Source organism: Miscanthus floridulus, chromosome 18 (assembly GCF_019320115.1).
Source record: "Miscanthus floridulus cultivar M001 chromosome 18, ASM1932011v1, whole genome shotgun sequence".
Lineage (NCBI taxonomy): Eukaryota > Viridiplantae > Streptophyta > Magnoliopsida > Poales > Poaceae > Miscanthus > Miscanthus floridulus.
Genome location: NC_089597.1, coordinates 34,933,060 through 34,996,055, shown reverse-complemented (window position 1 = coordinate 34,996,055; position 62,996 = coordinate 34,933,060). Strand labels below are relative to the sequence as shown.

The window sequence follows — 62,996 nt, the reverse complement described above, 5'->3', positions numbered from 1 at the left end:
CCTCGGGGGGAGGGGAGTCGACAAAGAACAAGAAGTTAGCTAGGTGCTTTCTATCTTAATGCCTTGCAAATCTGGTACACAAGATGAGATTAAGGGCCTGTTTGGCAGGGCTCCGGCTCTGACTCCTCTGGAGAAGTGGCTTCTTTGGTGGAGTTGAAGCACTTTGGAAAATGTTTGGCAAAACAGCTCCTGTATTTTCAGGAGTGAATAGAATATATATATCTAATGTCCATGTTGCCCCTAGCTATTACTCTTTATATGAACTTGATTTTCTCTATTTTTTCAGTTGCTTTTTTACTGTATAATTCATAAGAAAAAGGCATTATTATATTACTGTAAATTCTCGACTTCGTTTGAACTTGTGCGTGGTGGCCGGAGGTCCAAGTATGTATACATGTATTGTTCCGTATTTCTTCTTTTATTTTTCTAAGGGAAAGGTGTGGTCATGACATCACCTGATCCTCACGCCATGCTCTGCATCCACCGATGTGGGATACTACGAGCAAGCGCCAGTCGAGGTCACACAGCCAAGACCATGCTCGTGCCTGTCACGGCCAAGCCTTGCAAGACCATCCCATCATAGCTTCCAATGTGGCGGCACTAGGTCCATCCATCGCCTCCTGGCTGGCCAACCTCCACCTAGTCGTTGGCCTCTACAAGGTTCTACTCGGGGTGCATGCGTGAGCAACAGGAGTCCACCAGAGAGGAGAGGTTCACGCGCGACAGAGGAGGGCACAGGAATCCTTTGCTTGTGCGACCCTCGACAGAGCGAAGTGAAGCCACAATTTTGGGCTCCATCCGTCCTTCACAAAAAAAAACGGCTCTGCCTTCACCCTGCTTCGCCCGTGAAGCACTTTTGCAAGAGACCGCTTGGTAGAGTTTCAACTTTGAACAGGAGCTAGAGTAGAAGCCCTTTATGGTGCGCTCCCATAGGGGCTCTAAACTTTAATGGACATTGTATTAGAACGTCAATTTAGGGGGACAAAGAAAAGTAATAGTAAATGCAGTTAATAGAGGGCATGGATTTTGCACCACATGGGATTTCGAACACTGTATTCAGGTGGATTTTTGTGTTATTTTGGTATAGATATTCTATTTGATTGGTAATGCTTGCTTCTATCACAGATACTGCTAGTTGCCTGAAAGTGTAGGAAGCATAGAGCAAACCAAAACTATATAACTAGATCACTTATCCCATAAATAAAATAGGGAATCAATTGGCATTGATCTCATTCTCCACCACAGCTAGCCCCACATCAAACAAAGAGAACAAAAAGAGACAACAACAAAGACAACACACACAACAAAGAGAGAGAAATCACAGCCATGTGGCTTATCTCAACATTATGGAGGATGGAACTCCCTGCATAGCAAGTTGGTAACTCAGATAATAAGTGGTGGACACCAAAAGGCGAGCTGCGAAAATGGGGAGACAGCGGGTCTATTGTGAACCCATTAGGAAAACAAACTAGATGGTTGACTACCATACAGTAGAGGCCATGCCATAATTGCCCATGGAATAGAAGACATGTCAAGAAAACAAACTAGATGGTTGACTGCGGTACAGAAGACACACCATAATTGTCAATGGAATGGAAGACATGTCAACCATAATATAGTTTGCCTTGTCTTTTCAATGCTGCAAAGTCCAACCAAGTACCAACCTTCCAAAATCAAATGCCTAAGCCAAGATTGTCCATCAGGGAAAACCAAGGCAACATACAAGCACAAAGTCCATTTTTTTATTAAAAAATCACAAAGGTTTGATGTCTTAATGATTCCCCCGCACAAGTAGAACCTCCAAATGGCTAAACATGATTGATGCATTTGTGATACCCAATATGCAAAAATCTCAACAACTTGAATATAGTTGTGTTGTGCACATGTAACACGTATACAACATACTAGATATGCATACTTGACTAGTTCTTTCAAACACTGCAACCAGATCCAACAGCAGTACCTCTTCAGGTATCTACATCTACATTTAAAACAGGCCTTTTTGCCAAATTGTAAACTACAAGGCAGGTTTTTAACAAAAAAAATGTGTGATTCAACTCTTACAGGAGTACTAAAACAACAATGCTACCAATGACCTTGACCTAAACCACAAGATGCACAAAGCGGACAATAAACATTTAGCATCAATAATAGATTTTTGGCTTGAAATGTTCATGCTTGATTGGGAAAAATACACAAATGAGTTCACACACTTTGGCTTGAAATTAATTATGCCACTTATGCCAATTTAGCTCATGGAATTCTTCGTTATTCATGCTGATTGGATGCTAACTTGTTGAAAATCCAATTATAAATTCAATATTCTGCTTATCCATATAGATTACCTAGGCATCCACCTGCTAGACACCACCCAATCACCTAACTAGCGCCTAGCAATTTTTTAAAAACTGATTATGCTAGAAGTATCACCTTTCATTGCACAGGCGAGGGTAAGGCTTGCCACTGACACCCTTCCCCAGACCCCACACAGAGCAGGAGCTCTCTGCACTAGGTATGCCCTTTTTTTATTATGCTAGAAGTATCACCTTTATTAGTAAACAGAATAATGTATCATGTTAAAAACATTGGTTTAAGAGTCATCAATCCAATACCTAACCTGTCCTACCAAGACCATGCCAAAATAGTAATTAGTGAATTTTTCTGGATAAGAATGGTGGTTTTGCCATCAAGGGTAGAACTGGAAGGGAAATAAAGCAAACTCAAAGATAATTCTACATGTCAAGTAGAATAATCACAACAAGCATGCTATCATTTCAAAAAAAGAAACACAAAATTATGCAATATGCTAATATGCAACGAAACACTTTAAATGTAGCATCTAATTCAAACATCTAAGCTGCCACATAAAAGCTGTGAAAATGCACTAATCCTGTGGGGCACACAGAAATAAAACAGCTAGTTTACAGTAGATGGTAGAACTGGGATGACAAAGAAACCAAACTAAAAACACAATTCCACTCGACGAGTGTAAACCAGACAGGCATGTAATCGCTTGATGTTTGAATCAATAAAAAAATATGAGGGAGCATGCCAACCAGCTAAATTTAAGCATAACTTTGTGACTTATTCAATGATAAACTCATGATGAATAAAAAAATGCAACCCAATTATCATGGCAAGCTGAACTCTAGAAGATTGACACATATTCTACACACTAGTATTGTGATACAGAAACTTGAGCTCAATAGGTCCAGAAACAAACACCTGCCATATGTATATGGCCTATTTTACTATGAAAGCTAGAGCTGTGGATTCTGAAAGGAAGAAAGACAACCAAACAGTTCCACTTTGTAAACAAAAGAAGACTAGATAATCCTTGCAAAGAAAAAAGACAAGATAAGAAAGGTGTAACTATGAAAATGAAAATTTAGCCAATAGCCCGAAGACTCAAAAGAAAGAAAAATTCCAGAAGAAACCCGTTAATTTTCCTTCAAACAAATATCATGCTACAAACATTGCATGGTAAATGTAAAAAAAAAACGAATGACATTGCCTAACTTCTTAAAAGTATGCCAAATTTCATAATTCTGTGTGCTTTGAAACGAAAATTGGCTACTATACCATTGAGGCTAGAGGAAGGGAAAGAGACTAAATTGTCAACACAATCAAACCTCATGACTTGAGTAAATCAAACAAGCATGGTGATTTTGGATAACTAAATCCCACAATTAAATAGTCAACCGAGCATGCCAATTTCCAATGTAAGCTTAACAGCATTGGCACCTTAATCCAATTGTAGACTGATGATAAGCAAAAAACCAGCCTAATTAGTCCAAGCAATTGAAACAACAGAAGTAAATCGATCTCTCTCACAGATCACAGAGAATGGTAAAATCTGTACCCAAGCTAAGGCCCTAGGCCTTTGATGGCATCGATGAGCAGGCCATAGACCTCCTTTTCCAGATCATGCCGGTGCATCTGCATGCGCATATCTGCCTCAAGCTGTCGCCTCCACTTGACCTCGGCCACACTAGCCTCCTGTGGCCCAAGCATCGCCAACCCCTTCTCCAGCGACACACCTGACATGGTCTGCCCGTTGAGCCTCCAGTACTCTCCAAGCACCTCCTTGACCATAGGAAGCTTCACGGCCCCCTCCCTATCCCCGCCAACGAATCCCTCGTCGGCCTCCTCAGCCACCGCGATGGCGTTCTCTTCAGGGCGCGCGAGCTCGGCGCCCCAGAGGGCCGCGCCCAGGTCGCGCAGCCGGTGCTCGTGCGCGGTGCTGGATTCGCCCGGCACGGAGTGCTGGAACTTGCTCTTGAGGCGCTTGAGCTTGTAGTACACCTTGGCCTGGTCGAGGTGCGGCGCGAGGGAGTCCCTAATGGACTCGAACAGTTCGCCCATGTCCGGGAGGCGCGGCGCGATGCCGGTGCGGTCCTTGAAGGCGACGGCGCCCGTGAGCAGCGCGACCTCGTCGGACTCGGTCCAGAGCTTCTGGACGGCGCCCGCACTGCCACGGCCCCCGCCGGCCGCCGGGGCCGCGGAGGCGGCGGCGGCAGCGGCGGCGACCGAGGCCATGGCCGTGGCGAGCGTGGCGGAGTCCGGGAAGGAGCGCGGCTTGGGCTTGCGGTCGCTCTTGCGGGAGGGCGCGGCGGCGGAGCCGCCGTGGTCCGCGGCGCGCTCGCGGCGGGAGCTAGGGTTAGGGTTTGGGGAGCGGCGGCGGTCCCGGGAGCGGCCGCGGGACTTGGAGCGGGAGGTGCGCTTCTTGGAGCGCGGGGTGGAGGGGCGGAGGCGCGCGGCGGCTGCGGCGGCTGCGGAGGCGGCTTCGTCCATGGCGTGCGGAGACGGCCGCTTCGAGGGCATCGGCGGCGTGCGGGCGAGGGCTCGGGACGCGGGCGATTCGAATTTCGGGGGCTCGGGAAATCGGAAGGAGATGGGGGAGCCGAGGCGGAAGAGGGGAAGGGGAGTTCAGTGGGCAGCGGGCAGCGGCGCAGGCTGCACTCCGGAGTCGGCAAGGGAGCGGAACGCGGCGTGGCGCGCGTGTCGAGTTGCGGACTGCGAGTCGGACAAGGGTACGGTTTCTTCGTGCGTTTCGCGACTCCGTCGGCATGCCCCCCGTGTCGCCCGCGCTGCCGCGCTCGCCTTCCAGTTCCGGAGGCCTGCGCTCCGACTCCGAGCGTGACATCACTCGCACGGCACGGCGCACCCTGCCGCTGGTGCCGGCCGTTGTTTGATTGAACGCAGTTTGGAATTTTGGATGACGCACCTCTGTTCAACAGCCTGCAATTTTAACGGCATCTGCAATTTTTCCCCAAAACTGTACTACTACTAGTTGGATAACACCGGCAGCAGGCCAGGCCTGCTCTGAACTGAAGTCCACGATGATGACCTGATGTTGCCATGGCTCGCTACACGGTCCTTGGTGCCTGCGCTGGAGTTGCGTGACCGTGGGAATGGAGCCGTGCATTGCCCGCGCGAAAATATCCTACCGTGGTTGCCGTCGCCTTTGGGCTGGAAAAAAATATCCCAAAAGTCCTCAAATACTTGCATCCGCCTCCAGCCACCACCCAGCCCAGCACGACTGAGATCGATTGCAGATGGATGATTGATCCCGATTATCTTATCCAGATTATGTGCTATATTTCTATATATTTATGGTTTTAGTTTTTTTTATGGACTGTTGTTATTTAATGGGCTATTTTGTCATTTTAGTTAATGGGTTGTACTGTTTTAGTATTTATGGTTTTAGTTTTTTTTATGGGCTGCTGTTGTTTAATGGGCTATTTTGTCATTTTAGTTAATGGGTTGTACTGTTTTACTTTTTTGTTGCATAAAAATTACAATAGATTTTTTTTTCTGTGTTTACATTCTTTAAAAATCCATTCTTTTAGAGACAGCCAACAACCGTGTACTAGCTTATTTTAAAGCATAGTTTCTTCTCTGTTGGAAATCATGTGTACTGTAATCATATGCTAGTTTGTTTTTCCTCTATTACCAATCGTGTTTTACGGTCAGCTAAGAACCGGTAGCTTTCGCTGAAACACACGGTTGTACCATACACGGATTCGAAAAAAATATATCCCAAAGTCGTGAGATACTTGCATCCGCCTCCAGCCACCACCTAGCCCAGCACGATTGAGATCGATTGCAGATGGATGATTGATCCCGATTATCTTATCTCGCCCGTCGCGCGCAGAGCCCCACCAAATAGACCATCGATGTCTGCCACCGAACCGGCAGCCAGTGTGGCCTCCGACGGCTTCGACCGGCGGCGCGAGCTGCAAGCGTTCGACGACACCAAGGCAGGCGTGAAGGGGCTCGTCGACGCCGGCGTAACAGCCATCCCGGCCATCTTCCGCCACGCCCCGGAGTCCCTGGAGGCGACCTCGTCCCCACCGCCCACCGACGTCGTGGCCGCCGGCATCATCATCCCGGTCATCGACCTCGCGGCCGCACCGCGAGGAGAGGTGGCCAGCCAGATGAAGCGCGCGGCCGAGACCGTGGGGTTCTTCCAGGTGACCAACCATGGCTTGCCGCGGGAGCTCATGGCCGGCGTGCTCGCCGGGGTGAGGCGGTTCAACGAGCAGCCAGCGGAGGTGAAACGCCGCTTCTACACCAGGGACACTGCGCGCAAGGTGAGGTTCAGCTCCAATTACGACCTCTTCCAGTCGAAGGCCGCCAACTGGCGCGACACCCTCTTCTGCGAGCTGGCGCCGGACCCGCCGCGGCCTGAGGAGCTCCCCGAGGCTGTCAGGTATGAACACACACGCGCACACTAATCCCCGGAGTATGCACTGTTGAATCTCTTATCCATGCCCAATACTTCATGATCGATCGGTGCTTCAAAACGAGCGAACGAAAAGGGACGTGATGCTGGAGTACGGCGACGCGGCGACGAAGCTGGCGCTGTGGGTGTTGGAGCTGCTGTCGGAGTCCCTCGGGCTGGCCAGCGACCACCTGCGCCAGATGGGCTGCGCGCAGAGCCTGAACGTGGCGAGCCACTACTACCCGCCGTGCCCGGAGCCGCACCTCACCCTCGGCACCAGCAGGCACGCCGACGCCACCTTCGTCACCGTCCTCCTGCAGGACATGGGCGGCCTGCAGGTGCTCCTCGACCGCAGGGGCTGGGTGGACGTCCCTCCCCTGCCCGGCGCTCTGATCGTCAACATCGGCGACTTTCTTCAGGCATCCACTCGATCTCCACACCACACCGTCTGGATCTCCATTTCACTGGAAATTGTTACCTGTAATGTGACCCGACGCTGACTGTGGTTGCGCCTGCCTTGCCCCCATGATTTGTGCAGCTTGTCAGCAACGGCCGGTTCAGGAGCGTGGAGCACCGGGTCCTGGCGAACAAGAGCAGGGACACGCCCAGGGTATCGGTGGCGTGCTTCTTCAACGCGGACACGAAGAGATCTACGAGGCTTTATGGACCCATCACGGATGGCAGCCATCCCCCGCTCTACAAGAGCGTCACAGCTAGAGAGTTCGTCGCGTACTCGTACAGCAAAGGTCTCGACGGTCGCCCGCTTGAGCACTTCCGGTTGGGGGCAGAAGAGCATTACTCCTAGACCAGCTGCGTAGTTAGTGATGCAAGTTATAATTACTTTGTATGGTTGTTAGTTGGGTCAATCCAAAAAATTGTTTAAATGAACTAGAATGGTATTCAATGTAATTTGAGCTAGGTAAGATTTAAACTTAAATGGTATTTGATCGTGATTAGTTAGTTGACCCAAAAAGAACCACCATTAAGTACTCACCTGCATCGTTACATGTAGTCCGTTGTACTACCGGTACGAGGATTAGGACATCCTTCCGCTGAGCATCTCCAGATGTCTTTGATTTGGGGACTATTTGAGATGGGGCGGTTGCATCTCTCTTTTTAAAGTGAAGTCATTTCACATGAATGTTTGGTTAATATAAGATGAGAATGGCTCACTTCCTTTGTTATTGAGTCTGTCTACTACATAACCATGTATTTTATGTAGTTTCAACACATGAATTTTTTTACACCATAGGATTAAGATTCAACAGCCTCCATCCTTCTTCTACCTCCGGCCTTCACAGATCACAGATCATATATCATAATTTTTTTTCTATGGAAGAACAAATCACAGATTCGCCGCCGCCGCCGCTGCCGCCACTATCATGGCCAGCGCGGGCGAGCTCGCCGGTCGCCGTCGTCGGCGCCGATGGTCACCGGTGAGAAAGAGAGAGGGAGATAGATATAAAAAAATACATGTGTTCTTTTTGCTAAAACACATGTGTCTTGTATAACATTTCTGTTATTTTTAGGAGGGATAATAGGCTATTGGCTCCTTGCTCAGAACTGTTTTGTGGTGTTTGTTTGGTACCCAAGGCCAGCCCAAGCGGCGCGACCACAGGGGGCTCTAAAAAATAAAACCCCCTAATCAATAATTGGTCATTATATTAAGCATAATTATTTTAAAGCCCAACTAGTCTAAGCAGAGTTTTTTTTAGTTTCTTGACGCGGCTCACAAGGATTACCATGCAAGTGTTCACCGATCGCTTATGTGACTCCATTGCAATGCTCTAACTCTCAAGTCCAATAATCTACCATAGCTACTCGCTTTCACGCGATAAATTCCATTCATTTTGCATTGGCGTCGACCATAGCTACAAACACCACAAGTGGCACCATGACGGCCAACAAGACGATGCGGCACTCCCTAGCTGACACCAATCGGCCAACAAGTCCTCCATGCTGCTTGTTAATTTTCACTTTTTCTTCTCTACCAACATGCCTTTTCAGTTTTCATTCTTGTCTTACTTCTTGATTAGGGTAATAGCGTGCATTCTTGCCTATTGGTTCGGTGAATATTTGAGAGGGTTATTAAATATCTATTGTAGTTATTATTGTTGAAAATTATATGTCGTTATATAATGGAACCTAATTTAGTTATTTTATTTATCAACATATAGGGGCCTTATTTTGGGTTTCACTGAAGAGCCACAAAAACAAAATCCTATACGGGCCTGCTAAATTCGAAGCGAGAGCTCTTTCGAGAGCTTTGGCACTAAGTAAAGTTTGAAAAAAAAATCATAACTTCCACTCTCAATCGTAAACTTTTTTTATCAAATCGATCATATAGATCTAGACTATAACGGTAGATCGGTTAAAAGATATAAGAAAAAAATGATCAAATGCAGATGGAACAAGTATGCTAGTAGATAATAGTGTACAATTCAAATTTGTGCTACTACTATATCTCACAATAATAATAAGGACATGTTCGGTAAAAAATTGTACAACAGTTTTAGGAGCAATTCTGCATAGTTTTTTTTCACCAAACGTGTAAAAAGGAAACAACTTCTCAAGTGGACCTGTGGAAAATCGGTCTCACGAGGCTTGGACAGCGGATGGAGCAGAAAAAACAAACTTAAACCGGTTCCTCCCTTTTCTAGGGCTATGGTTCAAGGTACGTATTACCCTTGCAATATTACAAGATGATGCCACCCAATTTCCACTTCTACTGTAGGCAGCACTTGTGAGGGGTGACCCATGAGTTGAAGGCCCACCGGTGGGAGAATTGTGTGCCCTCATCACCGGTGTTGCAGGCGGTGCATGGCATCGCGCGGCGGCTCGTGCCTAGACAGTGGTGCGAGCGAGACTTTCAGGTCCTGGCGATCACAGTCCGACACCCTCCCCTTGGGGAATGGTTTGCTTGCCAATAATTTGTATTTTTTTATTTTTTTTATTTCATATACGCTCAAATATAAAGAACATATGCAAACATTCAATTCAATTATTACAATAAGTCAGATAGTTAGGGGCATATTGAACATCTGTCCACTCTTACCCATTCTTGTCAATATAGAAGAAGTTATCCAGGCAAACGTTTTACCAAAATAGTTTTAGCTCCACCACTGAAGCTAAAAAAAGCAAAAAAAAAAAAAAAACTTCTCCTCCAATGAAGCAGAGTTATACCAAATGTGTCACGACCCGACTTTGCACTAGTGTTTAGCATCAACATCATGGGCATAATTATCATCAAAGTTCCTATTTATCTTAATCAACAAAATCAAATTTTATATAGTATGTAGAGATTATAAACATTCAAATTTCATTAAATGGATGTCTCATGGTAATTATGGAGTATATAACAATAGCCTAAGAGCAACTTCTTATCTCAACTTACAATCTTTCCGCACTTGGTAAAATCAATCCAAATGCACGGAAAGATATGCTCGTGTATCCAACCGGGCAATCCGGTTGAGGAAGGACACAAAGAAGAATAAAAAGAAAGGACAGGGTTCTTGATACAAACATACATGAGAAAAACAAGTATAAAAGTGTCTGGAATGATTTGGAAATGGTCCGAATTTTCTGATGCTGAATTACCTTCTAGCTTTTAGGAGCAAGATAGTGATAGTTCTTTCTGATATGACATAATTATATCGATCGTGGATCAGATATGACAACTTTATGAGTGACCTAGGGAAGAAAAAGTTCCAATAGATGAGATTATGACAAAGTATGAAAAACATATTGATTTTCATATCTTATTACGTGCGACTACTGGTTCATTGATTCCACAATGCACGTATACATGAGAATTTGTGGAGCAAGCTATACTTTGTACTTATACTAGACATGTTGTGTGCGCTAGTGCGTGTGAATGCAGCGACCATTCTTTAAATAAAAAGTGGAATTCAGTGAGAAAAGGATATGAATAACAAACTTAGCACGCGAATTGAATTGGAACAATAATAAAGTAATTGACATACTTTGCGAATGTTCATAACTGTCTTTTTAAATAAAGAAAATAAATTCATCTTTATCTCTCGTAACAAAAAAAAACAGACTACTTATATCACAGAATAAATACTAACAAAATTAATTTAAAATATATTGTAATTATAACAGACCATCCAAATGAAGAAAAAAAATGCAATGCTGCCGTCTCGAGCAATTTGCTATGTAACTGGTTGCTTAGAGCATCTCCAAGAGTCTCTCTACAATCTACTCTCTAAATCATCATTTAAAGAGTCATTTGACTAAAAATTGTTTTCTATATTTTTGTAAGCATTTCTATATAGTCTAGAGAGCCATTCTCGCTCTTCATCTTTGACTACCGAGAAATCCGGAACAGAGGATGTCTATATTTAGATATCCAATTGAAGAGGCTGTTGAAGAATATTTTTTATCAAAATCTCTATTCGTGCAAACCAGAAAAAATATAAAAGAGTCTCTTAGAGATGCTCGCTGTTTCCAACTGATCAAGTTACTGCGGATTACACCAGTCACGCAGTCAAACAAGATCTCTGTATACTTTACCGGTGCTAGAAAGGCTCCGGAGCTGGACATTCTCCTCGTTTGGAAATTTGCGGAAAAGGACGATCCTTAGTTCCTAACTCGCCGAAAGGCAATGCAATTGCAACTGCTAGTCCGCAACCGCCGAGCTCGAATCTCCTATTCCGCAAGCGTAGCACATATCCTCGTATATAAAGTGGCGGGAGGGCGATGAACATCAAGACGAGCACAGCAACAGGGCACTGGCCAGTGGCCACACATGGACGCGCTCTTCGAGCAGCTCTCCGTGCTCGCCGACATGGCCCTGGACGACCGGGGCTTCGACCCGGCGAGACTGGACGGCATCCTGGCGGTCTTCGAGAGCGAGGCGCGCGCGTCGTGGGCGGCGGCTGAGGCAGAGCACGAGGCCGTGGCCCGCGCCACCGAGACGGCCGCGGAGGTCGCGGAGGGCCACCTCGACGCCGTGATGATGGGCGCGGCCGTGGGCTGGTCCGGGGAGGCCGACGCGCTGTCCGCGGCCACCACCGCGATGGAAATGGCCTTCAACGCGACGTCAAAGGTTGTAGATCCATGAAAAACAGATTGATCTCGTGGCGATGTGACGAATACAACTAAATTTAGCGCTACAATATTCCATGTGTGTACTATCAGTATATCACGGGGTATCACCCCTCATCATATCAGTGTGCCTGTGCCTGGACATCCTGTGTACTCGTGTACACCTCGGATGCGTTTGTTAGCTGACTAATTATATCTATTATTTAAAAATAATAACAACTAATTAGACACTAATAAATGTACACTAATACTATTTTTGTCATGATAATCACTAATTAAAATAAAATATGTTAATTAGCACCACTAATATTCTAATTAGCACACGAAACATGCACTAATCAATATATTATCACTTATCAGAACTAATTCTACCATCATAATTATTAAGTAATAATATAACATACTAATAATCTTTAAATTATTTACTAATGATAAAGATTAGAAGACATGGATAAGCTGGTTCATCAGATTTTTTCGGACCACGAAATCCAGTATCTGGGGGAAATATTCTCTATCCATGGATTTCCTTATCCTAGTGACCAAACACGCCTCATCCATAGATGGTCCCGTCCCATCCATACAGATCCAAGAAACAAAACACACCCCTTTTGAATCCGCCGATCGAGTAATTTAAGTGTATATTCATTTAAACGTAGATCTATTGATGTTACATATGCCACAATAGTCAAAAGTAATTTTATCATCTGACATCTAACAAATCAATTTGCTCACAATAATGAGGTGGTGTGGCATTAGAATTCACTGAACTAGAAGAATACCTCGTGCGTTGCTGCAGAAATTGTGGATTAGTGTATTGCCTTGTTGCATAGCTTGCATGTTGAGATAAATAGTTAGTGGGATTTTGCTTAGTGGATTTTAATTGTATATGACAGTGCATTGCTTAGTTGGACAACTTACATGTTGAAATAAACAGCTAGTAGGATTTTATTTTATAAGAGTATAAGATAAGATTTAGAGCATAATAAGCATTTATAGCTTAGTTATTTGATATTCAAAGGCATAATTCAAAACTTTCAATAATTCCCTAAACATGTACTAAGAGAAAGTTTTTGCAGGGGGAAATTGTCAAAATTAACCATATCCAACTGTAGTTCTATTTTGAAATATCTTCCAAACACGTTGTTGTGATCGCTTTTAAGTCTTGATCGACAACTTCCAAGCACTCGTAAGATAGTAGTCTTCAAATGCTGCTCTTGCTTGTGTCATTGTGGGAATTTAGTCATATGTACTCGCGAATGAGTTTGTAGCTGAGTTAATCAGCCGGCTATAGTAGCACTCCTAAGGGCGACTCCCTCGTGGGAGTGATTAGGCTAATGTTAAATAAATTCCTCTCTTCTCTTACGCTAAGCGCACGTCTAAGATCTGAACTACTTTATTTTTAGTCGAATGTACTCACTCGCAAAACGAACATAATGGCTAAATCAATTACTAAAAGACTCAACATTGGAATAATCTTTAATTCTTCGTTCATACAAAACATCACTAAACTTCAATACACTACCAACGAATGATTTTACAAGGGGGTTTTATTTTTGATGATGAATGTTGGATCTCACGGTATGTCCAATGTTTAAGGGTTGTCATTGGATTCACCATAAGAGCTGCACGTTGGCTTCGGTATTCAAGAAGGCTTCGTTCTGAATTGAGGAAAGGTACTAGTGAAGAAGACAATGGAAAAAATCTAAATAAAATATTGTATTTTTTATTAATTTCCCCAACTCTTCCAAAAAGAGGTGAAGACACTCATTTTGAGCGTCTTTGTTAAAAAAGAAGATTTTTTTTTGAGAAATCCGGCCTAAAAGAATAGATCTCTTTTCAACCAGAGGATTGGACAAGTCTATCATCAAACGGGCTGGAGCCCAAATCAATTTACTAGAAAGCCCCAAACTGTCATTCGCAGCCCAAGCCCCAAGATGATCATAAGTCCATCACAATTCAGCCCAAGCAATTTCCTAAAAAAAAATAAATTCAGCCCAAGCAAACCGGTCAGCTGGCGCCTGGCTCCCACCGGCTCCCATGAAGAAGGAGATCCGGGTCCACCCGCCAACCCACCCACATCACGTCACGTGAAAGCGCGGTGGCAACCGTTTCCTCTTCAGCGGGTGTACGTGTTGCCCGGGCGCCTGGTGGGCCCACGCATGACCCCCAATACACAACGCGTCGTGTCTCTTCTCCTTTTTTGCGATATTATAACTGACTCGTGGACCCGTGGACACGTAGAGACGTGAGGGACCACCACGTATCAGTCATGCATTGTGCAACACGGCCCGTGACTAAAGATGGCAACAGGCCCGATACCTAATACCTGACGGGTATTTGATCTATTAGGAAATGGGATGAAATTATATTTTTACCCACAAGTATTTAAATAGGTAAGAATTTATCCCCGACGGGTATAGCGAATACGGAAACGTTCTCTGTTTACCTGTTCCCGTTACCCGTTGGGGACCTAACTATTTGAGCTGTCATGTGAGTATTAGATCCAAAGAAGCTCAACATAGGTATTTTGGCCCAAATCTGAACAATCATATATATAGTTTATGTGTTCTAGAAACCCTAGTTCAATTTTTCCTCACCATCTCCGCCAACAGCACAAACACGCCTACCTCACGAGCGCTCGTGCCCCTCGCTGCCTCAGTTTGGTCTTTCTGCCACCTTTGCTCGTCTTCCTCGAAATCTCGCTCCTTTTCCTTGACATCTCCGAGACTCCGACACTTATACTCGGGTGAAGAAGAAACATCTTCGATTGCAAAGCTACGATCCCAAGTATCCTTGTTTATCGGATATGTAATACCTGTCGGGTATTATTACCCGATCGATATCTAACGAGTATGGAGATGAGCAAGAATCTATATTCGAGACAGTTAACGGAAACGGAAACGAAGACGAGCACAGAATGAATTCTTCGCCGTCGAGAGAACGTCGCGGCGATATCCCACGGTCCGTTGCCATCCTTACCCGTGAACCGGCGCAAGGAAAAACAGCAGCGGACCAGGAATATCCCCTGCCGAGGAAAGTGCTACGGCCACGTGTACCACCTCACGACCATGTGGGCCCGGATAGTCAGTGACTACGTGAGCTTGCTAGGGTGCGCGTAGCAGCGTCTCGGAAGGCGCCTTTCTCGAGGTGGGAGCACGACTCCCAGGCCCAGCCCACTACGAGGGGAAGCGACAAGCGAACGGGCGCTTTGATTTTTACAGAAGCATCTCTCTCCTCAGTCCTATTTCCCTCTCGCTCCCGGATCTGAGCTCCCCCGAAAAAATCGTACCTGAGAGAAACCCTAGCACTGGAGGTTTTCCGCCGTGGCGCCTCGCCGGAGACCTCCGCTCGCCGCGGCCGCCGACGCGTCGCCCTCGTCATCCCCCCGAAAGTCCGGCGAAGATGCGCCACCGCCCGCCGGGGGCACGCCGCCGGCGGCGGTCGGCGTCACCCCGTGCGAGCAGGCCAGGAAGGCACTGTGTGTGCGGTCGCCGTTTGACGGGGAGGAGGCTGCTGGACGGGACCCCTGGCTGCCATCCCGAGTTGTCAGATGGGCGGCGGTGGGCGACGTGCGGAAGAATCATAAGAAGAGCCAGCCCCAGCAGCAGCAGCCGGAGCCAGCACCTCCCATGGAGCAGCACCCGAGAGTGCATGCTGGGTGCAAGGGCTTTTGGGAGCAGTTGGAGCCCTATTTCCGAGAGTTCACTGCGGAGGATTTTGAGGAATTAGTGACGAAGCATCAATTCTGTCCTAGCCAGATTGATCCATATTTTGTGATACCAGTTGTTGGCAGTAGTAAGGAGTTAGGGGAGAATTCAGATCTATCTCATGCTTTTGAAGCTGATGAAAGCCCGGATTTGAGCTCGAATTTGGGCAAGCATAACGAGGAGTTGGATAGGAGCAAAGAGGATATTCAGGACAGCTTGGATGATATTGGAGCCAGTGTAGAGCTGGTCACCCAAGATGAGAGTAATACAGAGAATTGTGATCAGGACATGCAGGAAGTGATTGTGCAGCAAGAGGAGCAGCCGGTTGAAATCGTGTTAGATCAAAGCAGGACTAATAGCATTGTTCCTACCGGGATGCAGAGAGGATCTGTGGCCTTCACTGAGCTGGCTCTTAGGAGCAAGGGGACGGTTTGTGCTCACTTCAGAGCGCCCAAACAAGAAGAGGAAGCTCTTAGGTGCAGATGCTGGGCTAGAGCAGCTTGTACTGCTGCCATCCCCTGAAGGTGAGGCTGGTTCGATCTGCGATGTTTGTTGTTTGGGAGAAAGTGACATGATGTCTAACAGGATGCTTCATTGCAAGAACTGTGAGATATCTGTGCACCAGAAGTGTTATGGTGTGCATGTTGTGCCAGATCGTTTCTGGTTTTGTGTTTGGTGTAGCTGGAATATCGGGATGCCACGGAGGTTGACACGGAGCGATGCCTGCAGGACTGTGTCAATGCCCTGTGTGCTCTGTCCGAAGGAGAAAGGTGCTTTGAAACCTTTCAAAAGGGACCCTGGTCCATCCACAGATGGAGGAAACCAAGAATTTGTACATTTATTTTGTAGTCTTTGGAGACCAGAGTTTTATGTCAAGGACATGGAATCAATGGAGCCTGTCACCAATATAGTAGATACCCAAGAGAATCAATCAAAATTGGTGTGCAGCCTTTGCAAGGTCATGCATGGCGCATGTGTCCGCTGCAGCCATGGTATGTATTTTGAACATAATCACTCCGATTCTAACACTAAGCTGCATTCATCTCCTGTCTCTGAGAACTGAAGTTCTTATATGCCTGAATCTTTAATTTAAGATATATTGTGGCACACCCTAATGCCCTATGACATTACAAGTCAATGTCCAATTTTTGTTCTGGACATCAAGACTCTACTTCTATTCCCCCCCCCCCCCCTAATATGGCTTAAGCTGCAATAATTCGTTCTCTTATTCTTTCTTTATTTTCTCTTGTCATACCCCAGTTTCACTTATTTGAAAACTTATAAAAGTGAAATGCACCAGCACTCCTTGAACTTGTACCACACTACCACAGTGTCTTCCATGTCCTGAATTCACATATGGGTTCCTAAACTAGTTAAGTGTGTCGTTTGTCAATATCTAAATCTTATTTTGGTGTCTGTATGCCATGCCACTCAGCATTTCTTGATTGATGTCTTATCAACATGCCTCTCCTGTTAAGTTGCCATTGTAAGCCAAAGCCATCAACATTTGGATTTAACCATATTTGTGAAAGAGCTGGCATTCGACTATTTGAGTTATGTTGCATGGATAGTTACACTTGAATAGACAACCCACTTAGTGTTTCTCATTAACTAATCGGTATGCAGTTCTAGGCTTTTGGGGACCTTAAGAACATGAATCATTAGGAAAAAATACTGACAACTCATACAAAAGCAAATTGACCAATGAAAAAGAATTTACTTAGTTGCACAGAACCAGTTAAGGTCTATGCTATCATGTTGGATATTGTTGAATTTCACAAACTGGTGGTCATGCATAGTGAATATTTTTTTACCTCTTTGAGGTCCTGTGGCAAATCTCTGTTGTCAAGTCAAATTGATTTATTATTGATGAAGGCTTGGCAAATAAATTGTGATTCCTTGTTCATTGTTTCTGTACAAATAGAGCTCTACATGTCTTCTAGATCTAGTGTTTTCTAAGGTAAACCTTCTACAAATAAGGATGTAATTTATTTTGGGGATGATCTGGTAGTTGCCTGGGAGAAGTATATGCACTGTGACACTCAGTTATGGTATTTCGGCCTTTTGGCTATTGGTTTGGTGGGGGGGGGGGGGGGGGGGGTGGTGAGCATTGTATTATGATGAATACACAATGTGAAGTTACATAATTGACTCTGAGAAGCTTGAAAGGTACACCTTGAAAGTTGTAAACAGCAAGTATGTCTATTTTTTTTCCCATTTTTGCCAGTGTTTAATGGAAGCGTCACATTAATGAATATGTATTCAAAGTCTACTATTTCGTCCTTTTTTGTTTGAAATCGTAGAGCTGTGACATCAACATCTTTTGAAAGTTCTATGGTTAATATGTTAATAGCATAAATATTGACAGTATGATAATTGCATGAATAGATTTTTCTTTGAAAATGCTTTCACAAAAGTATAATTCCTTGTTAGTATTTATGGATATTAAGTATACAAATCAGTGTTCAAAGTCATGTTTTGGTGTCTGTGCAATGCCAAAAACATAAAATGAAATAGAGCATAGGGAGTATTCTGTAGATTGTATCTGAACAATAATAGTTCTAATTTTATAATCCATTCATTTTCTAAGTTCATGCGGTTTTTAGGAGCATGCAGGACTTCCTTCCATCCTATATGTGCAAGAGAGTTCAAGCTTCAGATTGAGATATGGGGGAAGTTTGGTCATGATAATGTTAGTTCTTTTTCTTCTTATTGAATCTGTTCATTATATTTGATTGCTTATTATTAATTTTTCTTATTTTTAACTGTTAATAGGTTGAGATGCGAGCATTTTGTGCAAAGCATTCTGCTGTCAAAAGCATCAGCTCCATACAGAATGACAAAAGTGTATCTGAACTGGACTCCGCTCAAGTTGAGCCGCATGATGGAAAACCTCTTACTGGTAATGAACAAGTGAGATTTACGCGCAGCAACAAGGACAAATTTGTGAACAGCACAATTACTACTAGTTCTTGTAGCCTAAACAAAACACAGACAACTGAATTGGCTACCGTTCCATCCACTCTTGGAAGCACTCAAGAAACTCGTGCATATATGGCTGTTGATCAACCCTCTGCAGATGGGAATATTATGAGCAATTCTGTAGATGTTTCCGGAATTCTTAGAAAGGTATTTGCTCATCTTACATAGCCAGATTAGGGTATGGAGGTTTTGTACCTAACTGCATTTTGTATATTTGCACTGACGACACAGCTAGTTGACCAAGGAAAGGTTAGTCTTGCTGACATAGAATCGGAGCTGGGTCTTTGTTCAGAATCAGTGGAAGCTGCTCTTCAGGTAATTTGCTGTTGATTTTTCAGTAGTTCTCATAAGTTGCTCAGTGTTTCTACTAGTTGTGTGCCAACATGTAATAATTGGTACATACATCTCACTCAATTTATCCTAGCACAAGCTGGTGGTATATGCATCTCTTTTGAACTTTCACGTATAGAATTATTATTTTTTCCACAACTTGTCAACTTTTTATTCTTTGTGTTAGCTGCTTTTGTCTTTTTTAGAATATATAAAAACAGAGATTTTAAATGTGTATGTTATAGTAATTGAAAATTTTTATGTATTATAACAAACATTACAAGCCAACAAAAATCTTCACTGTAGATATAAATAGTAAAGATGAAACTATACTCATAGGTATAAGTTTAACCATAAGTATGCATAACTCTATGGTGTTATTCTTGTGTTTCACAATGCGATGCTACTATCGCCCTTGATATGTTTGACTTTGAGAAAAAACAACGCGCCTTTACAGCCTGATGAGACAACTGCTTACTCCCCTGGCCTGAAGTTGAAAATGATCAAGTGGCTGCAGAACTCTGAGCGTGCACCTTCTGTTCAAGTGAAGTCATTTAAAGAGGGTTCTTTGGCACAAGGTAATAACTAATAATGTTTCGTCCTCCATTATCTGTAATACTACAATGGCTGTGCGCCTGTGTCACTGTGGCCATTCTGTCTTTACTTTATATTTTGTCTGGATGAGGTTTAAAGTTTGTTGTACATAGTATGCTTCCTGATATGAAATTTGGCTTTACCAATTTATTCTGGATGATATTTATCTCTCTTGTAGCTACAATGCTCGATATTTATGGGAGTTCTATTCTCTTTTATTCAACAGGTCATCACTGAATAAGCTAGCATTTGCCAATCATTACTTTGTACAGCCTGTCTAATGTGTGATACTTGGGCTCTGTTTGTTTCAGACAGCTTCTGCCTTTTGCCTCAGAAACAGAAAGCTGAAGCAAACAGCTAGCTTTTGAAATTGCCTTTTGGGAAGCAACACTTCATTTTTATTAGAAATTTAGAAGCTAGTAAGCTGGTCTGTAGGAACTTATGTTGATTCTAATTTCCAAGGGATGATAATCTGAGGGGTATTACATATATTATACATTTCAAGAAGCAGGTTTTCTAGAGGCAAGTGGCATCATTTAAAAGCCAGTTTTTGAAAAGATGAGCACAAACCAACATGCCCTTAGATATGATGCTATTGTTTATTAGTGTGCCAGTGCTAACTGTCATGTACTGTTTTGATCTACTTGCTTTAGAAATTTCTTGCTAGTGTTGGGCATGCAGCCTGCATTTTCTGTTTCTTTTTTTCTTTTAGAACTTGGGAGTCAAGCATCTGATTATCCCTTTTTGAAGATTAAACTACTCCAGGGCAATGAAGCCTCAATTTCATTAATTTTATAGACTTGTTGATTCTTCTGGTCTTTATGAACAGGTACACTTCTTAGGAGTGAAAGTAAGAACTTAACCACTGCTACACTTCAATCAGGACAGGAGGAAGCCATTTCATCGATTGATCATCATTTTCCAGAAAATGACAGTGCTAATAGGGGTGATTTAGTTCAAAATGGCTTTCATGATGATCCTGATGCAAATCAGATTTCTGGCCGGCATTTGCTCAAGTATGCCTACCCCCAATCCGGATGTGTCTTTCTCTCCTCTCTCCTCTCTCCCCCTCCCCCCTTCCTTTCCCCTCTTCCTCTCTCCATTACAGGCATGTGTGTACACAGGCTTTTGTTACTTTGTTACACTGGGTCCTTCTCGCACATTATTACAGGCAGTGTTTGATTTGAATGGATAAATAACTTAATCCTGCTTTTTTTCCCCATGTAGCATGGATGGTTACTGCTGCTATATTCATCCTGTCATTGAGAAGAGGTTGCAAGGTTTGTGGAGTAATAACATGGAGCAAACTATACAGAAAAATGGTTATCATGGTAAATTCCTGCTGCCTCCTTCCTGTCAGTTAAACAGAGAATCCATTGCTAGTTTCTTTTTTCACATCTTAAAATCAACTTTATTTTCTCCCAATTTGAGTAGAAGAGTTATCTTGCTCTCTTCATGACTGACCTTGGTGGTTCATCAACAAAACTTGGGCAATTAGCAGACAAAGCTGCCCTGGATCAAGTCTGTAAAGCAAAATCATCAGATGCTCTCAAGCATTCACCTGATGATGAAATAGAAGGGGAAATAGTTTATTTACAATCCAGGCTACTTGATGGTGTTGTTTCTATGAAGCAGAGATATGGTAAGTTTTTCTTTGTCATGTACATTAATATTCCTTATGCAGCCATACAATATGGTTTTGGTGGTTGTCCGCTTTATTAATTCCCCTGCTGCTGCGGTATTATCTTAATAATTTGTCTTCGCAGTGCTAAAATGAACTGCTTAGATGTGTTTATATTTCTTCAGCTTTCTGAATCGATATTTCAGTCCGTCTTATATCTTGCAGAAGATTTGATGCTCAAGGTTGTCCAGAATATTTCTTACGAGTTGGATTCTTTCAATAAAAGAAAATGGGATCATATCATTGTGAATCAGTTTCTTCGTGATCTGAGGGAAGCTAAGAAGCGTGGAAACTCAGAGAGGAGACACAAGGAAGCTCTAGCTATCCTGGCTGCAACTGCACCTTCTGTTGTACCAACCTCACGAAATGCAACAGTGAGGAAAGAGACAGAAAACAATGTGGCATCTGCTAGACGAGAGGTTATCACTGTGCTTTGCTTGTTCAGTTGTTTCTTGTCAGGCATGATCGTTTTTTTATTGGCTTTTGTTTGTTTCCAGAATATGCCAAGAAGCAATGCTGGATCCTCAAGAATTGGCCAATTATCTTCATCACCACAAGCAAAGGATTTATCATTTTCCAATAGCAAAGTCTCAGAGGAAACTAACTTTGGCATTTTTGATCTGGCAAAATTCTCTAAGAAAAGTGCTCTTCCCTGTGATATATGCATGCGATGTGATACTGTATTGAATCGTATTTTTGTCTGCTCCAGCTGCAAGGTGATTTGCATTTACTGTTTTTTTGTCCCAAATAAATTGCACTCCATCAACTATTAACTGGCTTGATCAGCAGGCTGCTGTCCACTTAGATTGCTACCAGAGCCTGAAGTATCCCACAGGCCCATGGAAGTGCGAACTTTGCCACGAGATGCCCTCAGATTTTGTTGTCTCTGGTGAGCTATCAGATCAAAATGGCGCGAAAGCTTGTTTGGTGCAGTGTGGTTTATGCCATGGAACATCTGGTGCTTTTAGAAAGACTCTGAAGGGTCAATGGGTTCATGCTTTCTGTGCTGAGGTAGTGATTTCTAGTTTTCTGTTTCTATATTGCTGTTTTGCTTAGCTTATGCACATTTATTCATTTAAATTACCCCAACTTTCCTTAGTGGCTGTTGGAGACTACATTCAGAAGAGGGCAACATAATCCAGTCGATGGAATGGTACTATCTTGTTCTAGCTATGCTCTTAGTATTTCTGTATTGGCAAATAAATATATCTTCTTTCATATTTATTTCATTATAATGCATAGTTATGTGAGCATATCACCAGAAGCCATCTTGAGTACAATATGACTGAATTATCTTATTATTTTGTTCTGGCTGTTCAATCAAACCTAAGGAGAGGCTTCATCACAAGGATAAAGATGCATGCTCTATATGCCACCGCTATGTCGGTGCATGCTTGAAGGTTTGTTTTTTAAAAAAGATCCTTTATACCTATTGATCTAGAAATGTAGGCAAACGAATCAGATCTTGCTAACCTTCTCTCTTTCAACCATGCAGTGCAGTACAGTAGACTGTCAAATTACTTTCCATCCTTCATGTGCTAGAGATGCTGGTCTTTACATGAATACAAAAAGATTGGGTAATATGTTACAACATAAAGCATACTGTTGTAGACACAGTATTGAGCAGAGAAAGGTAAGAGATACTTTAAATTGTTTAGGAGAGGTTGATGTCTTCACCCTGTAACTAGATTTGTATCCTTATATTTCATAATTACCTTTACATCCTTCTATGGAAATTCGTGCAGGCCTATCGTCAACAATATGGACCTGAGGAAGTCAAGAGCATGAAACAAATGAGGGTAAACACACCTTTTACATACTTTATCTCCTGCAAGGATCAATATTCTGCTTAAATCATTATAGATTCTACTTTTTTTTGTTTTACTAAGGTAGTACTAATTTTAGACTGCCAATCTTTTCATGGTACTTTGTGTTTGTCTCATCACCTTCGCTGTGATGTTTGTAATTCACGTGCATTTTGTGTCAAAACAGCTCTCGGCTCTCAAGTCTTATTTGGTTCGTTAGATTTAAGTATTAGTGTCATGATTTGCGGGGCGAGCATCAGCCACGGTGAAAATCATTATAGGTATTAAGCAGTGTCCAGCAGGCTGTATTTGATGAATATATATGACTGTCGTAGTCCTAATAAATGGTAGATATCACAATTTCACATATAAACACAACTTCAAATCTTCCATGTTTGTGCTTTTACCTTTGTGTGACCTTTAAACATTTCTTTTGAGTATATTTATATGTAGACATGAATAGATTTACAGAAGCATCAGGAGCATTCTAAAACATCTATGCTCATACCTGACAAGTAGTAAGAAACACAGAACTTAAGTTTCTCTGATTTGGACTTTGATAATGTTTACAAAAAATGGCTTGATGCTATAGTATATCTTGCTGCTGATCAGTGGCCTATAGCTTGAAGATGGTGAAAGGAACTCTTGGATTATATGCTTCTATTTTTCTCATTCTTGGCAGGTTGAATTGGAACTATTACGCTTCCTTTGTGAGAGGATTGTTAAGAGAGAAAAAGTGAAGGTTAGCTGTTAATCGTGTCTATTTCTGCACCTTTGGTTTCTCGGGATGTTTAATAGTTCTCTTTCATATTTGTGATAACAGCAAATGGTGATAATGTACTCATCCTTGAAGTGTGTTTTCCCATTTATTTTGTCATACTAATGTTACTATCCTACAGAGGAGGATATATTTGTTATAAGAGAGAATTTCCTATCTGACATCAGAAAAAGTACAGCCTTTCTTATTTGACACCCAAACTCAATCTTTCCTAACTGTCTCGTTCTCAAGTTTTTCTTTCCTATTGGACACTTCTGTTAGTTTAGAGTTATGACGGTGTTAAGTCCTAGAGGAAAAGGACCGTTTTACCCCCGTCTTAGTTGGACTTATTTTCAACTGTTATGTTTTCCTTTTTCGATTGCTTGTGTAAAATAAAGGAACGGGCATAATCTTTTTAGACCCTTAGATTGTACTGCACCGATATATCTACAACGCCATGTAGCCGATGGCTGCCGTATGGACTATCTGAGCACATTTGTTAGTTTAGCTACTCGTACAGTATCGCATGCATCATGCATGAATGTGCAGACAGCTAGCTTCTTCATTTCTTTTCTGTTTCTTGACGACGACACGTGAGCCTGCACACGCGTCTCCACTAGCTAACTTTTCTCTTCTTCTTCGTGTGTTCAAACAGCAGCTTCACAGTAGCCTTGGCCGCGCCGGGCTTGGCCACAGCAGCCCTGGCTGTGCCGGACCTGGGCGCGTAGGCCCTGGCCGCGCCCGGCCTCTGGAGCCCCTCAGAGGCTGCGCCGGTTGCCCCCGTAGCCGCGTCGCCCGCCTCCGAGGCTGCGCGAGCCACCCCCATGGCCGTGACGCCCGCCTACGCGGTGCCCGCCCGTGCTAGTGACATTCGGGGGAGGATAGAGAGTCGCAATAGATGACCGAGCGTCCGATTCCTGGCTTCCTTTTGCTCAAAGGATATTTCAATCTTTTCCCGTTGCCCCACTAGGAGATTTAACGGTGTTTTCTCACAGAACTAACGGAAGTGTCAAATAGGAAAGAAAACTTGAGATGAGGACGGATAGGAAAGAATTTGAGTTTGAGTGCCAAATAAGATAGCTGTACTCTTTCTGGTGTCAAATAGGATTTTTTCTCTTGTTATAAACTACCCCTGGACTCCACATTTTTAGAAGTCCTGTTTTTTTTGGCTAACTTTGATCAGCAACTGATCCAAAGTATATATGGTTTTGGTTGCACTTAATACCATTAGGTAACTTTGTAAACAAAAAGTAGTACCATTAGATTTGTTTTGCATATACTCTCCGGGTCCAAAAAAGGTTGCAACTCTCGGTTTCCAAGGTGGAATTAGACAGATAGGTAAAAGACGCATGTACCCCTTACATCACCAACCCCGAGTCTCTCTTAGTTTCTCCCTCCACGCTCATGTCCCACAGGAACCTGAGCACCTCTCTGTGCTAGCCTGGACCCCTACAGTTGCATTCTTTCTTGGACAAAGCTTCAAGTCTAGAATGGCATACTTTTGTGGACGGAGGGAGTAGTATTACAAGGGATTAATCTTGTGGTTCTTTTCTTTTTGTTATTATTATGTGCTGCAATTGAAAGTTTAATTCCAATTCTCAGTTACCATTGAAGCACAAATTGGATCCTATATTTTGAAATTGAACTTCAATAGAATGGTTACAGGAATAACCCCTGAGCTAAGTAGACAATTTATTCCAACATTGAGCTAAGTAGCTAATTAGTATGGGTATATGTTGTGATGTGATGTAAATTGTGAGACAGGAGGCCTATTTGCAGTGCTTTAGTGGATGTATTGGTTGTGTATTTGGTCAAACCAGACGCTGGTACGGTGAGGCGTCGGCTTGGGCGCGGTCGCCCCTGCAGCCGATGAAGCGCTTCGAGTTGGACAGGACATGGGTACCTTGAAACTGAATCAACTTTGCTTTGAGAATCCTCCCCAAATGTGCTCATAGGCCCTGGACAGGCTCATGGACCGAGCTACACCGCCTTAGCATGGAGGCATGCCACCGCCAGACAAAGGAGGGGACGAGCGGAGCCATTAGGGGGTCAGGCGCCCCCGTGGGTCGGCCGCCCCTTGACTGCCTCCGGTGGCCACCGCCTTTGGTCGGTGTGCTCCTGGGTGGACCTGGAGTGTGTCCTTGTGGTGCCTTCGGTCCAGAGTCGAGTTTGGATGAGCCACTCTATGTTTCCTTGGCCTGGATGCGCATTCTGCTTTCCCTGATTGCATACTTTGTCATGTGATTTCATAGTTGTGTCCCTACAAAACATACTTGTACCTAAAACTTCGTGGAAAGTGAGTTAAAATCCCTAATTCTAAGTTTAAGGTGTTTACATTGGTTCATTTTTGTTTAATTGTTGGTGGTATGATAATGAATTAAGCACCGCCAACAATCAACTCCATTAATGAAAGTTGTTCATCTTCAGGTGGTCTGCAACTTTGCTTTGAGAATCCTCCCCTAATTCTAGCCAGTTAGAGAGATCTAGGGTGAAGACATGGGTACCTTGAAACTGAATCAACTTTGCTTTGAGAATCCTCCCCAAATGTGCTCATAGGCCCTGGACAGGCTCATGGCCGTTTGGAGGTTGGCCGGTCCGTTAGAGCTCCACATCGGAGGCTAGCCGCATTCCCAGACCACCTGTGAATAGGTTGATCTTGTGCTGCGTGGTGAGCTCGCGGACGAGATAGCAGGGTGAGAAAATGGCGCTGGTAGTCCACCTATCCGGAGCGCTGCAGGGCTTTGAGTTCGCCGAGAGAGTTGGAGTGGATGGGAGGCCCAAAGTGCAGGTTGACGAAGCGCGGCCACGAGATGAGGCAAAAATTCCGCTACATCTGGCAATACAATTCCGGGAGTTGCCGTCCAGATGGAGAGACGCCATCTAGACCTTCTCTCCAAGGTGTGGTGGCGCAGAAGTAGTTGTTGCACTCGTTCAACTACGTCAGGGGATCTGACTCGCCGTAGGGAAAGTTGATCTTTGGGGAACACGGACGACCGTAGTGATCGTCGTGGCTATGGCAGTCGTCACGGCTGAAACGATTGTCGCGCCCTTAGTGGCCATTGCGGCCGTAGCGGCCTTTGGCCGGGGAAGTAGTCACGACAGAAGCGGCGATCACGAGGATCGCCATGGTCGAAGTAGATGGCGCGGTCTTAGATGTCGCCACGGCCGTAGCCGGTGTCATGGTCGCGGAAGGAGTCACGGCCGTGGTCGTCGTCACCGCCACCACCGTGGCCGCCACAGGTGCCCAGAGTTCTCATTGAGGCCCCCCTCATTGTCCCCCTGACTGGAACTTCTTCGTCCACGCAATTCGCGTGTTGTGGGAGTCCATCCGGTTGTTGATGGCGGCAAGCTGCCCCAGGATGCGATCCTGTTTCGCTGTCATCTCCGCAGGATCCGTAGGGCCGGGCATGGTGATTGATGTCCCAGTGCTGGTTTTTTTTATACCAAATTGATACGACGCTGGTGGGGAGGTGTGCGCAAGGGAGAGTAGAGTAGTAGCTGGGATTGGGAAGATGAACGCAGAGGGTAACGAGGCTGGTCGTGGGTCTCGACGGTGGCGATGTAAGAGTCCTCTGGCGCCACCATCGAAGGAAACTCCATGCCCCTGTAGGAGGTTTATTCTTTCTTTGATAATCCTGATTATAGATCTGAGGTGCCCTTTATAGTTTAGGTGCACTTGCCTAACAATAATAAAACACATCTCCTATAATCTCTCCCTGAAAGCCTCTTTCCTAAACTAACGCAGCCCCTTAGTTGCCTGGGCTTGGTGGGCGCCTAGGACAGGCGCCTGTATTGTCGACCCACATAGGAGTCGACAACACTATCTTTGTCCCATGTAGTTTTGAGGTCTGGCAAGTGAAAAGTAAAAATATATGCTCTTCTAACTGTGATTTTCTTGAAATACGTTATGTGCATAAAACGTAAAAATAGAATATTTTAGGCACTGGATTGCAATGAGAGGATGATTTTGATGTCCGTGTGCTAGTAAATGTGCCAAATGTGCCAAATGTACAGTAGGGGTCAAGTAAATGAGTATATGCACCAAAAGATTGCAGCTATTTAGTGTTGATGTCAGTTATTATTGCTGACATGTGTAGTTTAGGAAACGTGCCAAATGTACAGTAGGGGTCAAGTAAATGAGTATATGCACCATAAGATTGCAGCTTTTTAGTGTTGATGTCAGTTATTATTGCTGACATGTGTAGTTTAGAAGCATCTCAGTTGTCAACCTTCCCATCAATCTGAAAAGTAGAGACCTTATAGCTTGTGAAACCAAATGTGTAACACTTGGATTTCTGTTGTGGTCAACTGATCTTACTGCATCAATTTTGATGTTTTCTACACTAACATTTTTCATCTTGATTACCAGAAAGATTTGGTTGGATGTGCACATGACATACTTGCTGCAAGGAGGATAACTGCTGTCTCTTCTTCGTGGACTTCTTGTTATGCTTCTGGACCTGGAGCAAGTTCAGAATCTGCGACTACTTCTGTTAATAACAAATCATATGGTGGAACGATTCAAAGGTCCGATGATGTCACAGTGAGATCGGACGATGTCACAGTGGACAGTACAGTTACCAAAAAACATACCAGTCAGGTTTTCTCTGCATAACAGGGACACTGATAGGAACACCGCTGACAGTTCCACATCAACAGTATCATACAAACGGAAGTTGGATGATGGGGAATCACTTGCATTCAAGAGTCTTCCTGGAACACCAGCTACTGCCTTACTGGAGTCACGGGATGTAGAAAAGAAGCCAATAGATAAAAAGGTTTCTACATTTTTATGGTTGATTTTGCATCTGTATTTGCACAATTTTATGAAGTGTTCGCATTCCATTTTATCCTCATCGATTCTGATGCTTTACATTACATTGCAGCGTAGGGAAATATATCAAAAGGAGCTTGTCATGGCTACTACTCACCAAGCTTTGTTGAAGAACAAGAGCCCTCCAGAGAGATATGTTTACACTCGCCGTAGTTCCATGTCCAAAAGGAAGCAATGTAGTCAGCATGTAGTTGAAGGACCTGGTGGATGACAGAAGTAGCATCCTGGTGGCTTCTTCTTGGGATGTTTGGAGAATATTCTTGGAAGCTCGATGCACAAAAGCACAAAGCAAATACAGCAAGCGGGGCCGGCCATTAATCATGACGGAGCCACAGGGGCAGGCATGGCTGCACCGAAATTGGAAATTTGATGCAAATGGGGCTCTTTGAAGATTTGACCCATTGAGCCCATGTCATCGTGGAGGCCACATGCGTGAATTCATTCACTTAGTTAAGGGCAGGTTTTGTGAAATAGGCCCTATTGCTAGTATGGCGTCTTTTCACATTAATTATGTGGAAGGAAATCGATTGAATTATGTGTGCCGAAAGAAAGATGGATAGACAAATATTGCTAACTGGTGCCTTCCAATAGGCCATCCGCACATGAATTACCATGTTTAGGAGTTGTAGCTATGTACTAACAGAACTGCATGTTTTGTTGTTGTGTGTCTTACATCTATTCTGACTTGTGAAATGAACCCTCGATGAGTCGTAAGGCATTTCACTGTTTGTACAGGCATGTAGGTTTAGCCTCCTGCTATGTAGTTAACTTCATAAGCATTATCTTGTAGCCTTATGTGGTTAACCAGATCTTTGATTTATTAGTTAATTTAGTGAACCAAGAGCTGCCTTGTCTCCATATGGGTTGTGACTACTGGTGGCTCTTACTGTATTCATATCTGTTATTAGCATGAAGGCTGTTTATTGCCGATGTTGAGCGCCCAACAGCAGTACTTTTTAACAAAATACCGTGCTTGTTTTGTGAATACTTGCTGTAACCTCAGACTAATAATGTACATGTATATTCAACCTCAGAAGTCTGCTTATGTTTTGTGAATGGCTCATGTGTCAGCATGTCATTTATTTATTACTTGTTTCATGATGCGATTGTGGAACGATTGTGTGGCTATGGCCAGAAGGTGCAATGTTAGGCCTCTCCCATATTCCCATATATGTCATGGGATGGGAGAATTGGATCTTTTTAAACTACTCCCTTCCGTTCCAAAATATATGTTATAGTTGCAACCTACTAATTGTTTGTGTGATATTAACATAGAGTTCATAGTAACTAGCACTTGGAAGGTGGCATGCATTTGGTAAAGTAGAGTTAGAGCAAAATGGTTTTATCGCCATCTTATTGTCTCACACTTTGCTCTAGTGTTTTGATACTTTGCTCTAGTCTTTTATAGAAATTTTTATTACGTTATTCGTCCCCTCTGACCATTTAGAACCTTTTCAAGTGGTATTGGAGGTCGAGCGCATGGGAACAAACGGCGTATGGACCCGAACTCATGAGCTGTCTCCCCGCACACGATTAATGAGCATTGGACAGTGCTCTCGCGCTAGGCACAACGAACCTGCACGGGCCTAGGCGGACTCTTCGTTCCACTCGGACGAAACATAAGCAGCGAACGACACAACAAGCAACGCACAAATGCGCCCCTCCTCTCTGAGCCATAGGTTCCACGCACCGAGCCAGCGAATGTCATGGCGACAACGAGCCAAACTGGCAGCTGCATCCTGCGCTCCCTCCTTCGCATTCCTGAAAACGAGCGGCTCACGTGCATAAGCAGGAGGCGGTCCCCACGGGAGGCAAAAATTTCCTTTTCACTCGGGCTTTGGAGCGACGCCTCCCTCTCTCAGAGTCAACGGTTGCAAGCTGGTCTCCACGCGTGCATGCAAGCGGCAGGCCCAACAAAGCAACGCGTACACAGCAGCAGCACCCCAGCGCTCCACACTCCCCTGGAAGCGCTCCACACTCCCTGGAATTTTTAGTTCGGACAGCACAAATTTCTTGTTAGACAGGCCATTCCAACATAGAACTCCTGCCTGGAAAAATTAGCATTGTGAATAAGAATTTCTTGTTAAACTGCACAACATACCCAAAACAAGTGCTATCTTTTCCCAAAGTCAACAAACTAATTTTAGCGCTTGAGATAGCTTTTCACAAGGAATTTCCCTGGGCTTTCTCATGCATCTCACCACGTCACTAAGCGCAAAGTATATGCAAATGAGACACACTTAGTGGCACTAGATAATCATTGCGATTAAAGATTTTCCTTTTTATAGTACGGTTATCTATCCAAAATCCGATCACGCACTCTATTGCGTCTTGACCGGCAAAACAAAATAGGCCTTAGATTTTATACCTTTGCCTTGAGCCAATTTTGTTTTTCTCTTTCTTCTTTTCCAAGTTGAAGCACTTATCACCATCTTTTGGCCATCTCCATCACTATGAGTGCCATCTAGCTCCACCTTGGTGTGAACCAACCTTACTTCAATCACAACACTTAGAGAGAAGGTTTGTCCACAATGGTTTTCATCAATTAGCCAAAATCAAACTAGGGCTTTCAATCTCTCCCTTTTTGGTAATTGATGACAATCTTCACAAAGATATGAATTAAATTCATTTTTGGATTTGAGTTGCTTGCCCAAGCAATTTTACCATGTGTAAAGGAATCTGGACAAGTAATACAAACCCGAATTGATAGTATTAGCTCTCCCTACATATGTGCTTGTCATGTTCAAGAATTTTGATCCCTTTCCATTCTTCAATCTTTCTCATGTCCAAGAATTTTAATCCCTTTCCATTCTTCAATCTTGCTCCCTCTTGATCCATGTCCATGTCCAATTCCATGCAAACTCCCCTTTTGTCATGGAGTCTTACAATTGCAATATCATTGTACCAAATTCCCTCCCCCCTTTGTCATCAATTTTCATAAAAGGTATGCATCATCTCTATAAAGGGTTGCACTAGGGTATAGATGGTTGAGACTTGAATCTTGCATTTTTGTTGGACACCACCAATTGTTGGAATGATACCACCATATGTAGGGCACCTCCCTCTTTGTCATAGCATGGGTCATACTACTTGATAAACTTAAGCTCTTGCAGGTGAGGGAACTTTCTTCAGTTGATGATCACTTGTGGAACCACCATTTGATGCTACTTGTAGCAATGTGATGATCTAGATATATCATCTACAAGAACTAATTATGGAACCACTTGTAGGATTTATCATTTGATATTCTTTTCTTGAGCACTTGTCATCTTCATGAGCTTCAAATGTTGACTTTGAAAGCATCTAGGTCCCTAGTTGGGTTTCGGTGATTAATGACAATACAAGATTACTATGACTAACGTGTGTTTTGCAGAGGCAATTAAGTTAGGTCATGATAATGGAGATCAATTGGGCAATCAAGGTGGTCATGCCCCTACGATGGAAATCATTTTGGTTTTCAAAGGATGGACGACAAGGTTAAGTATGACTAGTTGTAAGTGTCGATTGGAGTTGGAGAGACACTTAGAGTAGTTTAGGACTTTGTTTTTCTTTTGGCCGTACTATTAAGGGGGGTATGGATGGGTAGCTTGACCTAGATGAGTCTAGTGAGTTAGGTGTGGTGCACACTTGTCAAAACTAGCACTATGTAGCTCCACAACATCCCTATGATCCTATGGAGCAAACTTCATTCACATATGATCGAGAGTTGGAAGTGAATGGAGGGTCAAATGCTAACCGAATGCTGGCTCCGGTCGGACCGGACACTGGCTGCAGGGTCCGATCAGTTCATTTGATCAAGGAGATTGCGTCTGGCGTGACCGGACGCTGAGTGGTCAAGTGATCAGATACCGAGGGCTAGCGTCCGGTCGACTCTAGTAAGGTTCCAGAAGAGAAAATCTACGATCGAACTGTTATGTACAGTAAGGTTCTAGTGAGGGTTAAATGCGACCGGACGCGTTCGGTCAGTGATGATCGGACGCTTCTAGCGTTCGATCAACACTTTAACACTGGTGTGCGGGTTGAACTGACCGGAGCGTCCGATCAACATGACCGGAGTGTCCGGTCACCCCGCAGAGGCACATAACGGTTTGTTTTTCAGCCCTTGTTATAAATAGAAGCTCCACTCATGTGTGGAGGTACTTTTGCTCATTCCAACAGCTGAGAAACACGTTTGTGAGTGCCAAGAAGAGCAAGGTCCTAGTGAGGTGATTGAGATTTGAGAATCCAAGAGAGTAGCCTCATTAGTGGATCAAGAGTATCAAAGTGTGCATCCACTGTTCTCATTAGGCTTCGCGTGGTCAAGTGAGAGTTTGTGCTTGTTACTCTTGGTGATCACCATCACCTAGACGGCTTGGTGGTGATTGGGAGCTTGGTGATCACCCGGCGGAGCTTGTGGGTGACCCAACTCAAGTTGTGAGCGGTTGTGGGTGATTCACCGTGACGGAGTGTCGAAGAATCAACCCGTAGAGAGCACTTGATCCTTGCGTGGATCAAGGGGGAGCTACACCCTTGCGTGGGTGCTCCAACGAGGACTAGTGGGGAGTGGCGACTCTCCGAAACCTCGGCAAAACATCACCGTGTTCCTCTCTCTCTATTTACTTTGAGCATTTACTTTGAGCAATTCAATACTTGTTTTTACATTCATAGAGTTGCCATGCTAGAGTAAGTTTGGAATATAGGTTGCAAGTCCTTTGTGCGTTAGATTAATAGAAATACTTTTCTAGGCACAAGGGGTTAATTGGGCTAACCGTAGGTTTTAATTATTGCAAGAAAATTTAGAGTTAGCCCAATTCACCTCCCCTTTTGGGCATCTTGATCCTTTCAATTGGTATTAGAGCCTCGTGCTCACGTTTTTAAGCTTAATCACTTAGAGCAAGATGTCTCATAGGGATGGACCTCCTCCTATCTTTGAGGGAGATGACTTTCCATATTGGAAAATCCACATGGAGGCATACTTAGAAGCTCTAGACGTTGGTATTCTTAGAGCCGCCTCATAAGGCTTCCCAAAACCTCGGGATGCTACACACTTACAAGGCGATGAGGTTAATTATGAAAAGTGGAATGCAAAGGCTCCAAACACCATCTTTAGAGGCCTTTGCAAAGATGTGTTCAACCATGTAAGGAACCACAAAGACGCCCATACACTATGGTCGGACGTTTGTGCGCTCCATGAGGGAACCAAGAGTGAGCGTGAGGAACACTATCATCTTGTAATTAAAAAGCTAAATTCATTTGAGATGCTTTCCAAAGAATGTGCTAATAAGATGTATTCACGTTTGAATGTTCTTGTAGAGGAAGTCAATGGGCTTGGACTTACTCAAATGTCACCATCTGACGTTGTGAGAAAGATCTTGAGTGTCCTCCCCATTGATAAATATGGGCATATTGTGACCATGCTACACCAAGGTGATCTTTCCACCACTACACCGACACAAATCTTAGGAAAGATCAATGCTCATGAGATGTACATGCACATCACGCCACAAGATGGCTCATCCTCTATCAAGAAGAAAGAGAAGGACTTAGCATCCAAAGCTAGCCAAGATAAGGGCAAAGCAAGACTTGAGTATGAGAGCTCAAGTGACGAAGAAGATGAAGATGAAGATCTTGCTCTCATGGTGAAGAAAGCCACCAAAATGCTAAAGAAGCTAAACAAGAGTGGCATCAAGTTCGATAGCAAGAAGAAGAAGTTCTTCACAAGCTCTAGAAGAAAGCCAATCTCTGAAATGGATTGCTTCAATTGTGGTGAACTTGGTCATCTAGCACATTAATGCACCAAGCCCAAGAAAGACAAGTTCAAGAACAAGAACAAGGGCAAGAAAGATGACTCAAGTAACGAAGATGAAGATGAGAAGAAGAAGAACAACAAGCCATACAAGAAGAGAGATGGCAAAAAGAGGGACTTCCACAAGAAAAAGAAGAGTGGAAAGGCCTACATCGTCGGTGATTGGCTCACAGACATTGATTCATCTAGTGGATCATCTGATGATGATAGTGAAAATGAGAAGGTGGTTGCCATTGCTATTGATTTTTCATCTTCACCGCCACCATTGTCATCATCCTCTACACACCTATGCCTTAGGGCCAAGGGTGAACACAAGGTAACTAATAATGATAGTAGTGATGATGAGCAAGCTAGTGATGATGATAGCGATAGCGATGATGATGATTCACCTTCATATGATGATCTTGTCAAAATACTAAGACAATACACTAAGATCATTAGAAAGAGTAGAGCTAAAAATGAAAAGCTTGATGCTAAAAATGATTCACTCTTAGTAAAATGCGATACATTGGAAAAGGCTAATATTGAGCTTAAAGAGACAAATGATGTTATATCATCCAAACTCAAGGAGCTCAAATCTTCTAAGAAAGAGCTTAAAGATAAATATGATAAACTTGAGTGGGTGCACAATGAGCTCATCACTAGCCACAACAAGCTAAAAGATGAACAACAACTCTAAAGATCAATTATGATACTCTTGTTATTACTCAAGAATTTTTACCAAATGAGCCACATGATGCTACTAACCATGTTGTCAAGATTGATATAGCTACATCATGTGATGATTTGATTGATGAGAGCATTGAGCAAGGATCTAGTGGCAAAGGCAAGAAAGTGGTTGAGTGCAATGACTATGATGAATATGTCAAGCTCAAGAATACAAATGAAAAGCTCATGAAAGATCTTGAAAAGATGAAAAGCCACAACACCATTGTGCTAGAAACTCTTGATCATGATGAAGAGTTGATCCTTGAGAATGAGAAGCTCAAAGAAGAGAACAAAAAGCTTAAGGAAGAGAAGAACAATGATATTCTCAAGGAAGAGAATAAGAAGCTCAAGATGGAGAAAGAGCATCTCAAGATGGGATTGAGCAAGTTTGCAAGAGGCAAGCATCTCCAAAGTGAGCTACTCATGAACACCGTTATGAAGATGGATAGAAGTGGCATTGGATATATGGCAAGTGTAGAGAAGAAGAAGGCTCAAGTTCAACAACAACAATCAAAGCTAAAGCCAAAGCCAAAGGGATGTTTTGAGTGTGGACAAGAAGGCCACTTTGCTCATGAGTGCCAAACTCCACTGCCACAACCCTTGCCCAAGCATGCTAGACCCTTTGCCTTCAATGCTCACTACATGCTTAGAAAGGATTCTAGTGGAAAGATGAAAGTCATGTTCTTAGGACCCCCTAACAAGAATAGGCCTAAGAAGATTTGGGTGGCTAAGTCACTTGTTGAGAAGGTGAAGGGCCCTCAATAAGTTTGGGTTTCTAAAGCTTGAATCTCTTGTGTGTAGGTGAACTATAAGACCGGTGGAAGTCATTGGGTTATTGATAGTGGTTGCACTCAACATATGACCAGTGATCCTTGTATGTTCACCTCACTAGATGAAGAGGTAGATGGACAAGAGAGAATAACATTTAGAGATAACTCAAAGGGCAAGGTTAAAGGATTGGGCAAAGTGGCAATATTAAATGATCATTCCATCTCCAATGTGCTTTATGTTGCTTCATTAAGCTTCAACTTGCTATCCGTTGGACAATTATATGATCTTGGCTTCCAATGCTTGTTTACCGAGAAGGAGGTTGTTGTATCCAAGGTAGATGATAATCAAGTGATATTCAATGGATTTAGATACAACAACTTATATCTAGTGGACTTCACCTCTGAAGATGCAAATTTGAAGACTTGCCTATTCACCAAAACAACACTTGGGTGGCTATAGCATAGAAGACTTGCTCATGTTGGGATGAGCTCACTCAAGAAGCTTATGAAGAATAATTTGGTGAGAGGGTTGAAGGATGTGAAGTTTGAAAAGGATAAGCTTTGTAGTGCATGTCAAGACGGTAAGCAAGTTGCAAATACTCATCCAACCAAAGCTTTCATGTCAACCACAAGAGTGTTAGAACTCGTTCACATGGATTTATTTGGACCAACAACATACAAGAGTTTGGGAGGAAATCTTTATTGTCTTATGATTGTTGATGACTATTCAAGGTATACATGGGTATTCTTTCTTCATGACAAATCCAAAGTTGCATCTTGCTTCAAGAAGTTTGCCAAGAGAGCTCAAAATGAATTTAAAGTGAAGCTCAAAAAGATTAGAAGTGACAATGGGAAAGAATTTGACAACACAAACATAGAAGCCTATTGTGATGAAGTTGGAATCAAACATGAGGTCTCCGCAACATACACTCCCTAACAAAATGGTGTAGTTGAGAGAAGAACCGAACATTGATCACTCTTGCAAGAACAATGCTTGATGAGTACAACACCCCCGAAGCTCTATGGACGGAAGCAATCAACACCGCATGCTATGCATCCAACCGCCTATTCCTTCAAAAGTTTCTTGGCAAGACACCTTATGAGTTGCTCAATGGGAAGAAGCCGGACGTCTCCTTCTTTAGGGTGTTTGGTTGCAAATGCTACATCTACAAAAAGAGGCAACACCTAGGGAAGTTCCAAAGATGTTGTGATATTGGTTTTCTTGTTGGTTACTCATCAAAGTCCAAAGCATATAGAGTATTTAATTATGCCACCGGCTTGGTTGAAGAAACATATGATATAAAATTTGATGAATCTAACGGCTCCCAAGGAGCACATGAGAATCTTGATGATGTAGGTAATGAACCATTGAGGGAGGCTATGAAGAATATTCTGGTGGGAGACATCAAGTCAAAAGATGATGAAGATGATGTACAAGTCATTGATCAACCTTCTTCATCAAGTGTGCTACAAGATGGTGAAAAAGATGGAAAAGTAGAAAATGAAGATACTCATGTCTCCCATGAGCAAATGGTGGTACAAGCACAAGATGTTGATGCTCCACAACCTTCTCCTCAAGTGGTCAATAGAAGAAATACACCTCTCCTACAAGATCATCCACAAGATCTCATCATAGGGAGTCCATCAAAGGGTGTAATGACTCGATCTCAAAAACTTGCTTTATTTATTGCTCATCACTCTTTTGTCTCTTGCTATGAGCCTACCAAGATAGAAAAAGCTCTTGAAGATCCTGATTGGATCAATGCCATGCATAAAGAGTTGAACAACTTCACTCGTAATGAAGTTTGGACTCTTGAAGAGCGACCAAAAGGTACAAGAGTCATTGGAACAAAGTGGGTGTTTCGAAACAAGCAAGATGATCAAGGTGTTGTTGTGAGGAACAAGGCAAGACTAGTTGCAAAGGGGTTCTCTCAAGTTGAAGGTTTGGATTTTGGAGAAACCTTTGCACTGGTTGCAAGGCTAGAAGCCATTCGTATCCTCCTTGCATATGCATCGCATCATGAGATGAAATTATATCAAATGGATGTGAAAAGTGCATTTTTAAATGGCTTTATTAATAAACTAGTCTATGTTGATCAACCTCTCGGGTTTGAAGACCCTAGATATCCTAATCATATTTATAGGTTGTCCAAGGCGTTATATGGGCTTAAGCAAGCCCAAGAGCTTAGTATGAGCGCCTTTGGGACTTCCTCATTGAGAAGGGTTTCACCATTAGGAAGGTCGACACCACACTATTCACCAAAAAGCTTAATGGGCATATCTTCATTTGTCAAGTATATATTGATGATATCATCTTTGGATCATCAAATGAAGACTCATGCAAAGAATTTGGTGAATTGATATCAAAGGAGTTCGAGATGTCAATGATTGGTGAGCTTACATTCTTTCTTGGTTTTCAAGTCAAGCAAATGAAAGAAAGCATCTTCATCTCTTAAGAGAAATACACAAAAGATCTTCTCAAGAGATTCAAGATGGATGAATGTAAGCCAATCAAGACACCAATGTCTACCAATGGACATCTCGACCTAGATGAGGGAGGTAACCCGGTTGATCAAACTCTCTACCATTTCATGATTGGTAGCTTGTTATATTTAACCGCATCTAGGCCCGACATCATATCTAGTGTGTGTATGTGTGCTAGATTTCAAGCTAATCCTAAGGAAACACATTTAATTGCCGTAAAAAGAATCCTTAGGTATCTTAAGCACACACCAAGCATTGGCCTATGGTATCCCAAAGAAGCTATATTTGAATTAGTTGGCTATTCCGATTCGGATTATGCCGGTTGCAAAGTTGATAGAAAAAGCACATCCGGTGGGTGCCATTTGCTTGGTAGATCACTTGTGTCTTGGTCCTCCAAGAAACAAAATAGTATGGCTTTGTCCACCGCCGAAGCGGAATACATTGCCACGAGTGCTTGTTTTGCACAAATATTATACATGAAACAAACTTTGCTAGACTATGGTGTAGTTTTAGAAAAGGTACCTGTTTTGTGTGACAATAAAAGTGCAGTAAAACTTACAAATAATCCGGTCCAACACTCTCGCACCAAGCACATAGATATCTGTCATCACTTTCTAAGAGATCATGTGGCTAAAAATGATATTTTGCTAGAAGGTGTAAGGACCGAGGATCAATTGGCGGATATCTTCACTAAACCGCTAGATGAGGCTATATTTTGTAGATTGCGGAATGAGCTCAATGTACTTGATCTTAGTAACTTCACTAAAAGATGAGCTTGTGTTGTCCCTTGCATTCATTGTAATATACAACATGATTAATTTTTGGAAATGCATATAGGGCTTGTCTAACATGGTTAAGATAACCGCCGAAAAACATATGAAGAATCTTAACCTTGGATCAAACTTGACAAGCAACTAGATTTACTTACAAGTATTGCATATGCATGGATGTTGTTTTGTCGTTTTGTTCCATTTGCCCTCTTATTGCCTATTTTCTTAAAAAGAATTATAGCCTAAGGCAAAATATTTTGAAAATATGAGGGTTTGAGAGGTCACTCACATCAGTCCTAATTGGTGTTTATTTGGATCTTATTTGAGTTGGTACTTGATTGGGAACAGGCAGCGCGAAGGAACATTGAAGATTTGCTAGAAAAGAGTGACTGGATGCTACACCGGACTCTGCAGTCCAGCGTCCGGTCAGTTCATAGGAGGTGAACTCGCTGCAAAGGAGTGACCGGACTCTATTTTTCAGCGTCTGGTCAGATGACATCTCAGTGTCCGGTCGTGTGAAGAAGACGAAGGCTAAGTTGACCGGACTCTGGCTGCGTCCAGTCAGTGTCCACCAGACACGTCCGGTCGCGATTCCAGAGGAATTGGACCTCTCCAGAATCGACCGGACGCTGGGTGGTAGCGTTCGGTCGCTACCACCAGAGCATCCGGTTAGTAGATTTCGTGCAGCATCAGAACTCTTCTTCATTTCCTTTTCTGATCCGTTGGGGGCCACCCTATTTAACCGCGCGCTATAATGCTTTATCCCGTATTCGCTCCCTACCCTAGCCGCAAGCCGCCAGACCCACCGCCATGCTCTGCGCCGTCGCCAGCCCATGCACACATCACCGCTTGCTCCCACGCCGCCAGCACCTCCTCGAGCTACGTTGTGCCCTAGCCGCAGCTTGCTCCCCGCGCCGCCGCAAGCTCCGCATCAGCACCGCCAGTCAAGCCAAGCTCGCCGAGATCTAGTCCAGCGCCATCGTGCTTCCACACAGTTGAGCTCATCCTCTACGCCAGCACTGCTGTTCTAGCGCTGGTAAGGCCCTACCGTGCCCTAGCAATCCATATCACAATCTTGCCGTGACCTAGCTATTCATCACCGCATTGATCTCTATTGCATTCAGGGCCTTTGATTCACCGCTCCACCCTAACCCTAGCCGATTTGGTGTTTCCCCCGTGTGTCGCTTTTCTCTTCTCAGATCGTCGGTTCGTCAGGTAGCAAGCCAGTCACTTCAATTTTGTACCTACATTGCTTGCTCTCTTAGGTTTTCGCATCTATTAGACATATCGTATTTATTTGTATATCCTTCTATTCCATCATGCAGCGAGTCGGTGCCGTTGAGGTGTCAGTGGCAGTTGACAGTCAACTCAGAGCCAAGCTCGCAAGTATGGATCGAGGCCAAGCCTTGAAAGTGTTAGTAGATAGTTGATCTTATCAGCGGCAGTGGTTCTAGTCAGATCAGATGGCTTGCACCAAGAATGTTGGTGGTGGTCCAGGAGATGATGATCGGAGGCCTCCGCCTCGCCTGCCTATAGGTCCTAAAGGCAAGGCAATGAAGAAGGTTGCATCAAAGAAGCGCAAGTACCCTGATGCAGAGACAGCGAGAGCAGCAGTAGTTATAGAGGCCGCATAGCGTGCCGAGAGAGGAGGTGCCCACAGTGGAGTTATCATTGTAGATCAGCCGCTTTCACCGGAAGGAAGGGCTGGAATCGAGCTAGTTGAGCGCCTTCATGGTGGTGCACCTAGGACTGTCACGATTGCAGGAAGGCGTCATGCTATTGATGAGAGTCAGCCATATGGGAGTCACAGCAGGTGCCACAGTAGACTCTGGGGCCTCAGCCAGCTCAGGAGACATAGGAGGGACAGCCATCATAGCAGCCTCAGGAGGGTGAGCAGGGCCAGCAGGCCAAGGAGGCTGAGGAGACCGAGCTGGCACCCTAGCCATAGCTACGCTGCTCTAGTCGTACCCATGTTCCAGTTTCACCAAGGCCAGCCACTCAGCGCAGGGGATCACATCCACCGCCTAGACCATAGGGTCCGCCTCTAGTGACCCACCTTGACTTGAGGGCCACCACGACCAAGCAGGTTCAACAGCTGAGGTTTGTAGAGTTTGATGTATGGTTTTCTCCGAGGAGGGATGAGAGAGCATCTGAGGGATTCTACACACCGCTCTAGGAAGATTTCTACAATGCATATCTGAACAGTGGAGCAGTTTTTAGATCTCAGTGGGTTTGTAGCATTGAGGCTATAGTCGCAGCAGCTGGAGAGCATATTTGCCCCTACCTTGCATATCTACCGGGGCTGACAGATTTGATTGGACGGACTAGAGTATATGTTCCATCTTGGGTTCATCAGTTTTATGCTTCTCTCTATATTGACCCGCACCACAGATATATTCACTTTGCTTTCAGAGTCAGGGACAGCCTCCAGCTCTATTTGCTTCTCCCATAGTACAGGTGTCCCAGTGGTTATCCTCGCCAGTGGTAGCCCCGCAGTTCACACCACTTCAGACGGGCTTCACACTAGATCAGTCACCCTTGCTATTTGTGCCTAACACGTCAGTCTCTAGGAGTCTTGGAGCATCTTTTAGCGAGTTGACAGGGATGCCTACACCGCCACATATGCATGTCCCAGGTCCTTCTACAGCAGCTCCCGTCACCGTGACTACACAGAGGCTTCCTCCTCAGTTGCATCTTCAGATCCTATGACAGACATACTAGCAGCATCACAAGCTACACCTGCCCTAGCTCAGACCCAGACCGCTTCAGCGATGCTTCTAGCCATAGAGGGTCAGTCAGTACAGAGCTCAGGGTCAGATGATGATGGCACCTAGTTTCAGCTTGCCCCTCGTACCTCAGCGCCCGGCTTGTCCGCTGTAGCTCCGCCGATCGACCCTTAGGTTTTGGTGTTTGACACCAAAGGGGGAGAGGGTTCGAGTATGTAGACTTAGGGGGAGTGACTTTTAGGGGGAGCCTAGTTAGCTATTAGTCTATTATATACATTTGGAGTTTTATTTGTGTGATACACTATTACTTTTATGCATTCATGTGTTTACTTTCATGCATACTATTATATCTATGTGATAGTGATATCTATGTCATTGTGATATATGACATGTGTGCTCTCTACTTTAAATTCCTTTATATGTCATATCACTTGTGTTATGCTCATTTGCTTTTGCTTCCACGCTTTACTCTGATGCAAATGAGCTTCACCACTTGTACTCATGCTTATTTCATACCTTTTGAGTACATCGTGTTGGCTTGGATCATATAAGCTTGCCTAACTATTTTGTTCTTATTGACAAAAGCTTATATGAACCAAGCATGTCAAAAACCTCACTCTTTCACATACTTGAGGTGGTATTGTCATCAATCACCAAAAAGGGGGAGATTGAAAGCATCTAGGCCCCTAGTTGGGTTTCGGTGATTAATGACAATACAAGATTACTATAACTAACATGTGTTTTGCAGAGGCAATTAAGTTAGGTCATGGTAATAGAGATCAATTGGGCAATCAAGGTGGTCATGCCCCTATGATGGAAATCGTTTTGGTTTTCAAAGGATGGACGACAAGGTTAAGGATGACTAGTTATAAGTGTTGATTGGAGTTGGAGAGACACTTAGAGTAGTTTAGGACTTTGTTTTTCCTTTGGCCATACTATTAAGGGGGGTATGGACAGGTAGCTTGACCTAGATGAGTCTAGTGAGTTAGGTGTGGTGCACACTTATCAAAACTAGCACTAGGTAGCTCCACAATAGCCCTATGATCCTATGGAGCAAACTTCATTCACATATGATCAAGAGTTGGAAGTGAATGGAGGGTCAAATGCTGACCGGACGCTGGCTCCGGTCGGACCAGACGCTAGCTCTGGTCGGATCGGACGCTGGCTGTAGGGTCTAGTCAGTTCATTTGATTAAGGAGATTGTGTCTGGCATGACCAGACGCTGAGTGGTCGAGTGACTGGACGCTGAGGGCCAGCGTCCGGTCGACTCCAGTAAGGTTCTAGAAGAGAAAATCTACGACCGGACGTGTCTGGTTAGTACTGACCGGACCCTGGGGGTTCAGCGCCCGGTCGAGTATAGTAAGGTTCCAGTGAGGGTTAAATGCGACCAAACATGTTTGGTCAGTGATGATCAGACGCTTCCAGCATCTGGTCAACACTTTAACACTAGTGTGCATGTTGAACTGACCGGAGCGTCCGGTCAACATGACCAGAGCATCCGGTCACCCCGCAGAGGCACATAACGGTTCGTTTTTCAGCCCTTGTTATGAATAGAAGCTCCACTTGTGTGTGTGGAGGTACTTTTGCTCATTCCAACAACTGAGAAACTCATTTGTGAGTGCCAAGAAGAGCAAGGTCCTAGTGAGGTGATTGAGATTTGAGAATCCAAGAGAGTAGCCTCATTAGTGGATCAAGAGTAGCAAAGTGTGCATCCACCGTTCTCATTAGGCTTCGCGTGGTCAAGTGAGAGTTCATGCTTGTTACTCTTGGTGATCGCCATCACCTAGATGGCTTGGTGGTGATTGGGAGCTTGGTGATCACCCAGCGGAGCTTGTGGGTGACCCAACTCAAGTTGTGAGTGGTTGTGGGTGATTCACCGCGACGGAGTGTTGAAGAATCAACCCGTAGAGAGCACTTGATCCTTACGTGGATCAAGGGGGAGCTACACCCTTGCACGGGTGCTCTAACGAGGACTAGTTGAAAGGTCCTAATGGCTAGAGGGGGGTGAATAACCTAATAAAAATTTCTACAACAATACTTTACAAAATGGTTAGACTATTATGAGGCAAAGCAAGTGTTGCGCTAGCCTACTCAAAATGCAAGCCACCTACCACAATTCTAGTTTAGATATTATCTATTCACACAATAGCTATGACACTACCGGATGCTCCGACAGAGCTGACCAGACGATGGACCCCTAGCGTCCGGTCGTTTACAGTAAGGGTCCAAAACGTGTTTTTGCTGACCGGACGCATCCGGTCATGCTTGACCGGACATAGCCCAGCGTCCAGTGGTTAACCCTAATTACTGTGCCGACCGACCACTCGACCGGACGCAGCCCTTCAGCATCCGGTCACAGAGCGACCCAACGTTCGGTCAGTTGACCAACGCCAGCATCATTGCGACCAACTCCATTTCACTTCAAACTTCTCCACCCTTGCTCAAATGTGCCAACCACCAAGTGTATCACCTTGTGCACATGTGTTAGCATATTTTCACAAATATTTTCAAGGGTTTAGTTCTCCACTAGATCCTAAATGCATATGCAATGAGTTAGAGCATCTAGTGGCACTTTGATAACCACATTCCGATACGAGTTTCACTCCTCTTAATAGTACAGCTATCAATTCTAAATGTGATCACACTCTCTAAGTGTCTTGATCACCAAAACAAAATAGCTCCTACAAATTATACCTTTGCCTTGAGCTTTTTGTTTTTCTCTTTCTTCTTTTCAAGTTTAAGCCCTTGATCATCACCATGCCATCACCATTGTCATGTTATGATCTTCATTAGCTTCTCCACTTGAAGTGTGCTACCTATCTCATGATCACTTGATAAACTAGGTTAGCACTTAGGGTTTCATCAATTCACCAAAACCAAACTAGAGCTTTCAATCTCCCCTTTTTGGTAATTGATGACAACCCTTATACAAAGATATGAATTGAAATTCAATTGAATCCATGTTGCTTGCCCAAGCATATTTACCATGTGTAAAAGGATATGGATAAGTTTCATGAACCCTAAATGATAGCAATTGCTCCCCCTACATATGTGCTAAGAGTTTAGATTGAAGCTTGCACATATGCTTAGATAGGAAATGTAGGAGTCAATGTCTACCAAATGATGCTAAGGTATAAAAGATGGACCTTTGAAGCGTGATACCAATCAGAGTGCACTAATATACCATCCTTAGCACCATGGTTAGCTCAATATCACTTGGAAACATTCTTTGGAAAGATACCACTTGTAAAGACTTACTTGGAAATGAAAGTTATCTAGTGATTTCATTTCATCATTCAATCTTACAACTAACATTCATCACACAAGCATGGATGTTTAAATTTAATACTTGTGCCATGCAAGCAAACATATGAAATGCACATTCAAATGCACCATACAAGTTCATGAGCTTGCTCCCCCTACTTGTGTGCTCAAAATTTTAATTGATCCCTTTCCTTTGTCATATCTCTCCCCCAATGTCATATATAAAGATATCTTTATGTTTCACTCCCTTTATGATATTTCTTCCCCTTTTTCACTATCTTTGCTACTATCTTTGTTTCTCTCCCCCTTTGTCATCAATGACCACAAAGGTTCTAAATATAGATAGTATTACTTGTAGGGTCGAGATTATCAATGTCAATCAATGGAGTAAGGATTATTTTCCCAAATTTGATCTAGTCTAGATCATTTACCAAAGATATTTAACTCGGTTTGATCCAAGGACAAGCTTCTTCACACCTCCAAATAAGGGTTATCTTGTACCATGTTGAGTTAAATACTTAGAGCTTATTTTCTAGATTAAACACTAGGTTTACAAGCCCATAAACATGTCATATGTCATCACTAGATCAAGTCAAGCATAGAAGCAATAGTGATACCATATAGACATCAAAATCATTTGATTTTCATGAATGAGCTTAATAAAATAGAACCACTTGAAAGGTCCTAATAAGATTGAAAATATGACTAGATGCACTAAACATGTCCTTAGCAATGATGTATGCCATGCCAATCAACTTTTACCTTGTATTGCTCGAAGGAGAGGCATGTCATATGAGTGGGGGTGCATCAACACATATTTGAGAAATCCAATATGTTTAACTCATTCCTTAGCTTACAAAACCTTTTCTCATCCAATGGCTTGGTGAATATGCCGGCAAGTTGATCTTCGGTGCCTACACTCTCAATGCGAATGTCCCCCTTTTGTTGGTGATCTCTTCTAAAATGGTGGTGGACATCAATGTGCTTTGTTCTTGCATGTTGAACCGGATTGTTGGTCAACTTGATTGCACTCTCATTGTCACATAGCAATGGCACTTTCTTGAACATGATTCCAAAGTCACTCAAAGTGGCCTTCATTCAAAGTATTTATGCACAACAACTACCGGTGGATATGTATTCGGCTTCGGCGGTTGATAATGCAACACTATTTTGCTTCTTTGATGACCATGAAACAAGTGATCTTCCCAATAATTGACATGTGCCCGAGGTGCTCTTCCTTTCAACCTTGCATCCTGCATAATCTGAGTCAGAGTAACCAACTAGCTCAAACTTTGCTCCTTTGGGATACCACAAACCAACATTTTGGTGTATGCTTTAAGTACCTCAATATTCTCTTTGTAGCCTTCAAATGACTTTTCCTTGGTGAGGCTTGAAATCTTGCACACATGCATACACTAAACATGACATCCGGCCTTATGCGGTCACATAGAGTAGGCTTTCAATCATAGACCAATACAACTTTTGATCCACCATATTTCCACTTGCATCACTATCCAAGTTGCCATTGGTTCTCATTGGTGTGCTAATGACTTTGCTATCAATCATGCCAAACTTCTTGATCATGTCCTTGATATACTTGCCTTGACTTATAAATATACCATTCTTCAATTGCTTGATTTGAAGACCAAGGAAGTAACTTAACTCTCCAATCATGGACATCTCAAACTCATTAGCCATCATCTTTCCAAACTTATCACAAAAATCTTGATTGGTTGATCCAAATATGATATCATCAACATAGATTTGCAAAACAAATAGATCTTTTCCAATCTTCTTGATGAAAAGAGTGGTGTCAACCTTGCCCATTGTGAACCCTTTAGAGAGTAGAAAATCCCTCAATCTCTCATACCATACTCTAGGTGCTTGCTTCAAGCCATATAATGCTTTCTTCAACTTGTATACATGGTTGGGCTTCTTATCATCTTCAAAACCAGGAGGTTGCTCAACATATACATCTTCATTGATGTAGCCATTGAGAAATGCACTCTTAACATCCATTTGATAGAGCTTGATGTTATGGGCACAAGCATAGGCTAGCAAGATTCTAATTGCTTCCAATCTAGCAACTGGGGCATATGTTTCTCCAAAGTCAAGACCTTCAACTTAAGTATAGCCTTGTGCTACTAATCTTGCTTTGTTCCTTACTACTATCCCATCTTGATCTTGCTTGTTTCTAAAGATCCATTTGGTTCCAATCACATTGTGTCCATTTGGTCTCTCTACTAATTCCCATACTTGATTTCTTGTGAAGTTATTCAATTCTTCATGCATAGCATTCACCCAATCAACATCCTTCAAAGCTTCATCTATCTTCTTTGGTTCAATAGATGACACAAATGAGAAATGCTCACAAAATGATGCCAATCTTGATCTTGTTTGTACACCTCTAGAAATATCACCAATTATAGTGTCCAAAGGATGATCTCTTGCAATATTTATTGGTTGGAGGATTGGAACTTGATTGCTTGCACTTGCTCGATCATTTGGTTGAGATGATGTACTAGCCACTTGATCTTATTCATTATCATGAGATCCACTTGCACTAACTTGATTTGTATCATCTTACACATTTGACTTGGAGAGCACTTGCACTTGATCATCTTCATCATCATTCACTTGCCTAGGCCTCAATTTACCAATATCCATGTTCTTTATGGCATTTGAAAGTTGAATGCCTCTAACATCTTCTAAGTTCTCATTCTCTACTTGTGAACCCTTGGTTTCATCAAATTCAACATCATAAACCTCATCAAGAGTACCATTATCCAAATTCCAAACTCTATATGCTTTGCTTGTAGTGGAGTAACTAAGTAGAAATCCTTGATCACATTTCTTGTTAAACTTGCCCAATCTAGTGCCTTTCTTCAAGATATAGCATTTGCAACCAAAGACCCGAAAATATGCAATTTTGGGCTTTCTACCATTCAAGAGCTCATATGGTGTCTTCTCTTTCAATCGGTGACAATAGAGGCGGTTGCTACAATAGCAAGCCATGTTGATAGCTTCGGCCCAAAAGATTGACTCACATTGTACTCACTAAGCATAGACCTTGCCATATCAATGAGTGTTCTATTCTTCCTCTTAGCAAGGCCATTTGATTGTGGTGTGTACTTGACCGAGAATTGATGTCTAATTCCAAATTTATCACATAACTCATCAATTCTAGTGTTCTTGAACTCACTACCATTGTCACTTCTAACTCTCTTGATGGTTGTTTCAAACTCATTGTGAATGCCTTTGACAAATGATTTGAATGTTGCAAACACATCACTTTTGTCCACTAGAAAAAATACCCATGTATATCTAGTGTAGTCATCCACTATCACAAAGCCATATTTGTTACCACCAATACTAGTGTATTGTGTTGGCCCAAACAAATCCATGTGCAATAACTCAAATGCTTTACTAGTGCTCATCATGCTTTTCTTAGGATGGGTGTTTCCAACTTGTTTTTCGGCTTGACAAGAGCTACAAAGCTTATCCTTTTCAAACACAACATCTTTCAAGCCTTTAACTAAGTCATGCTTAACCAATCTATTCAATTGTTTCATTCCAACATGACCAAGCCTTCTATGCCATAACCAACCCATGCTAGACTTAGTGAACAAGCATGTAGATAATTTAGCTTCACTAGCATTGAAATCAACCAAGTAAAGATTCTCATATCTAAAGCCTTTGAAGATCAAATTAGAGCCATCTACACTTATGATCTCTACATCATCTACCCCAAATATGCATTTGAATCCAAGATCACACAATTGTGCCATGGATAGCAAATTGAAGTTCAAGCTCTCTACTAGCAACACATTGGATATGCTCATGTCATTGGATACTACAATCTTACCAAGCCCTTTGACCTTGCCTTTGCCATTGTCACCAAATGTGATACTATCATAACCATCATTGCCATTAGTGTTGATTGAGTTGAACATTCTTGCATCACCGGTCATGTGTTGAGTGCACCCACTATCAAGAATCCAATGCCTTCCTCCAGCTTTATAATTAACCTACAAAAGAAGATCAATTCTTTTTAGGTACCCAAACTTGCTTGGATCCTTGAAGGTTAGTCACTAGGCTCTTTGGTACCCAAATGACTTTCTTCTTTGAGCCCATCCATGGTTTACCAATGAACTTAGCCTTTACACCATTTGTACCCCTAGTAAGCATATAGCATGAATCAAGCTTAATGGAGGATACATTAGCATTTTTGCTCTTTTTTTGCATTCTTGCTCTTTGTGACCCACTTGCTTGCAACTAGTACAATACCGACCATTGTTCTTCACAAAACTAGTCTTGTGGGGAGCAAAGGCCGCCTTGCCTTTCTTGGGGGTATAGCCCAATCCCTCTTTGTAGAGAGAAGCTCTTTGGCTACCCAAGCACATAAGCAAGCGGTCCTCACCACCATAAGCCTTAGCTAAGGTGTGAGTGAGCTTAGTGACCTCCTTCTTGAGGTTCTCATTCTCAACCACTAGTGAGGCATCACAAGTGAAACCATCACTACTAGATGAGGTAGGAGTAAAAGTGATACAAGAAGGGTTAGTAGAAGCAACAATGATAGGCATAGATAGTGATGCATTAATTAAATCACAAGTTAAACTTACATCACAAGTTTTAACATGCTTCTTTTTATCTTGTTCATTAAGCAAAGTGGAATGAGACTTTTCAAGCTTTTTGTGAGCCTTTCCAAGCTTCTCATGGGCTTCCTCTAGCCACTCATGAGTTGCCTTGAGCTCATCAAGGGCTTGCTTAAGGGTTTTTACCTCCTTATTCAAGCTCTTGCATTCCCTTCTCTTAATATCAAAGTGTTCTTTAGCATCTTCTAGCATGTCAAATAATTCGTCCTTGGTAGGTTCATCATCATCACTATCACTATCATTTTCATTTTCATGTTCATTATCATCAACATGTTCTTCATCACTTTCATCATCACAAGATTGTACCTTGGTGGCCTTAGCTATGAAGCATGATGAAGATTCGAAGAGAGAAGGCTTCTCATTGATAGCAATGCTTGCAAGAACCTTCTTCTTGGTGGTCTTGTTATCATCACTATCATCATCATCATCACTTGAGGAAGCATCACTATCCCAAGTGACTACATATGAACCACCCTTCTTCTTGAATGCCATCTTGTCCTTCTTCTCTTTCTTTTCCTTCTTGTCCTTCTTCTTATTCTTCTTGTTGTCATCATCATTGTCGCTATTGTATGGGCATTGAGCAACAAGATGATATTTGCTTCCACACTTGAAGCACCTTCTTGACTCTTCTTTGTTTTTGAATGAAGATTTCTTTCTTCTTGCACGGTAGCCCTTCTTCACCATGAACTTGCCAAATCTCTTGATAAAGAGAGCCATCTTTTCATCATCATCATCATCCCAAGATTCATCTTCTTCACTTGATGTCTCTTGCTTAGCTTTGCCCTTTGATGATGTAGCTTTGAATGCCATGCTCTTCTTCTTGTCATCCTTCTTGTCATCTGTCTTCTCCTTCTTTTCTTCCTTCTCATCATCATCTCTATAAGTGTCATCGGTCATGATATCTCCCAAGATTTGGTTTGGTGTCATTGTGTTCAAACCGGTCCTCACTAGTAAGGTGACCAACATGCCAAATCTTGCGGGCAAACATCTCAAGAACTTATTGGAGAAGTCCTTGTCCTCTATCTTTTCACCAAGTGCCTTGAGATCATTGACAATCACTTCCATCCGATGGAACATGTCCGACACACTCTCATCTTCCTTCATCTTGAAGCTTGCAAACTTCTCTTTGAGAATATATGCCTTTTCACCCTTCACGGCTTGAGTGCCCTCAAAAGATTCTTCCAATTTCTTCCAAGCTTCATGAGCCATCTCAATATTCTTGATTTGCTCAAATATTCTCACATCAATTGCATCATGAATGGCACTTAGAGCAATGTCATTGTTTTGGAGAAGCACTTCTTCGGCGGCGGTGGGATTCTCCAGATCACCAATCTCAATTTTGGTTTCTACCACCTTCCACACCTTTCTATTGATTGACTTGATATGTGTGGTCATCTTTAACTTCCAATAAAAATAATTTGAGCCATCAAATTAGGGTGGCTTCTTGGTGTTGTTGATTTGAGCCATTTTAACACCGAAGGTTGTTAAGCCTCAAATAACGGTGACCTCGGCTCTGATACCACTTGAAAGGTCCTAATGGCTAGAGGGGGGTGAATAGCCTAATAAAAATTTCTACAACAACACTTAACAAAATGGTTAGACTATTATGAGGCGAAGCAAGTGTTGCGCTAGCCTACTCAAAATGCAAGCCACCTACCATAATTCTAGTTTAGATAGTATCTATTCACACAATAGCTATGATACTACTCTATGTTAGTGTGCTCTCAAAGGCTAACTAAAGAGCCACACCAACCAAGCAAGCAAGCTCTCACAACTAGCTACACTAAAGAGCTTGTCAACTAGTTTGTGGTAAAGTAAAGAGGGTGATCAAGAAGGTTATACCGCCATGTAGATGAAGGTACCAATCAATCACAAGGATGAATAATAATGAAGACCAATTACCTCGGAATCAATGATGAACACAATGATTTTTTACCGAGGTTCACTTGCTTGCTGGCAAGCTAGTCCTCATTGTGGCGATTCACTCACTTGGAGGTTCACACGCTAATTGGCTTCACATGCCAAACCCTCAATAGGGTGCCGCACAACCAACATAAGATGAGGATCACCCAAGCCACGAGCAATCCACTAGAGTACCTTTTGGCTCTCTGCCGGGGAAAGGTCAAGAACCCCTCACAATCACCACGATCAGAGCCAGAGACAATCACCACCTTCGCTCGACGATCCTTGCTGCTCCAAGCTGTCTAGGTGGCGGCAACCACCAAGAGTAACAAGCGAAATCTGTAGCGAAACACGAACACCAAGTGCCTCTAGATGCAATTACTCAAGCAATGCACTTGGATCACTCCCAATCTCACTATGACGATGAATCAATGATGGAGATGAGTGGGAGGGCTTTGGCTAGGCTCACAAGGTTGCTATGTCAATGAAAATGGCCAAAGATGGTGAGCTACAGCCGGCCATGGGGTTTAAATAGAAGCCCCCACAAAATAGAGCCGTTATACCCCTTCACTAGGCATAACACGGGTGGACCGGACGCTCCGGTCCAACTGACCAGACGCTACTCCTCAGTGTTCGATCGCCCAATGGCGGCCACTGTCTCTTGCGTTCACCTGTGAATGTTTGATCTCAATGGTCGAGAAGTTGACCGGACGCTCCGACAGAGCTGACCGGACGCTGGACCCCCAGCGTCCGGTCGTTTACAGTAAGGGTCCAAAATGTGTTTTTGCCAACCGGACGCGTTCGGTCATGCTTGACCGGACACAACCCAGCGTCCGGTGCTTAACCCTAATTACTGTGCCGACCGACCACTCGACCGGATGCAGCCCTTCAGCATCCGGTCGTAGAGCGACCCAGCATCCGATCAGTTGACCGACGCCAGCATCATTGCGACCAACTCCTTTTCACTTCTAACTTCTCCACCCTTGCTCAAATGTGCCAACCACCAAGTGTATCACCTTGTGCACATATGTTAGCATATTTTCACAAATATTTTCAAGGGTGTTAGTTCTCCACTAGATCCTAAATGCATATGCAATGAGTTAGAGCATCTAGTGGCACTTTGATAACCGCATTCTGATACGAGTTTCACTCCTCTTAATAGTATGATTATCAATCCTAAATGTGATCATACTCTCTAAGTGTCTTGATCACCAAAACAAAATAGCTTTGACAAATTATACCTTTGCCTTGAGCTTTTTGTTTTTCTCTTTCTTCTTTTCAAGTTTAAGCCCTTGATCATCGCCATGCCATCACCATTGTCATGTTATGATCTTCATTAGCTTCTCCACTTGAAGTGTGCTACCTATCTCATGATCACTTGATAAACTAGGTTAGCACTTAGGGTTTCATCAATTCACCAAAACCAAACTAGAGCTTTCACTAGTGGGGAGTGGCGACTCTCCGATACCTCGGCAAAACATCGCCGCGTTCCTCTCTCTCTCTATTTACTTTGAGCATTTACTTTGAGCAATTCAATACTTGTTTTTACATTCATAGAATTGCCATGCTAGAGTAAGTTTGGAACATAGGTTGCAAGTCCTTTGTGCGTTAGATTAATAGAAACACTTTTCTAGGCACAAGTGGTTAATTGGGCTAACCGTAGGTTTTAATTATTGCAAGAAAATTTAGAGTAAGCCCAATTCACCCCCCCTCTTGGGCATCTTGATCCTTTTAGACTTGAACTAAATTGATTTGATTAAGCATCTAAGTCTAGTTTGAACCCTTTCTAAGCTTCTTCACATGCATTAAGCAGTTATCTTATCAAGGTTGTACTTGCTACTTGTTGGCAATCCAAAATAAAACAAGTACTTGGGTTCATTAGCTCATGAACAAACTCATACACTACCACTAAAGTCAAATAACCATTCAAGCAATAGTGGTAGGCTGTGAATTTTAAAATTTCATTTGTAGTGCATGATCCTAGCTATTAGGCATGAACTATATGCACTGACCACATACTAGTAATGGATGAAATGATTATGCACATTACAATGATACCTTTTGTCGATGTTTTGTAAACTGGACTAGTAAACTTATACGATTATCGCGCTGCTCTAAGAAGATGATGGTAGCATCCAAAAGACACAGGGATTTATACTGGTTCAGGCTGAAGCCCTACGTCCAGTCTCAGAGATCATCGAGTGCATGTTCCTCTCTTGAATGCTCTGAAGTTCTTACAATGGGGGGTGCAAGAATGGTGGAAGAGGTAGGACAGCTAGAGCTAGGATATGAACTGCCTAAAGGGAAGCTTTAGGAGTCTGAAGGTTGTGAAGAATGTGTAGAAGATGGGTGCCCTGGCTGCCCTTATATAGAGTTCATGGCCAGGGCATGTTCAAAGAAGAAGGTTCTCCTGACCGAGGGGTCGTGAGCCTTAGGGAAGGGCCTAGCTAACTTGGCTTGCAAGCTACGTCATCTTGTGGAGCACGTCTAGGCATGGTTGTCATCATGGTCTTGTGTCCATGTCATGGTAACGTGTGGCATGGTGCTACTGTGCTGGCCGTGGCGGCACTGTAGGCATGGTGGTGGATCGCCAACTATCCTGTGCGACGTGGTCACCATCATGGGCTTTGTCATTGCCTCCTGTTCTCCTAGGGGCATCGTACAAGAGCTGGTAGCCGCCCCTAGGTCGCCGTTCGGCTGGTTAACTTGTGGAGTCGGTGGCCATGATCCTAAGCTCTGGGGTCATGGCTCCTGCTGGCTTGGTGAAAGCTCTAGTTTGGTTTTGGTTAATTGATGAAACCCTAAGTGCTAACCTAGTTTATCAAAGTGATTATGAGATAGGTAGCACTACTCCAAGTGATGAAGCAATGGCAAAGATCATGACGATGGTGATGGCATGGTGATGATCAAATGCTTAAACTTGGAAAAGAAGAAAGGGAAAAACAAAAGGCTCAAGGCAAAGGTATAAATGATAGGAGCCATTTTGTTTTTGTGATCAAGACACTTAGTGAGTGTGATCACATTTAGGATCAATAGCCGTACTATTAAGAGGGGTGAAACTCATATCAGAATGCGGTTATCAAAGTGCCACTAGATGCTCTAACTCATTGCATATGCATTTAGGATCTAGTGGAATGCTAACACCCTTGAAAATGTTTGTGAAAATATGCTAACACATGTGCACAAGGTGATACACTTGGTGGTTAGCACATTTGAGCAAGGGTAGGAAACTCCACCGGTGGAGTGTCCACCCATAGAGTATGGATAGTCCGACGGTGCCACCGGCGCCCTAGACAGAAAAGACAAGGGGTTCACAGAGTGACCGGACACTGGTGGTGTAGTGATCGGACGCTGGGTTCAGAGTCCGGTCAGCAGCAGCAGTGAGCATGCATCTCGGTCGTGTGACTGAACGCTGGTGCGAAGGGTGACTGGACACTGGCAAGGTGCGTCCGGTCAATGTTGACATACGCTGATGTGTGGTGCATAGTAGAGACATTGAGTGACCGAACACTAGGTGAGTCCGGTCAAGCACCCGGTCATGAAAATTCACGTCCAGTCATGAAAATTCACGTTTGGAACCTTACTAGAAACGACCGGACGCTGAGGTCTAGTGTCCGGTCACTTTCTAACTGACGTGTCCGATCATCTCTTGACCGTTGAGATCAGACGATCAGCGTTTGAAGCCGATGACACGTGGCGCACATCACATGACCGAACGCTGAGGTCCAGTGTCCAGTCAATCTGACCGGAGCATCCGGTCGGCCTGTGTTCAGTGCAGTGAGGAGCCCAACGGCCTCTTATTTCATGGGGGCTTCTATTTAAGCCCCATGGCTGGCTCAAGCTCACTCTCTTGGCCATTGCATTGACATAGCAACCTTGTGAGCTTAGCCAAAGTCCTTCCACTCGTCTCCATCATTGATCCATCATCTTTGTGAGATGGGAGAGAATCCAAGTGCATTGCTTAAGTGATTGCATCTCGAGGCACTTGGTATTCGTGTTGCGCTGTGGATTTTGCTTGTTGCTCTTGGTGGTTGCCACCACCTAGATGGCTTGGTGCAGCGGTGGAGGATTGGCACGAGTTGGTGATTATTCATGGCCATCTCTGGTGATTGTGAGGGGATTTGTACCTTCCCCGGTAGAGCGCCGAAAGGTAACTCTAATTGAAAGGGTCGAGATGGCGACTAGAGGGGGGGGTGAATAGTTCTTTTTTAAAATTAATCGCGTCGGCTAACCGAAATAAGTACGGAATTAAAACTATCGGTCTAGCCAAGACTACACCCCTCTATCTATGTTCTCTAGCATCTTTCAAAGATACTAATTAAGCAACTAAGGTGCAGGTCTAGCTAGAGCTCTCCTAACCAATTCTAGGAGCAAGGTCACACAAACCTATGCCACTAGTACTTTAAGCAACAAGGAAGCTCCTACACATGCTAGTAAGCAAAAAGTACAAAGCCACCTAAGCTCACTAGCAATGCTCAATAACAAGGCAACCAATGCCAAATTAGAGAGCGCAATTACTTAGCTACATAAACTAAGCAATGTGACTAACACGGTTACACAAACCAAATTAGCCACGCAAGGGAGCTACTTCTATGCTACACAAGCAAGAAGGTAACTAGCAAGCTACACGAACTAACTAATTACAAAAGCAACAACACAAGCTCAATGTATATGAAAGTAATCGCAAGCTTGTGTAATGGGGATGCAAACCAATGGGAAGAACAAGGTTGACACGATGATTTTTCTCCCGAGGTTCACGTGTTTGCCAACACGCTAGTCCCCATTGTGTCGACCGCTCACTTGGTGGTTCGGTGGCTAATTGGCATCACCCGCCAAGCCCGCACGATTGGACACCACAAGAACCTACCCACAAGTGAGGTAACTCTAGTGGATTGCTTGTGTCATTGAGTTACCTCACTTGTGGGTAGGTTCTTACGGTGTCCAATCATGTGGACGAGGTTTGTGCAACACCTCTTAGCTGCCAAACCACCAAGTGTTGGTCGACACAACGGGGACGTAGCGTGTTGGCAAGCACGTGAACCTTGGGAGAAAATCGGTTGTCTCTTGCCATTTGGTATTCTCCCGGTGATTGATTTAATATTCACCTTGTGATTGGTTCACTCCTCTACACGGCGGTATAATCACCCTACTCACTCATTTATATTCTTGCAAACTAGTTGTGGCAAGCTCTTTAGTGTAATTAGAATTGAGAGCTTGCTTTGTTATTTTAAGTTCATCTAGTGGAGCTCTTTAGAGTAGCAAGTTTGAGAGCTCTTAGTGAGTAGTAACTTTGCAAGTTGTGTGTCTAGGAATCATTGCAACTAGAATTGTTGGATAGGTGGCTTGCAACCCTTGTAGAGCTAGAGCAAGTTTGCTTTTCGCTATTTGTCGTACTAATCAAATTGCTCTAGTTGATTTATAGATTTTTTAAATAGGCTATTCAACCCCCCTCTAGCCATATTAGGACCTTTCAAGTGGTATTGGAGCTATGGTCACCATTTGATTGAAGGCTTAACAACCTCGGTGTTAAATTATGGCTCAAGTTGTGTTCAACCATGTGGGGGGCAAACCACCGTTCTTTGATGGCACATGCTATGATTATTAGAAGAGAAAGATGAGGATGTATCTTGGTTCAATCAATGATCAAGTATGGGAAGTGACCGAGAATGACTATGCTATCATTGATCCCGATGATCCCACCAACCAAGATAAGATCAACAAGCAATGCAATACAATGGCACTCAACACCATATACAATGCCATTGATTCCAAGGTGTTTGAGCAAATCAAGGATTGTGAAAGAGTAAATGAGGTGTGGAAGAGATTGGAGGAAACATATGAGGGCACACCGGCGGTGAAGAGTGCCAAATTGTATATCCTTAAGGATAAATTGACAAGCTTCAAGATGAAGGAAGATGAGAGCATTCTGGAGATGTTCCATCGTTTGCAAGTGATTGTCAATGATTTGAAGGCATTGGGAGAGAAGATCAAGGATGATGATGTCTCTCATCGGTTCTTGATGTGCCTACCTCCAAGATTTGAGATGTTGAGATTGCTCATCATAAGAGGAGGATTGAAAGATATTACCCCCAACTAAGTACTAGGTGATGTCATGACCCAAGAGACATACCATGTGGACAGGGAGGGGGAGGACAAGGAGGACAAGAAGGAAGAAGAGGACAAGAAGAAGAAGAGTGTAGCATTTAAGGCTAGCTCATCATCATCCAAGAACAAGGGCAAGTCCAAGAAAGAATCAAGTGATGATGATGATCTTAGTGACATTGATGATGAAGCCATGGCTCTATTTGTGCGCAAGATAGGCAAATTCATAAAGAAGAAAGGCTATGGTGCAAGAAAGAGAAGAGATCACACCAAGAGCAAAGAGTATATGAGAAGATGCTACAATTGCAAGAGCCCTGATCATGTTGTAGCAAATTGTCCCTACAATAGTGATAATGATGAAGATGAGAAGAAGAAGCACAAGAAAGATAAAAATGAAAAGAAGGAGAAGAAGGAGAAGAGAATGACCTTCCAAAAGAAGAAGAAGGGTGGAGGCTATGTAGTCACTTGGGATAGTGATGGTTCCTCAGATGGTGATAGCTCTAGTGATGATGACAAGAAATCTATCAAGAGAGCACTAGCAAGTATCGCCATCAACAAGAAGCTCTCCATCTTCGACACTCCATCGACATGTCTCATGGCAAAGCCCACCAAGGTAAATTATGATGAGAGTGATGATGATGAATGTAAAGTGACTCTTGTAGGAATGATAATGATGATGATGAGGACGAGGAGTGCACCAAGGAGGAGCTCTTGGACATGTGTGAGCAAGTGCACGCTTGCAATGAGATGAAGAGAAAGGAGTGCAAAGAATTGCGCAAGAAAGTAAAATTTCTTGAGCAATCCTTTGATGAGCTCAATACTACTCATGAGAAGCTAATGGAAGCCCATGAGAAGCTTGGCAAAGCTCACTCTAAGCTTGAAAAGGCTCACTCCTCTCTCATTGAGCAAGTCAAAGTGGAGGAAGCCAAGAAGGAGCAAGTGATCATATCATGTGATGTGGGACTAACATGTGATCTTATTAATGAATCTATTTTTGTTGCTCCCACTAACACTTCTTGTAACACTACCACTTCTACTTCACCTTTGAGTGATGAATCACTTGTGATGCCTCACTAAAAGTGGAAAATAAGACCCTCAAGAAGGAGGTGAATGAGCTCACTCGTGCCTTAGGCAATGCCTATGGTGGAGAAGCCCTCTTGCTAAAGTGCTTGGATAGCCAAAGGTTTTCTCTCAATAAAGAGGGATTAGGCTATACCCCTAAGAAAGGTAAGGCAATCTTTATCACTCCCAAAGCTAGCTTTGTGAAGGGCAATGGTCGATTTTGCAATAGATGCAAGCAAGTTGGGCATATAGAGCAATATTGCAAATTTAACAAGAACAAGCTACCTAATGTATCCTCAATCAAATTTGATTCTTGTTACATGCTTTTTAAGGGTGCCAATGGTGTGAAGGCTAAGGTCATTGGTACACTAATTGTGGGCCCAAAGAAGAAGGCCATTTGGGTACTAAAGACCTTGGTAACTAACCTTCAAGGACCCAAGCAAGTTTGGGTACCTAAAAAGAATTGATCTTCTTTTGTAGGTCAATTATAAAGCTGGAGGAAGGCATTGGGTGCTTGATAGTGGGTGCACACAACACATGACCGGTGATCCAAGAATGTTCAATTCAATCAATGAAAACAAGAGCAATGGGATTGATAGTATCACATTTGGTGACAATGGCAAAGGCAAGGTCAAAGGGCTTGGTAAGATTGCAATATACAATGACTTGAGCATTTCCAATGTGCTATTAGTAGAGAGCTTGAACTTCAACCTATTGTCGGTAGCTCAATTATGTGATCTTGGTTTCAAGTGCATATTTGGTGTGGATGATGTAGAGATCATAAGTGTAGATGGCTCTAACTTGATATTCAAAGGATTTAGATATGAGAATCTATACTTGGTTGATTTCAATGCTAGAGAAGCTCAATTGTCAACATGTTTGATCACTAAGTCTAGCACGGGTTGGTTATGGTATAGAAGGCTTGGTCATGTTAGAATAAAACAATTGAACAAGTTGATTAAGCATGACTTAGTTAGAGTCTTGAAAGATGTCACATTTGAGAAGGATAAGCTATGTAGTGCATGTCAAGCCGGAAATCAAGTTGGTAACACACATCCTAAAAAGAGCATGATGAACACATCCAAGGCATCTGAGTTGATGCACATGGACTTGTTTGGACCAACCACATACACTAGCATTGGTGGAAACAAATATGGATTTGTGATTGTGGATGATTTCACTAGATACACATGGGTGTTCTTTCTTGTTGACAAGAGTGATGTGTTTGCAACATTCACATCATTTGTCAAGGGCATTCACAATGAGTTTGAAACAACCATCAAGAAAGTTAGAAGTGACAATGGTAGTGAATTCAAGAACACTAGAATTTATGAGTTGTGTGATGAATTTAGAATTAGACATCAATTCTCGGCCAAGTATACTCCTCAATTAAATGGCTTAGTTGAAAGGAAGAATAGAACTTTGATTGACATGGCAAGATCAATGTTGAGTGAGTACAATGTGAGTCATTCATTTTGCGCTGAAGCAATCAACACGGCTTGCTATTATAGCAACCGTCTCTATTGTCACCCCATGATGGAGAAGACACCTTATGAGCTTTTGAATGGAAGAAAGCCCAACATAGCATACTTTCAGGTTTTTGGTTGTAAATGCTACATATTAAATAAAGGCACTAGATTGAGCAAGTTTGAAAATAAATGTGATGAAGATTTCTTGCTTGGTTACTCCACTACTAGCAAGGCTTATAGAGTTTGGAATTTGGCTAGTGGTACTCTTGAAGAGGTTCATGATGTGGAGTTTGCTGAAACAAATGGTTCCCAAGAGGAAGATAAGAATCTAGATGATGTGAAAGGCACTCAATTGGTCAAGGCAATGAGAAACATGGACATTGGTGAGTTAAGGCCTAGAGTGGTGATTGATGTTGAAGATGACAAGAATCAAGTACTCTCTAACTCAAATGTGCAAGCTAGTGGTTCTCATAATCAAATCCAAGCAAGCACTAGTGATGGCAATGTGCAAGATCAACAAATGGCTAGTTCATCATCTCAACCAAGTGATCAATCAAATGCTAGCAATCAAGTGCAAGTGCTTCAACCAACCAATGTTGCAAGAGATCATCCATTGGACACTATCATTGGTGATATTTCAAGAGGTGTGCAAACAAGATCAAGATTGGCTTCATTTTGTGAGCATTTCTCATTTGTGTCATCCATTGAACCTAAGAAGATAGATGATGCTTTGAGGGATGTTGATTGGGTCAATGCTATGCATGAAGAGCTAAATAACTTCACAAGAAATCAAGTATGTGATTTAGTTGAGAGGCCTAAGGATCATAATGTGATTGGAACCAAGTGGGTCTTTTGGAACAAGCAAGATCAAGATGGGATAGTAATAAGGAACAAAGCAAGATTAGTGGCTCAAGGTTATACTCAAGTTGAAGGTCTTGACTTTAGAGAAACATATGCCCCGATTGCAAGATTGGAAGCAATTAGGATTTTGTTAGCCTATGCTTGTGCCCACAACATCAAGTTGTACCAAATAGATGTGAAAAGTGAATTTCTAAATGGGTACATCAATGAGCTTGTGTATGTTGAGCAACCTCCCGGTTTTGAGGATGAAAAGAAACCCAACCATGTGCATAAGTTGAGAAAGGCTTTGTATGGATTAAAACAAGCACCTAGAGCATGGTATGAGAGATTGAGGGACTTCCTACTCTCTAAGGGATTCAAGATGGGAAAGGTTGACACCACTCTCTTCACCAAGAAGCTTGGAAATGACTTGTTTGTGATGCAAATCTATGTTGATGATATCATTTTTGGGTCAACAAATCAAAAATTTTGTGAGGAGTTTGGCAAAATGATGGCTAATGAGTTTGAAATGTCTATGATTGGAGAGCTTAGCTACTTCCTTGGTCTTCAAATCAAGCAAATGAAGTATGGCACATTTGTGAGTCAAGACAAGTATATCAAGGACATGCTCAAGAAGTTTGGAATGGATGATGCCAAAGCTATTAGCACACCAATGGGGACAAGTAGAAGCTTGGATAGTGATGCTAGTGGCAACATGGTGGATCAAAAGATGTATCGGTCCATGATTGGAAGTCTACTCTATGTGACCGCATCAAGGCTGGATGTGATGTTTAGTGTATGCATGTGTGCTAGATTTCAAGCCTCACCAAGAGAAAGTTATTTGAAGGCAACTAAGAGAATATTGAGGTACTTGAAGCATACACAACATGTTGGATTATGGTATCCTAAAGGAGCGAGATTTGAGTTGATTGGATATTCGGACTCTGATTATGCGGGATACAAAGTTGAAAGAAAGAGCACATCGGGCACATGTCAACTATTAGGAACATCACTTGTGTCTTGGTCATCAAAGAAGCAAAATAGTGTAGCACTTTCAACCGCCGAAGCGGAGTACATTTTGGCCGGTAGTTGTTGTGCACAATTACTTTGGATGAAGGCCACTTTGAGTGATTTTGGAATCAAGTTCAAGCAAGTGCCATTGCTATGTGACAATGAAAGTGCCGTAAAGCTCACCAACAACCTGGTTCAACATTCAAGAACAAAGCACGTTGATGTCCGCCATCATTTCATAAGAGATCACCAACAAAAAAGGAACATTTGCATTGAGAGTGTGGGCACCGAAGATCAACTTGCCGACATATTCACCAAGCCACTTGATGAGAAGAGGTTTTGCAAGCTAAGGAATGAATTGAACATACTTGACTTCTCCAATATGTGTTGATGCACCCTCACTATATGACATGCCTCTCCTTCGAGCAAAGTAAGGTAAAATTGATTGACATGTCATCCATCCATCCATTGCTAAGGACTTGTTTAGTGCATCTAGTCATTCCTATCATGTCCTAGGCTCATTCATGAAAATCAAATGAATTTGATGCTTGTATGGTACAACTATTGCTTGTATGCTTGAAATGATCTAGTGGTATCATATGACATGTTTGTGGGCTTGTAAACCTAGTGTTTGATCTATAAAATGAGCTATAAGTGTTTAACTCAACATGGTACAAGATAACCCTTATTTGGAGGTGTGAAGAAGCTTGTCCTTGAATCAAACCGAGTTAAATATCTTTTGCAAAGTAATCTAGATTGAACCAAATTGGGAAAATGATCCTTATTTCTCATGGTTTCACCCCAACCTATCTATAATTTGAGCTCACCTTTTGTGCTAATTGTTGATAAAGGGGGAGAGAAATTCACAAAGATAATAAGATAGGAGGAGCAAACAAATGAAATGACATTATAAGGGGATCAATCAAAAATGCACACAAGTAGGGGGAGCAAGCTCATAAACTTG

General features: G+C 43.1%; 3 protein-coding genes and 1 pseudogene across 3 annotated transcripts; 3 read left to right on the top strand and 1 right to left on the bottom strand.

Moving 5' to 3' along the window:
- Window positions 1-3,049: 3,049 nt before the first annotated feature.
- On the bottom strand, window positions 3,050-5,892 carry LOC136520207 (STOREKEEPER protein-like). The gene is made up of 2 exons (XM_066513656.1): window positions 3,863-5,892; window positions 3,050-3,761 (listed from the first exon to the last, which is right to left on the bottom strand). The coding sequence occupies exon 1, from the start codon at window positions 4,822-4,824 to the stop codon at window positions 3,868-3,870; it is 957 nt and encodes a 318-aa protein (XP_066369753.1). The 5' UTR covers window positions 4,825-5,892; the 3' UTR covers window positions 3,050-3,761; window positions 3,863-3,867.
- A 171-nt stretch (window positions 5,893-6,063) lies between these two features.
- On the top strand, window positions 6,064-7,692 carry LOC136520206 (DIBOA-glucoside dioxygenase BX6-like). Its single transcript, XM_066513655.1, has 3 exons — window positions 6,064-6,715; window positions 6,825-7,146; window positions 7,266-7,692. Exons 1-3 carry the CDS (start codon window positions 6,117-6,119, stop codon window positions 7,530-7,532), a joined length of 1,188 nt encoding a protein of 395 aa, XP_066369752.1. The 5' UTR covers window positions 6,064-6,116; the 3' UTR covers window positions 7,533-7,692.
- A 3,803-nt stretch (window positions 7,693-11,495) lies between these two features.
- On the top strand, window positions 11,496-11,810 carry LOC136520296 (uncharacterized). Its single transcript, XM_066513754.1, has one exon. It carries the CDS (start codon window positions 11,496-11,498, stop codon window positions 11,808-11,810), a length of 315 nt encoding a protein of 104 aa, XP_066369851.1.
- A 3,181-nt stretch (window positions 11,811-14,991) lies between these two features.
- On the top strand, window positions 14,992-29,530 carry LOC136520205 (uncharacterized; annotated as a pseudogene).
- The last annotated feature ends 33,466 nt before the right edge of the window (window positions 29,531-62,996 follow it).

Excerpts from the sequence above, each read along its gene's own strand:
- LOC136520296 (XM_066513754.1), top strand. The coding sequence starts at position 11,496 with ATGGACGCGCTCTTCGAGCAGCTCTCCGTGCTCGCCGACATGGCCCTG.
- LOC136520207 (XM_066513656.1), bottom strand. The coding sequence starts at position 4,824 with ATGCCCTCGAAGCGGCCGTCTCCGCACGCCATGGACGAAGCCGCCTCC.
- LOC136520206 (XM_066513655.1), top strand. The coding sequence starts at position 6,117 with ATGATTGATCCCGATTATCTTATCTCGCCCGTCGCGCGCAGAGCCCCA. Across the intron at positions 6,716-6,824 it reads GAGCTCCCCGAGGCTGTCAG|GGACGTGATGCTGGAGTACG; the intron begins GTATGAACACAC and ends GCGAACGAAAAG. Across the intron at positions 7,147-7,265 it reads ACATCGGCGACTTTCTTCAG|CTTGTCAGCAACGGCCGGTT; the intron begins GCATCCACTCGA and ends TGATTTGTGCAG.